Source organism: Nyctereutes procyonoides, unplaced genomic scaffold (assembly GCF_905146905.1).
Source record: "Nyctereutes procyonoides isolate TBG_1078 unplaced genomic scaffold, NYPRO_anot_genome, whole genome shotgun sequence".
In the NCBI taxonomy this organism is placed as follows: Eukaryota; Metazoa; Chordata; class Mammalia; order Carnivora; family Canidae; genus Nyctereutes; species Nyctereutes procyonoides.
In genome coordinates, this window is record NW_026575140.1 from 84,510,670 (window position 1) to 84,577,843 (window position 67,174).

Genomic DNA, 67,174 nt, shown 5'->3' on the forward strand with positions numbered 1-67,174 from the left:
GGAAAGGCACATTTTCTCCTTTCTATCTAAAAAGCAGTCTATATAGTGATACCTTAGAGCCAGTAAATATATTTCACTCAGTTTTTTTGACCATTGATTGATCATCCTTGCCTGCATGAATGGTTACATTGAGGAGTTACAAAATAGTGATTTTGTGATTCCATCTTTCCTTCTGTATTTGTCAGCAGGCATTCTTCCACAAAGGAAGAAATTTCCATCATGCCCATTCTTTCTTTCTCTTCTTCTCTTTCTCCCACTTTTGCTCTCTTCCTCTCCTTCCAACTTTATTGAGGCATAGCTTTCCATACCATAAACTGCACATATTTGAAGGATATACTTTGGTGACTTTTGACATGTGCATACCCTGATGAAACCACCACCACACTAAGATTTTCACCATCCCCAACAGTTTTCTCATTTTCCAGCTCCAGGTAACCACTGCTCTGCTTCCTGTCTTCTGTCCCTACAGATTAGTTTGCATTTTCCAAAGTTATACACAAATGGAATCATGCTCTAGATACTGATTATTCTTTTGCCTGGCTTCTTTTATTTAGCATAATGATTTTGAGATTCATCATTATTCCTTTTTATTGCTGGGTAGTATTCTCTTGTGTGAATGTGCCACAGTTCATCTGTTCATCTGTGGATGAGCATTTGGGTTATTTCCAATTTGAAGCTATTGCAGATAAAGCTGTTGAGGGTATTTTTAAAAAATATTTTATTTATCTATTCATGAGAGACACACACACACAGAGGCAGAGACTCAGACAGAGGGAGAAGCAGGCTCCCTGCAGGGAACCAAATGCAGGACTCCATCCCTGGATCCAGGATCACACCCAGAGCCGAAGGCAGATACCCAACCTGAGCCACCCAGGTGTCCCTGTTGAGAGTATTTTATACAAGCCTTTGTCTCAGCGTAAGTTGCTATTTCTCTTGGGAAAATACCTTGGAATGGAATGACTAGGTCATGCGGTAGGTATATGTTTATTATTATTAAAAATCTATTAAAAATCTGCAATCTCTGGCTGGCTCAGTTGGTTGAGCGTCCAGCTCTTGGTTTCAGCTCATGATCTTGCAATCATGGAATTGAGTCCCATGTCAGGGTCCTGTGCTCAGTGAGGAGTCCGCTTCATATTCTCCATCTCCCTCTGCCCCTCTCCCCCCTCCTCTCTAAAATAAATAAATAAAAACTTTCCGATATGGATGTACCTTCTTACATCACCAGTAGTGGTGTATACAAGATCCAACTGCCCCACACCACGTCGCACGTGGTATGGTCAGTCCTCTTCATTATGGATGGGTGTGTGCTGGTATCTAATGGTGATTTTAACTTGAGTTTCCCTGCTGAGGCTTGGTGTTGAGTATCTTCCCATGTGATTATTGCCCATACGTATGCCTTCTTTTGTGAAGTCGCCGTTCAAATCTTTCACCTTTTTTCCCCACACTGCTTCTCTTTTATCAGATTTAAAATTTTTCATTTTTATATTCTGGATACAGGTCCTTTGTGTCATACCTATATACTGTAAATATTTTCTCCCAGTCTGGCCTTATTTTGTTTGCTCTTTCAAAAAGCAAGTTTTTTAAAAAATTTTTATAAAGCCCAGTTTATCAGTTTTTTTTCTTTTACAGGTTATGTCTCTATGTCCTTTAGTATCTAAGAAATATTTGTCTGACCTAAGGTTATGAAGATTTTTCTCATATATTTTCTCTCAAGAGGCTTTTTTATTGTTGTTTTAGGTTATGTATTTAGATATATGGTTCATTTAAAATTTATTTTCATGTATGGTGAGAAGTAATGGGTTAGTATTCATTTTTCTCATAGGAACATTCAGTTATTACAGTATCATTTCTTTAAAAGACTTCCTTTTTCCTGCTGAATTTCCTTTACATTTGTGTTGGAAATCAACTGAATTTATATTTGTGTCTCTATTCCTGGGCTCTATCTGTCCTATTGATCTATATGCTTACCATTTTGCCAATACCAAACTATCTTGATTATTGAAGGTTTATTGTAACTCTTGAAATTAGGTGCTATAAGTCTTCTAACTTTGTTCATTTTAAACATTTCTTTTATTATCCTAGGCCCTTTGTATTTTCATATACAATTTAAAAATCAGATTGCCAATTTCTGCAAAATAGCCTGCTGGGATTTTTTTTTAAGATTTTATTTATTTATTCATGATAGACACACACACACAGAGAGAGAGAGAGAGAGAGAGAGAGAGAGAGAGGCAGAGACACAGGCAGAGGGAGAAGCAGCCTCCATGCAGGGAGCCTGATGTGGGACTCGATCCCGGGTCTCCAGGATCGTGCCCTGGGCCAAAGGCAGGTGCTAAACCGCTATGCTCCCCAGGGATGCCCATCCTGCTGGGATCTAATTGAGATTCTGTGGACTCTGGAGATCTATTTGGGTAGAATTGCAATATTAACAATATTGAACCTTATGGTACATGAACATGGTAACCCTTCCTATTTGCGTGTTAGTCTTTTTAAATTTCTTCCAGCTTTTTCATATTTATTCCTATATATTTCAGGTTCTTTGGTGCTGCTGTAAATGAAACTATTTAAAATTTTTATCTTCCACTGGTTTGCTACAATCGACTTTTGCATATTAACCTTATGACTTGAGACTGTTCACTTATTAGTTCTAAGAGTTGTTTTGTAGATTTCATGGAGTTTTCTTTGCAAACAGTCATATTATGTGCAAACAGGGACAGTTTTACCTCTTCCTTTCCTATCTTGATGCCTTTTTAAAATGTTTATTATCTTATTGCAATGGCTAAGACATTCAGTACAAGGTTGAATAGAAGTAAGGAAACTGAGGTCTTTGTCTTGCCCAAACTTAAGGTCAATTTAGTCTTTAATTCATCATTAAGTTGGATGTTAGCTGTATGTTTTTTGTAGCTGCCCTTTATGAAATGGAGAAAGTTCCATAGTTTCCTGAGTTTTAAACACTTTCTCAGAATTTACCAGCCAGTATTCTTTTACAAAGAAAAATATTCCCTTTCCCTATACTTCTTCCTCAACTGCTCCTTTTCCAAAAAGAAAAAAAATGACTATTAAATTGTAAATTATTTTGTTCCATTTGTTGTAATCCATCCTCATCTCTCTGATGCTCAAATTATCCCAATTTTGGCTGCTGGGAATCTTTTCATGTCACTTCCTATGTCCTTTTACTATATCCTACTACTCTTTAAGCCCTTCCTTCCTAAATGGTACAATAAATGTGTCAGGTTCGCCTTGTGCTTTCCTTGCGCCACTTTCTTGAGCAACTGTAACTTCTTTTAGTGAGAATGATACTTAGAAACCAAGAGGTGGGTGGCTAAGCATATTCATTGTTACCTTAGATGCCATTGCTTCTAGATACTTTCAGAAGACAGAGCTAATACACACACACACACACACAGTTTATATTAATAACTCCAAATAAAATCCAGTAGTACAATGGATTCTTTTTTTTTTAAATTTTATTTATTTATGATAGGCACACAGTGAGAGAGAGAGAGAGAGGCAGAGACATAGGCAGAGGGAGAAGCAGGCTCCATGCACTGGGAGCCCGACATGGGATTCGATCCCGGGTCTCCAGGATCGCGCCCTGGGCCAAAGGCAGGCGCTAAACCGCTGCGCCACCTAGGGATCCCTACAATGGATTCTTTACCTTCTCTTATCCCAAGTTTGATTCTCCCTCCTACCACAAAACATGTTTTCCCCAAACATAGTATCTTTACTCTATCCTAAATATTATATTTTTACTGGGGTATTGCATCCCACATGACAAATATGTTTGTGCATGGAAATAGTGAAAAGCACCCTAGTGAATACTCTAGGTTCCAGACATAGTCTTCCTTGTCCCCATTATATAGAAGGACATATTTTCCTTTGCTAATTCAAACCATTTATCCAGCAGTAAAGTGACTCTCTCTCCTCTGAGACCTGAAAGGCCCCAGAAGGCCAATGGAAAGTCTCAGCTTCTAACTTAACCATTTTTCATGGTGAAAGTATTACTACCTTGGGCATTATGATCTCAATTCCATTGAGTCTAATGATGCATGGATAGAAAGTGAAAAGTCTTAAGTAGGTTATTTATAGCACTCTACAGTGCTTTCTGCTCGTGCTCTTGGACAACATCCTAGCCTTGCAAAATCCTGTCCCCATTTGGTTTCGTAAATGACCCTTTAGCGGGCTATTTCGTCATTCTCCTAAGTTTGTAGGTAATGAGCCATGAGGTAAGGCCTTTGAAATCTGAGACCATGCGCCCACCGACACTCTCTCTTCACTGAAAAATATTTTTTTTCTGATTGGAGAGTATATTGAGTGTAATGCCACGACAACAAATAGGATTTTCTTTATGTCCATGGATGATGATGCTGGCACCAACTTTACTGGCAAAGAAGATAAATCTGTGTCTATTCTTATGAAAATAAACCACTGCCCTTCAGTGATGTAACATATCTAACACAGTGAACCTGCCATCAGGGAGGAGGCTGCAATCCCCAGGGAATCCTGCCATTTGGGGACTGCATGTTGCTTTTTCCTGTTGATAGGTGTCTTTCGGCAATAAAGGTAGCCAGAGCATCTTTGGTGAGGAAGAGGTATGTTGTCACACCCACGAATGATGTCCATCTTGCCACAGAGGTAACGATTTTTCATGGGTTCATTGAGCAAGCACCAAGGTAGCTGAAGAAAGAAGCCGAATGATCACAGGATGGGTCTTCTAATCCACTTGATTGTTGAGTACCTCCTTTCCAGTGGATGCCCTCTAGTGGGCAGCTCTCTTCATGCTTGAGTACAGAAGAGCCATCTACATTCCCCTTTCCCAAAACTCTCAGTTATCAATCTTCCAATCTTATCTTTCCAAGTCCCTGATCAGTCAGCCAACCTATTAGTAACTACCCATAAATTAGTGTAGAGTCATACCTCAAGCCATCTTTCTTTCCATACAGAGAGCAATCAGATATATTTCCAGTTATCCTGCCCACTGAGGGGATTTTCCTTCACCATGGTTTTCGAGGGCATTCTTGAAGGATTGCATTGCCAGTCCTTTTCTAGCCAGCACCAGTATACTGTACAGACTTATTCTAAAATTGGGACTGTGATTGTTCTGTTAACTGATCATTAAAAAAAATAAAATAAAAAACCCACTCCATGAGGTTGTAGCCATGGGTCAAGGGTATGGTGGCAAAGGAGAAGGACTAGATACCATGGGAGTTGAGGCCACCTGTTCATGTAATTTATTTGTGCATTCCGGACCCACCACTTCCATTTAACATGCCACACACGTCCAATTTTATGATTCAATGGAGCAGACAATACCCAGCTAATGGTGGATGTTTCAGATCACATAGTGACTTGGTGTCTCTGGCTCAGGCACTCAGTTTCTACCAGACTGTGCTAGCAAGCCATTATTAGCAAAAAACAACCTTACTCCAAATTCTTAGGAGTTGATACCATGATTCTCTCATTGAGTCTTACTCGAGTTTCCATAAGCATCTCCAGCTACCAGACACTAATTACCACTGGAGCTGCTAGGGCATAAGATCCAAGCAGTGGGGAAACTTGCACTGTGGTCTGGATCTGTTTTAGAGTTTCTCGCTCTGGGACTTACTCAGAACTGATAGCTTTATAAATTATTTGGGAATAGATCTATTGGTACATTTAGTTGCCCTGCATTTTTTTTAAAGATTTTGTTTTTTTAAAGTAATCTCTACACCCAGAGTGGGGCTCAAACTTACAACCCTTAAGCCAAGACTTGCACACTCTATTGACTGGGTCAGCCAAGCTCCCCAAACCCAGTGCTACACTTAAATATGTCTGCTTCCAACACCTGAAGAGATCCATCACATAGTATGCCTCTTTCTGCGTAGTAGGCAGTGTGAGATACAGCAATTTGACTCACTTTATAAGAGGATATCCTGACATTATCTAGGTCAATGACCTTTTTTATTTTTTAACTGGTTTTGTGTGTCCTGGAGTTTCGTGGGGTTTATCTCCCATCTTCAGGCATGTATATGCTTTATTAAGACATTTAAGGTATGCAATATTTCCTGTTCACCAGATCTAATTAGCATAATATCACCATTGTGGTGGCCAAAGTAATGCTTTGTGGAATATCAAAATGCTCAAGATCCCTTCATAATAGATGAGGACAGAGAGCAAAACTCTGAGAAAAAAACAGTGAAACAGTGAAAGTGCACTGCTGATCCTACTACAAGAATGCAAACTGCTTCTGACCATCCTTATTGATGGGAATAGAACAGAAAACCTCTGCTAGGTCCACGCTGCATACCAGAGATCAGGAGATCCATCTCCTTTCTCTAGTAAATACATCAGGGCAGCAACTTAGAGTTACCAGATCATTAAGTTTCATTCTCAAAGACCCACTTAACTTTTTCACCAGCCAAACATGAACATTAAAGGCAGATGGGGGACCCTTCGGTGGCTCAGTGGTTGAGCATCTGCTTTCGGCTCAAGGTGTGATCCCAGAGTTCTGGGATGGAGTCCTGCATCAGGCTCCCTGAGGAGCCTGCTTCTCCTTCTGCCTCTGCCTCTCTCTCTCTCTCTCTCTGTAACTCTCATGAATAAATAAATAAAATCTTAAAAAAAAAAACAGCTGGTCTAGGAATCACACCCCCTGCATTTAAAAGTCCTCAGTGGGAGAAATATATCTCAAATTCCCTTATGGAAGGGTAGTTCTGAGCACTTCTTTTTGGCCTATTGCACCCTAATAGCTTTCAATCCATAGATTACATAACCAATGTGGAGATTTTATTATTTACTAAGCGTGTCTAAGTTCCACCACACATTCAGGGGTTTGAGAAATCACTATCAGTTGGGTTCTTTATTTCACTGGACCCACCATGAGCGAGCCTGAGTCAAAATCCCTTCTATCACCTCACATCCATAAGTCTCCAATCTTAACAGTGAGCTCTGGAGGCATTTTCAAATCCAGGAATTAGAATCAGCTCAAAGCCGGTATCGAATAACACCTAGAAATTCTGCATATTTACCTTTCACCATGCACGGTCACCCTGGTAAATGGGTACCAGCTTCTCAGGAAAAGATTTGCAGAAATAGTCATGGAATGTATGTTGTAACAACATCGAAGTCCCTTTGCTACAGGGACTCAACTTGCTCCTCAATCAAGAGACTCCAAGACTTTTTGAACTAAGCTATGTCTGAGAATTAGGAAAGAGGCTATGAAACCCCACTAAGGTATCTTGAATCATGTTGCCCAGATCTAGAATAGTTCCATGTATATATTCCAGTTAGCACCATTGCAGATTGACTCTCCATTCTGTTTCTTTGTAAGCCTGATGAATTTCCAATCATAGAGATCCATGTGAGTAAAAATATAATTTGCCCTCTACCCGAGTTTGTCCATCATGTCTCTGATGGCTGAGCACTACCACCAGATTTCTCCTATGCCGGAATCCGTCATTTCTACCGTCATTTCTTTCCAGTTCCACTACATCATCTACTACCATGATCTCTGGCCCATGTCAGATTACCACACTTTTTCAATAATTCTTGTGCTTTCCTGAGCAATGCAGTTATTATATTTTGATGAAGGGGATATCCCCTAGGACCTCCAGGGGGATAGTTAAGCAGTGGCTGAGCTAATGGTGAGTCCATTCCAACCTTCTCATCTTCTGAGCCTTTAGACCCTTTTCTCCACATTATTGGTTACAGGTTTTTGCTATTTGAATATGATCAATGAATCAGAACTTGTTCTAAATGCATAATCCCAGGCCTAGCCTGAACCTACAGAATCAGAGTCTACATTTTCACAAAATTGCCCAGTGGTTTTCTGCATATTGAACTTTGAAAAACCCTGCTATGCACTAATACTGAGTCCTGGCTTCAATTATGTGACTCTTCTAGGTGTTTGAGTCAACCTATTAAATCTAGAATACCAGGGGTGCCTGGGTAGTTCGGCAGCGGTTGAGCATCTACCTTTGGTTTGGGGCTCGATCCCAGGATCCCAGAATTGAGTCCCACGTCGGGCCCCTGTAGGGAGCCTGCTTCTCCCTCTGCCTATGTCTCTGCCTCTCTCTCCCTGTGTCTCTCATGAATAAATACAATCTTTAAAAAAAATAATAATAAATACATAAATAAATCTAGAATACCAGGTGAGTGCTCCAGTATCAATAAATTCTGCCCAATTTTCTATTCTATATTCCTGTATCTCACACCTTCAGAACCCATTCCCATATATTCTGCCTATAAAGGAACACTTTAAAATATGCCCTGGCAGAGAAAGAGAGCCTGAGACAGAGCCGCTCCTGTGGTATGCTGGGCCCTGGACAGAGACAGTAGGGCTCTTTTCTATATAAATGATTTAATTGTAAAAATGTTCTGCAAAGTTCAAGGACACATGTGAGCCAAAGTGATTTACAATATATGCACAACTCTTTCGAACTTGTACGTTTTGACACAAATATGTCTCTTTGCGTCTGCCATTTTCTAGAACCATTTATCTCGTGCTCCTGACATCATTACTCATGATGTTGCATCATCCATCGTGCTGCTCATGCACACTGGCTTCCAGGGACTCTCTCAAAAGTGGTTATTGTGTTTTACTCACAATGACTGTTGGTCAAATTGATCCAGAGTATGCAGAATGAGAATGATAGTTTGTTTTCTGGTCATGTTAAACATTCCATTCAAGGCTGACCTGGGAAAGCAAATTGATACCACATCAGTCAGGAGCAACAGAGAGTGTGGATTAAGACATGGGTAGCAGTCTTGAAAGCCTTCAGAGGATACAAGCATGGCCACTCCCAGAGGATTGCCTGGCACATGGCACAGAGCCTGTGAAGAGGGTGGTGGCCACCCAGTGCGTCAGCAGTGAAGCGTACACAGGATAAAGGACACCCGCTGTTGTCACCACTGCCTTTGGGTACTACTGATTAGAGTCAGTACCACTGACAAAACACATTTAGGCAAGAGTAGTATAATGAGTCTACATAAAAGGCATAAGCCCAAAGGTCAACAGTCCAGTAGCCTGGAGTTCTGAACTCATCTCCCTGATGTGAGTCACCCCAAATCAGCATATCAGCACCATTCTGTTCTTTTGGCCCAATTCTAAGTGGGTTACAGGGTCAAAATATGCCTCAAAGGTAATAAATAGGACCTGGGGCCCACGCAGGTCCCAGCCCAAGCTCAGAGCTCCTGCTCAGATTGCACCCTTGATTCCAGCTGGTCCCAGGCACTGGAAGAGGACTTGGAAAATTTTGAGTAAGACACTTACCTTTAAGGGCCCTTGTAGGACCCAATATGGCCTGGAGCACCTTGCCTGGACAGCACTACCAACCACGGAAGGAAGAGTTCCAGCCAGTTCCAGCCCCTGAAGGAAGAGTTAGAAAATTATGATTCAATTAACCCAAAATCATGCAGAACCATGTGCAGGCTATGGTGTCCTACTTGTTCAGTACTGCTGGTCCTAGCTGTCCCACGTACCAGACAGGGGCCTAGATAATTTTGAGGAAGGCATTCCAGAACATGTCTCTACTCCATCCCCCAGCCCCCACACACCTTATAGTGCAGGGCCTAGAGCAGGGGTCCTATTTGTCTGGATCTAAGGGCAGTACTGGTTTGGGAAATAAATACTCTGTCCTCTCTTTTGAGCTATCTTACCACTCTCTACCCTTACAGTGACTGAACCCAACCTGAAGCCAAAAAGCAAGTGACTTAAGTAATAAATGTCAGCCTCCTGGGACAAGAAGCAATGAGCAGAAAGGTGGAAGTAGTCCAGAGAGGCAAACTGAAAATATCTAGCACATAGATGGACAATTATTTTTATTCATCCCTTTAGTCCATTGTCTTTTCATTTCTATTACTGCTAATAAATTGATTTCAGTTGAATTGTTCCTTTGTAGATATGCTGGATCATTTTCTCAGCTCTATATTCTGGCTCACTAATTCTCTGACTATTTAATCTGTTGCTTAAATAGTCCATTTGAGTTTTTCATTTCAGTAACTTATTTTCATTTACAGAAATTCAATTTTTTACCTTTCTTTTAAAAATAATGTTTTTTGTAGTTTCTATTCTTCCTTTTAATTCTAAATATTTGATTTTTTAAAAATAGAAAGCAGTTCTTAGGTGACTTTTTTTAAAAATTTGTTTCCTGGCTCTTATTCATGATGAATGACTTTCTTGCATGTTTCACCATTTTTAATTGTGAGTTCATTTTTAGTGGGGTTGTACTTTCTATGCAAAGTCTGTATGACCTGAGTTATGGAGGTATTCCCTCCAGAGTGGTCCTGCATTTGCTTTGCCAAATGGGTTAGAGCTATTATTGGCCAAGCTCCAAATTTTATGTTAATTTCTCAGGCTTGGAATTCCTGAACCACATGATTCAATAACACTTAGATGCCAGTCCTGTGCAGGGTGGAGGCTTGGCCTTTAATTTCTCATAAAAGGCATGTTCCTTCCACTCAGCATTCTTGAGAGTTATAAGTTCTTGTCACCTTCATAGATGGCCTTCTTTCATTGTATGATTATAAAAACCTAAGCTTTATTCCTGGTCTGAACTATACCAATCTTTTGGATTCCCTTACCATTCTCTACCTAGCCCTCATCCTCTACCCGATCCCAACCCCTGCCATTGCAATGTCAGCTTCTAGCTCATATGACTGACTTTCACATCCCATTGGATTTTCTGTTTGCCGGTCTCTTTTTGTTTGTGGCACCTAAAATGTTTCTTGTTTTTCCTCTGGAGCTCAGCTCTATTTTAGAGTTTTTAGTTATATGTTATCTACCATTTCTAGAAATCTGTAGTGGGGAGGTGTCTTGTTGTCTCAGCCCACAGGTTTCCAGAATCAGAAGTCCTCACTGTCTTTCTATTTCAAATAAATTTAATTTGACTCATCTAAGTTCATCAAGAATTGATTGAGAATCTAAAACATGTTAATTCACTGCTAGACATTAGAGATAAAGAACTAAATAAGACTTAGTCACTGCTTTTAGGAAATTTGCCATCAAGTGGGAACTACAAGCATCTTTAAAAATTATAATACAATGTGGTAAGTACATTCCATTTTACAGAATAAGCAGTGGAGAGGATAGATTGAAGGATACATGGCATGTGGCCAGAGACCAATAGAGTGATTCTTTGACTACGAGATTATGGGAATCTATACTACTGTTTTCATGTAGGAATTCCTTCCTGACATTTCTTGAAGAATTTTATGTTTATCTAAATCCTAACAATAATAATAATCAGAAAAATGAGAGAAAGTATAATTTGCCTGTGAGAATTAGAGCTTAACTATTAACATTAGAGGCATTAATGGCTCAAAGAAATCCATTCAACATCAAGTCAAAAACAAGAGCAGGAACCATGGAGCCACAGAGTCAAATATTGAAGCTAACATTCTGGAAACTGGAGCAGAAGCATGTAATAGGGAAGCAGTCACAGTATAATCAGTTGGTCTTGCTTATGGTTGTTGACATGCTATAGGTGTGTTTCTGTGGCTCTGTCTGCTAATAATGATGTCATTCTTGCAAATAAAATAAGTATTAATAAGTTTAGACACATAGTATACTTCATACAAATTCTCAGTGGTGTGCTAAGAAATTAACAAGTTTTTGGAAGCAAAATAAGTCCCGAATGGGCAATTTGGGCATGCAATCCCACGGGGCGCTGTTGAGCTTGTTAGAAGATCTAAATGCTGTGTTGTTTGAATATTACCAAGCTCTTATTAGCATTTCTCATGTGTAAATATTCATCAGAAGCTTTAGGTCTTTGCAAGTATTTTGACAAAAGAAATACACAGAGAAAAACAGACTAATGTTATAGAATGCTCTAAAATAAGAGACCAGAAAGAAGCTAATCTAAAATTTGAATTTAGAAAAGCAATATCTATTTAAATGGCAAAACAAAAACCAAGCCAAGCAGACAAAATATTTTCATTGTTAAAAAGAGAAAATGAGCTTATTAGAAGCAACATGTTATGTTCACTAACACCCAATCCGAACATGTTTTTAACACGTCTTCAACCAACCAATTCAACTAACCTCAACACAAGATAAAAGACATTTTTTGACACCTGGAATCTTTGTCCTAAAACAAAGTTAGATTACTGATCAAGGAGATTCATGCTTGTGTGATTTATAATTTTATTTTAAGAATAATTTTAATATATTAAATATTTGCAATTCTATCTTTCCTTTTTCTTTTTTAAATTTTTTTTTTATTTATTTACGATAGTCACACAGAGAGAGAGAGGGGGAGAGAGAGAGAGGTAGAGACATAGGCAGAGGGAGAAGCAGGCTCCATGCACTGGGAGCCCGACGTGGGATTCCATCCCAGGTCTCCAGGATCGCGCCCTGGGCCAAAGGCAGGCCAAACCGCTGCGCCACCCAGGGATCCCTATCTTTCCATTTTTAAAATGATTCTAAAATCAATGATTTAAAATTATTACTCATAGCTAAAATTAACAACATAGGAAACAATAGTTGTGGAGAAAGGGGAACCGTCTTACATTGTTGGTGGGAATGCAAACTGGTACAGCCACTCTGGAAGTCAGTATGGAGGTTCCACAAAAAGTTAAAATAGAACTACCCTATGACGCAGCAATTGCACTACTGGGTATTTACCCAAAGCATAAAAGCATACTGATTCGAAGGGATAGATGCACCCCAATGTTTATAGCAGCGTTATCAGCAATAGCCAAACTATAGAAAGAGTCCAAATGTCCATTGATTGATGAATGGATCTTCATAAAAGAGGTGATGTATCTACATACAATGGAATATTACTTGGCCAACAAAAAGAATGGAATCTTGCCATTTGCAATGACATGGATGGAGCTAAAGAGTATTATGCTAAGTGAAATAAATCAGAGAGAGACAGATACCATATGATTTCATTCCTATGTGGAATTTAAGAAACAAAACAGGTGAACATAGGTGGAAAAAAAAAAAAGAGAGAGGCAAACCATAAAACTGACTTTTAACTGTAGAAAACAAACTGATGGTCACCAGAGGGGAGGTGGGAGATGGTAGGAGGATGGGCGAAGTAGGTGATGGGGAGTGAAGACGGCACTTGTGATGAGCATTGGGTGTTGTATGGAAGTGATGAATCATTATATTGTACACCTGCAACTAGTATTACACTGTGTGTTAAGTAGCTGGAATTTAAATAACTTTAAAAAAACATAAAATCATTACTCAGCATTTCTTTGGGGTTAATATTCCCTTCTAATTTTATCTTCTCATTATTTTATCTTCTAGTCATCATCAAGTGTCTACATTAAGCAGAGGTTGTTTTTCATGTTATTGAATTATGTAATTTGATCGCAATATTTTGGCTCATAATAGTAATAACCAAGCATTTATTATTATATCTTTTTCTTCTTTACAGAAAACCTTTCAAATGCTTATTCTAACCCTATGACAGAAAAACTACACATTGTTTATTATGGTGGCCAATCTTTATTATTTAAAAATACTTAAGGGGGTATGAAAACTATAGACTAACATGATTTCAGAAATTCAGATTTCTTGTGTCTGCACCACAAAAATCATCATGCCAGACATTTGGAAACGCTGGCCTGTGCTAAGGCAGCCGTCTTGGAAGTGGAGAGGAAAGATACCGAAGAGTTGGAATCATCAGGCTTTAGTGGTTGAGCCGATGTGAGGAATCGGGGAGAAAGGAATCTAGAATAACTTCCCAGTGTCTGGTTTTGTCAACTTGGTTGATGCGGATTTGAGAAAGAAAAGCACAATGGGGAATCGAGATTGTTGGAGTGTAGAAAGTCTAAGGAGCCTGAGTCATTAGTCTGGGGATGTCCTCTGGTGTCTGGAACTCAGCAGAGAGGTTTGTTCTGGAGATGGAGACTTGAGACAGCCGTGAACAGAAGGGAGAATCGTGGGCAAGTCAGTATTTGTTTCCGACTGTTTCGGACTCGTTTAGAACACCTAAAATATAATAGAAGAGGTGGGTGTTTGGGAGCAATATGCGATAATTATTTTACAGCTTTCCCAACCTTATGCATCATCTTAGTCATTTTGGCAAACAAAATACGACAGCTGGTCATGGCTTTTAGCCCCTAGAACTTTCAGAGTTGCAGATTTATATACTTCCAAAAGTAAAACAGAAGTGCCTTTCGGTTTTACTTTAAACAGAAACTAAAATTGTAGGGAGGGGGAAGAAATCCTATTTAACCCTTCCTTTTCCTTTAATTACAACAACGTTTACACAAATGTAGAGGAAAAAACATGAAAATACATTAAAGCACCTAGGAAATAATACAGTATCAAAGAAGAGATGAAGAGAGCCCAGTGGAACCACTGGCATATGAATATAGAACAGTAATTGTGTGTGCCACAAGTACCTCGTGCTAATTTTTTTTTTCAGTTGAACGGCTGTGACTGTGTTCTGATTTGTATGCTATGGAGCCTAGAGCTAACAGCCAAAGCTCCAGAGCTAGACACATTGAGGCTTGGATCTTGACTCCTCTGCTTCCAAGCTGTGTGACCTTAGGTAAGCTGCGTGACCCCTCTGAGCTTCAGTCTCCCTATGTGTGAAATGAATCATCCTCAACTTCTTCCATCCCCTAAGCCCTCCGCCGGTCATGTACTAAACATTTCTTGCATCTGTGACCTTCTCTCCAGCTCCACTGCCCGTGGCCAGGTCCAGGCTAGGGAAAGCTGCATGGCCTCCTAGTTTGGTGTCCCCGCCTTCAGTCTTGCTCTCTTGAAATCCATTCTGGATCCTGTAGCCAGAGTGATTGCTTGGAATACTAAGCCTGATCCTGGGGATGCCTGGGTGGCTCAGCGGTTTAGAGCCTCCCTTCGGCCCAGGGTGTGATCCTGGGGACCTGGGATTGAGTCCCACATCGGGCTCCCTGTATGGAGCCTGCTTCTCCTGCTGCCTGTGTCTCTGCCTCTCTCTCTGTCTGTCTCTGTCTCTCATGGATAAATAAATAAATAAATAAATAAATAAATAAATAAATATTTAATAAATAAATAAATAAATAAACCTGATAATGTCACTTGACAATTTGAAAGTCTGCATTATCTCCCCATTGCTCATAGGGCTTCCCACCCGCCTCCCGCCTGCCCCCACAATGGGGCACCTATCAAAACCCTCCCTGAACTCCCTCTGGCCTCTGGGTCTTTGCACAGGTTGAACATGACCCCCATCTCCTCCACTCCATGCACTTTGACCACCTAACTCCCTTTTATCCATCCAGCCTCAGCTTGGAGACCACTCAGGGAGTCTCTCTTCTCCTGCCCTCCAATTTTGAGATTTTCTTTCATTTTTTTTTCATTTCATTTTTTTCATCCCTTCACAGGCATTCCCATAACACAGTATACTTCTCTCCATCCTGTTTTCCTCATCGTGTATTAAATTACTTAATAATTACTTAACTATAGCGGTCTGCAGTTTATCAGGAAAATGGAAGCTACTCTGTGTATTATGAGTATTATGAGTTTTAAGATAAAAAAAAATTTCCACAACCATCGAGGAAGCAAAGATCAAGGAGCTATTGGTAATGTCACCTGGGAAACTCCAAAAACTGTGAGTCTATTAGGGGCTCCCACCAACTATTTAAGCCGGTAGCACAGTATAGACCATTCTCAAAAAAGTCCATCTGAAAGCTGTTTACATTTCTCTGTGCATCTGTTCACATCTGCCTCTGAGGAATAAAGATCTCAGTCTTCCCCCTTCCTCACCTAAGAGCCTCTCCCTGGAAGATCTCTCTTGGAACCATGTAGAGAAGATTCTGGGAAATGGAGCTACCAGCTTCTCTTCTCCAAGGCAGGAAGACATCAGAATGGGGTGACAGTGATGTTCAAGGTCACAACACATGGTTCAGCACACTCGTCCTCTGGAAACAGTTCACTACAGTCACGTTAACGACATCGATGATATTGAACCTAATGGATATTTTGTTTGTTCACGGGGCACCCATGCCCCAGTTCCTGTAAAATCACAAAAACTCAGTGGGAGTGCACATTCACTATGGTCCATACAATGAGTATTATGGCTGAGGCTGAGTTGTTTGTGTACTTTTCTATGACTGTTAAGTGGATAGATGAGTCACATCCTTGTGTCCTGCACATAACCCATTAAAACCAACAGGCCTCTACAGACCTGGGGAAAAAACAGGGCTGTCTTGCACTCCTAGAATTCATTCCTGGCAAAGGTGCTACAAGTCAAAATGATGTAAGCTGAATCAGATTTTCCAGTAGAAACTAAGCCACATGCATTGCCAACCACCAAATGACCAACTTCTTATAGCAAATAATCACAAGTGCAACAACGAACTAAATACAAATTATGTATCTGTACACGAGTCAGTACAACACTTCACGAAATGCATAGACACCAACCAGGGCAATGTAGAAGCCAATCGCTGTAGCATAATAACGTTAAACCTTTAATATCTTTTTAATGATTTCTGTTATATTTGCCACAATGACTAGAAAGTGAAATTGCATTTTTCTAGGAAATCTTACATTGTCGTAAGAATCTTTAAATAGAGGGGCGCCCGGGTGGCTCAGCAGTTGAGTGTCATCTGCCTTTGGCTCGGGTCGTGACCCCGGGGTCCTGGGATCGAGTCCCACTTCGGGCTCCCCACATGGAGCCTGCTTCTCCCTCTGCCTGTGTCTCTGCCTCTCTCTCTCTGTGTGTCTCTCATGGATGAATAAATACAATCTTTTTTTAAAAAATCTTTAAATAGAACTTTGAGTTGCTAGTGCACAAATGTTAGTGCATTTCAAATTTGAATTCTGTGTTTTGTTTTCTGAGCTGCCGCCCCGTAAGCACTAGCTGCTCCCTCACACCCAGTCTTATGCTAGGCATGCTTTCTTTAAAAACTTTGCTTTTAGGACACACAACCTAACCTTGCACTGAAATTTCCCACTTTCCCTCCTATCCTATCATTTCACAGTGTCAAGAACTCTCCTTACCTGGCCTGGAATTATAGCTAGACTTGTTAATAGGCATTATTGGGTTGGTCCTGAGTCCAGAACTCATTCTTTTGCAGCTACAGTTGAATAGAAGCCTCTAGGGGAGAAATGTACTTTCCATTAAGAGAAGGGGGGGGGGGAGCTCTAAGAGACTAAGTAGTTAGAATATGTTTGAGTTAAAGAGCTTCTTCCTTGCTACCTAAGCATGCTGCAACACAGAGATCCAAATTCATGGTAGTCTCCCAAGGTGGCTGCCTTGGTCGAAGCACTTCTGAATCATGAATTGTCTGTAGAAGTGGTGTAATCAAGGTGATCACTCCCACTCTGTGTGCACAGGGCGATTATCATTGGTCTGTAGCCTTTCTTTTCTTCTTCTTTCTCTCTCCCTCGCCCCTACCCCCCACTTTCTCTGCTGGAGTCCAGTCTTTCCCCCTACTCTGCTGCCTTCATGCTGGAGCCAAAAAGGAAGGGTCTGGGCGCCCACAGGGTGGGGGGTGGGGGTGCCAGGGACAGGGATGGTGGAGGCCAAGACGGAGCGCAGCAGGAAGGCAGGTCCCAAACCCAAGCCACAGAATGACAGCACTGCGCTTCGCATTCCCCAAAGTCACTGACGAGGCAAGTTTTACAGAGTCTCCAGTAACTTCCAGGTTCTCATCTGTGAAATGAGTGGGCTACAGTAGTGAGCCCTTCTTCCCACTCTGACATGCTTCGGCTATGTGGTGTGTATTGTCTGCCTGCTGAGAGAACACAGTGGCATAATTTACTACTCCATGAAAATATGTGCCACAGGCCAGTGTGAACATAGATGGAGAGAGCAAACATCCATTTGAGTTCTAACACCATAGGTAGAAGGTGAAGATACTGGGTCGGGTTGGACACATCCTGGGAAGGGGTCGGGCAGGAGGTGAGATTTCCAGAGACAACTGAATAATGAGAGAAAACAAGTCAACTTAAAAGCTTCTAATTCAGGTGATCATGTACTTTAAAGCTCTAGAAAATGTTGGTCCTCCTTAGATGAGCTGGCTCACTCTGCCTTCAACATCTTCCTCGCACCATCTCTTGTCCTCCCAGGGTCATGTCACATCGACCCCTTGACTTCCTGGAATTCTCTCCAGTATGGAAACCTCCTAACTGGAAAGTCCTGACTGCCAGGACATAGAGGTTTTTCCTGCAGAAAGCACTTCCCCGTATCTAAAACTCAAAGCTCTTACCCCATCCTGAGTACATCAGACCCCCTGGCCTGGGACCAGGATGTCATTGGTGTCAGTATTGGACTCGTTGCTCCTGAAGGCTTTGTTTCCCCATTGTGAGTCTGTGCTGCTTAATTTAGACCATAAACTCTTAGAAGGAAGAGTTTATTTCATCCGATTTGGCTCTGAATTTGTGCACATTACAGGTTCTCTTTGGATTAACTGTTGAATGAAAAAGATGTTCTCGGGCTTAATAAAGGTTGATCACAGCTCATATCATCCTTCAGAATTGTGGCTGTGAGATGATCACGGCAGGCCTTCCTGCTCTAACCCTCTGTAAATGTGAGAGTGACCAAGTCCCGTGGACAGGGATTGGAGCCCTGGTGCCAGTGTTGTGGTCCAGGCTGTCTTAGGTCGTCCCATATTTGAGCTATTCTCCTCTCCTTTGTATTCCTCGTTCCAAGAGAGGAAGTATCTGGCTGTGTTTGTGTAGGTCTTTCTCCCTAGATTTGGTTGACCTCTGGAGTTTCTTCGGGAAGGGATGAGCCAAATCACCTTTCTTGTCAGACAGGCTGAGATTCCTTGAGATGCTTGTGAGTAGAAGAGAGGCTAATACGAGTCCCTATTTTGCAACTGGGAAAGGTGAGATCAGGGAAGCATGAAAGAAATCATGCTGGGATTATAGTAAATAGATGGGAGAGATGAAAATAGGCCCCGTAACCCAATCTGCTGAGGATGGATGGTGGATAGCTAGATAGAACCAGCAACAAGAGACCTGAGTCATCTGGGCCAACCTCTTCCTTTTATAGGATCTTGAAACTCAGAGAGGAGTAGTGACTTGCTCTCTTTGTTGGTGAAAGTCTCCATGTTTGGATTCCATCTGATCTTTGTGTTTTACTACAGGTATATAGTCAGTCTAATTCCAAAGCAACAGCATTCCTTCTAGGGACCCAAGGAGCCAAGGAATATGGGCAGGGCCAGTATTACCTACCCCACACCCATCTGCATCAACCCTGTCCAAAGTCCCAACAAGTTAGGTCAGCAAATAAATAAATAAAATTTCAGCTAAATAAATAATCACAAGGTATGTATTTTAAATTACCAGGCCAGAAAGGTCACGGAATAATCTAGAAGAAAGAAACTAAGCAGAAACAAATGCTATACAACTGGAATAATTGGCTAAATATAAGAAAGAAAAATTAGGGATCACTGGGTGGCGCAGCAGTTTGGCACCTGCCTTTGGCCCAGGGCGCGATCCTGGAGACCCAGGATCGAGTCCCACGTCGGGCTCCCAGTGCGTGGAGCCTGCTTCTCCCTCTGCCGGTGTCTCTGCCTCTCTCTCTCTCTGTGTGACTATCATAAATAAATAATTTAAAAAAAAATTAAAAATAAAAAAAAATTAAGAAAGAAAAAATAAATTCCAGATTTTATGTTCGCATAAACCAAAGAGTATCTCACTGGTGTAAACAAAGTATATATTTTTTTCTGTAATTGTGCTTTTATGTTTGTTTCCTTTCTGGTGATCACTTCCAGCCAGCTGATCACGTGGTTCATGAAAGCCCAGGTTTAGGACAGATTCCCCAGCCTCCGCTTCCAAAGTTGGTGCCCCTATGACCCTCTTCTGTAGAAAGTCTGGAGTCGCCACCGAGAGGAAAACATGTGGCCCACCGTGGTGTTCCAGGGAAGTGGGAGAGGGCTGTGTTCGTTTAGCCAGACTGTCTGAGAAACAGTCATAAAAACTCCAGATGTTTGTGCCATCAGGGCCAGGCTATCAAAATCAGAGGGACTCTCCATGCTCGTGTCATCAAACGATATAACCCCACTAGTGATGGGAGCCCCCTGAAGCTGGTTGACGGCGAGCAGGAGCTATTATGAAATTCCCCCAGTGACCTCAAGATTCCTGCCTTGAAGAACACAGCACCCGACTTGGCCCTGCATCCGACTTTCCTAATGGCATCTGTACAGAAGAAGCTTTTTCTCTGTCCTGCCTCTTAATAGGGCACGTTGCCCATTGGAAATTTCCTCCAGGGTCCTAGGCAGTGAGAGGCTCAGGGTCAGCTCACAGTGTGTGTAAGCGCTTTAGAACCTCTACGTAGTGTTTGCTGTCCTTGGGACGGAGGAGTGCTCTGTGAATCAAGCCCTTCTCAGTTTGTCAGCCCTGTGTCAGTGTTTGCTGAGGCCTGAAGTCAAAGGCAAGTCGGAACAGTGTGGAGACTTTGGCAAAGGGCTTGTTCCCCCATCTCTAGCTCCCCATTCGAATGAAACAATTCTAGGGTGAGGTTGGCCCTAGGAATTATTTCTCTGACTCATATTCCCTTTGCGCTTTTCACACACTCAGAATGTAACAACTCTGAGTACCTCATAGCCCTGGGCAGAGAGAGGCCAGGGTTGGGGCAAAGCCCTACTGGGGCCCACTCCCAAGGCTGAGAAGACAAATAGGGAGGTGTCTCTCCACGCTGATTTCTTTCATCACCCCAAGCTATTTGGGGACACCATTGCCACACACTTGGTGAAGAAGCCACAAACTGGTTCTAACTCTCAAAGGTGGGGACAGGCCTACCGAAGACTTTTCTTTTGGACACTTACACATCTTTAATGGACATGTTAAAATAATTTTATATTTCCTCTCATTGCTAAAACTCTGAAGGAACATCCCTTCTGTAGTCAAAGTAATAATTTGTCATCATGCAAGGAAATGTTTTTGTTATCACATTCATAAGTAGAAGCCAAAGCTGATAGAGAATTGGGCCAGGCGAGGAGGGACACGGGTTGCCTTGGTGTCTGCCCTTGTTGCCGGAAAGAGGGGCAAGGGGACCCTTCATCCTCAGAGATTTGGGCCGACACGAGAGATACAGATCCTGGCCCAGAAAAGCAGCTGGACTCTGGGGGCATCTTGTCTCATGTTTCCTCTTTGATCATCTGATTCAGGACACATTTCCTCTCTTGGCACAGAGGGTAAAAGACGATGTCGACAAAATTCCCATTTTCAGGCAGCCCACATTCAGTGGGGGAGGTGGGCACAGAACTGCTTCCCTATGCGGGATAAGCGCGGAGGCAGGCTTACTCAGGGGCTGCTGGGCTTCCTTTCCCAAGGACAAGGGCTGTAGCCCATCATGCACACGGGCACATGTGCACGCAAGTGGACACCACACAGCACTCCCTTCCAACATCAGCTCTGTGCTGCTAAATGTCCCCATTGTGACTGGAAAGGCAGGAATAATGCAGGTGGAGCAAGTTAAGTTCTGGCAGGACTGAGAAAGAGAGTTTGCACAAAAGCCACCTGTGTTCTGCCACTTTCTTGGAGATGTTCCCACTCCCCAAATTTCACAAGCCCTGGCTCAGTCCGAAACAAAAAAGTGGGTGTACAAATCCTGTAAAATGCACAGCTCACGCCTCCAGGTGGCAGCCGTCTTGTTCTCTCACACTCCCTGGAGCACAGAGACAACAGGTTGTCAGCTCTCTAGGGCTCAGGATTCCCAGATTCTCAGCCCCGCTCCTTGACTGCTCTTCCGTGACCTTCACAAGCCTCTGCCTTATTAGACCTTAAAGCTCCTTTGAATAAAATGTAGAAATGGGAGTTTATTGGAAAGCGAACGTGGAGTGCATGAAGGTGATGATGCCAGGTGGCATTCATTCATTACCTTGTTCGTTATGTCTGCATTTCACAATTATATTTGGGTGTGTATTCTGTGGTAACATGTTGGTGCAAAAGTCATGGGCATGCAGAAGACAAAGATGAATAAAATGTGCCTGCCCTTCGAGGCGTTTGCCCTCAGCGTGAGAGACCTAAAGTTAATCAATTAGCAACAGTTCAAGGACGAAGGATATGAGTACTTGAATAAAATATACCAGTAGAATTTCTAGCAACAAGCTTGCCTACCCTGACTTGGGCACTCCCTCTTATTTCCTCTATGCATGGAAATGCTAGCTAAACAAACGAAGAGAAAGAACTCAAACCCAGAGAGAGGGGGAAGTAGGAGCTGCTGTCATAATGGCCCAAGAGGTTCTTCAGGCCTGCATTTAGGCTCGAGGGACTGTGGACCAGTTTTTCATGTTTACACTCGTATTGATTAACTGGTCTTGAGCATGCGTACATTTGGAAACTACAATTGAATCCCCCACACCCCCCCACACACACCATAAAGGCCTCAGTGACCCAAAGGGCTTCCCAGTCCCTGGAAAGGAAACTAGGGAAATTTCATCCATCAACCTTGGAAGTAGCAAGGAACTTTGTCATCCCGTGGAGGCTTTCTGGAGTTCAAACAAACAAACAAACAAACAATCATCCATGAGAAGGCAAGACTCCAGGCCTGTGCTGTGACAGGTGTGAGATCTAGATGTGTCCTATATATACAGATGGAAACCCCAAACCTAGATATTAGCATAACATAAAACATACTTTCAGGGCACCAGGGTGTCTCAGTCAGTTAGGCATCCAACTCTTGATGTCAGTTCAGGTCATGATCTCAGGGTCCTGGGATCAAGCCCAACATCCGGCTCTGTGCTGGGCGTGGAGCCTGCTTGGTATGCTCTCCTTCCCTCTCCCTCTGCACCCCACCCTCACCCATGTGCATGCTCATGCTCTCTGTCTCTAAACAAACAAAAACTACATTCTACACCATTGAAATCCCTGTGGCTCCAGTAGAAGTAATTAAAAAGCCACTTTGTAGAAGTACTGAAGCCAGATTAGATAGGATTCCCCCAGGGGGAAAAAAAGCTATGCTAATGATAAGTTCATAATCAAAATTTATAAAGCACATGAAGAAACAAACAACCGTGGGGTGAGGGAGTGTATAGGGGTGTTGATTCAAGAACTGGAATAATTACACAGCTTGAAAAAGATGGCGATATATGGTTGTTTAAACTGATCAGATAGATCAATGAAGAAATGGAGGCTATAATCACAGCAGAAGACAGTTTGGAAATATAAAGATAAATTCAATAAAGAACTACATGATACTTTTACAAGTAAAAAATATGGTCCCTGAAAACTAAAAAGAACTCAATGGACAGGTTAAAAAGTAGATTTCTTTGGTACAATCACGTAGGAAAGACTGTGCCATTATCTTGAAAGCTGAGCATTCCCATATTTTATGTCTCAGTAATTCCATTTCTTGGAACATAAGCAGGAGAAATGCAAGAGATGTGAATGGTGATGTTTACCATAGTGCTGTTTGTAATAGCAAAAACCTGGAAACTGCCCAAATGCTTGTTGACCAAAGAGTGGATAAATAAACTATGACATAATCACCTGATGACACAATGGGACATTATGGTGCAGTCAAAACAAATGAAGCTACATGCAGCAGTACGCATGAATCTCAACAATACAATTGTGACAAAGTAAGTCCCAGAAGACAATTTTAGCATAGAACCATTTTTATAAAGTTACACCCTTTAAAAAAAAGGAATAATGTGCTTTCTAGGAATCCATATATTCTTAAAATATGATTTTAAAAACTTGTAGGTAGAGAATAAGCACAAGGTTCAGGGTGGTGATTTCCTTGGAGGAGAGGAAAAGCACTGGGACAAAAGTAGATGGAAGTAGATTTAAGTTATTGCTGACATTTTAATGCCTTTGGGGTTTTTTTTTGTATGTTATTAATGAAAAGATACATACCTCAACAAGCCAAGGAGGGCCGTGTATTAACAAATGAAGACAATATGTAATGAGCCAAGGATTAACATCAATCTAATTCTGTGTGCCTGAGATTTTTAAAATCCATAGTCAATGAGACACAGCTAAAGATGCCTGGAGAAGAGAAGGGTAATTGAAATTACAGAGACAGGGATAAGAGATGGAATAGGGATCAGCAGGGAGATACAACAGGGCACTTGGGTGCTCAGTCAGTTAAGTGTCTGCCTTCAGCTCAGGTCATGAATCCGGGGTCCTGGGATCCAGCCCCACATCATCAGGGCTCCCTGCTGAGCAGGGAGTCTGGTTCTCCCTCTCCCTCTGCCCCTCCCCGCCCCAGTCATGCCCTCTCTCTCTCTTTCTCTCTCTCAAATAAATATTTTTTTTTTTGAAGAGTGAAATACAAAAGGACAGTTGGGATTTGGCGACTAGGATGAACAGGTGAAATACACATCTATTAGGCATTCCAGAAAGCAAAACGGAGAGATACAAGAGCATGATGTAGAGAACAAAGGGAGGGAGGGAATGTTCAAGGCCATAATGGCTGAGAATTTCCCAGTATTGAAGATAAACATAAGACCCTGGATTAAAGAAATATACCAAGTTCCAAATAGGGTAAGTAAAAGGAGATACTAAAACATTTAGTAATGATTTTAAAGGGCATCAAAGATGAAAAAATCTCACCAAAGATGAAGAGAAAACTTAAAAATGAAGAGAAAACTGACTAAGCCACCCAGGTGCCTCTCAAAGCACTAAAATTTTGACTGCAATAAATGATTTGGGGTCTATGTGACCAAGACTCAGAATATCCGATGGGGGCCTTTTACTCAAGGCTTTATAAATACAGCACAAAGGGTTAGATGAAAATGACTAGCTCCATACAACTAGAGAATTATATATAATATACTATCCTTTAAAAATTAAGATTATCTCGGGACACTTGGGTGGCTGAGTGGGTTAAGCATCTGCCTTCAGCTCAGGTCATGATCTCGGGGTCCTGGGGTTGAGCTCATGAAGGAGCTGGTGAAATTCAGCCTGGTGGTTCCCAGCTTTGTCAAGATCCTCTCCTTTCTTCCTCCTGGCACTGCCTTGCCTGGTAACCCTATTCGGGGCCCTACGATGACCGTCCACAGTACTCTGCACTGGACTTGGCATTTCCTTATATTAGATGGTCGACCAGTTGCAAGAAAATGACCCTTTTCCTGTCTGCAATTCCTTAAGTCCTCAATTTAAACACAAACATAACAATTATATTTTTATAGCTCCAGTTTGTTATCCTATTTTGGAATTTCACACTTAGGTGCAGTGTTGGAACATAGGAAACTTAACTTCCGGTGTGTTCTTTGTATGACCCCACAAATGGCTTCTTTCTCCCCTGATTTTCAAAGTGTTGGTGGAATAAGTTCTATGGGGGGTGCCCTTGACTTCTGTCGGGATATAATTGGCTCTCAAGTTGAATACCACCCAGGTTGAGCCCCAATGTAGAGCAGTCACTGGCTGTTCCAACTAATATATGTACTGTCTCAGCACCAGGAGAACTCTAGAAGGGGTGCGGAATTACTTATGTAGAGTGGCACAAGGACCCAGCCCCAACACATCCCTCCCATCCAGTATCCTTTACTCTGCTTCTTCTGACCAAAAATCCCTGCTACTTGAGTCAATGGGGGACAGGACCACCTTGTAACTTTACAAGTATACCTCAGAGATACTGCTGGTTCTGTTCCAGACCTTGGCAATAAATAGAATATTGCCATAAAGTGAGTCAAATAATTTTTTTGGTTTCCCAGTGCATATAAAAGTTGTGTTTACGTTGTACTGTAGTCTCTTAAGGGCGCAAGACCATTATGTCTAAAAACCAATGTAAATACCTTAATTGAAAAATACTTTATTGCTAAAAAATGCAACCATCATCTGAGCTCACTGTGAGTTGTAATCTCTGCTGGTGGAGGGTCTTGCCTCAATGCTGGTAGCTGCTGACACTGCAGGGCGGTGGTTGCTGGAGGTTTGGGGAGGGAGGAGCATGGCAAATTCTTAAAATAAGACAACAATGAAGTCTGACCTGTCGACAGACTTTTCCTTTCATGAACCATTTCTCTATAGCTTGCACTATGGGACACAAGAGGCCTAGCTTTCAGCCTGTCTTGGCTTTTAAGATGTTTTCCCCACTACACTGAATCATTTCTAGGTATCAGTTTAAGGTGAGAGACGCATAACTCTTTTTTTTTTTTTCACTCAAACACTTAGAGGCCATGAGAGGGTTACCAATTGACTGAATTTCAATATTGTCTCAGGAAATAGGGAAGGCCAAGAAGAGGGAAAGAGATGAGAGAATAGCCATTCAGTGGGCTGGTCAGAATGTAACATTTATCAATTAAGTTCACCATCTGACATGGGCGTGATTTATGGTGCCCCCCAAACCATTACAGTAGCAACAGTGAAGATCCCTGGTCACCATAACAAATATAGTGATGATGAAAAAGTTGGGAATATTGCAAGAATTATCAAAATGTGACACAGAGACATGAAGTGAGCAAATGCTATTGGGAAAATGGCACTGATAGACCCTCTCGATGCAGAGTTGCCGCAGACCTACAATTTGTCAAAACAAAACAACACAAAAACCCCACAGTATCTGCAAAGTGCAATAAAATGAAGCACAGTCAAATGAGATATGTTTGTGTATTAAATCCTTCTTAGATGCCATTTAAACTTGCCTTTTACCCCAAGGCTAATAGAAGCTGGAGTTTTAGCAACTCTAAGCCCCTTTAAAGATTGATTGATTGATTTGATTTGATTTGATTTGATTTTAAACAGAGAGAGAGCATGATGGGGAGGGAGCCAGAATTTCAAGCAGACTCTACACTGAGGACAGAGCCGGAAGCCAGGCTTGATCTCACGACCCTTAGATCATAACCTGAGCCCAAACCAAGAGTCAGACGCTTAACTCACTGTACCACCTAGTGGCTCCTAAACCCCTTTAGAAGAGATGATTCTAGGAAAAAAAAGGTTCTGTAATTCTGTACGGTGACAGGTGTTAATGAGATTTATTGTGGTGTTCATTGTGCAAATATCCAAGCATTACATTGTATACCTGCAACAAATATAATGTTGTATGTCGTTTATACCTCAATAAAGAAATAAAGAAAAGAGATGAACACATCACTGAACACATCATAAAATCCAAGACTTAGAAAAGACTTCAGAAAGAATCTGTTCTGGCTCAATCTTTTTGGTTTACAGGTAGAGGAACTGAGGTCTGGACAGGCAAAGGATGTATTATTCCTTTCACATATTTCTGAATTTCATTTTCTAATGTTAAGGATTTTTGAGTTTATGTTCATGAGGAATACGGCTCCAGTTTTCTTGTACTGTCTTTGTCTGGCTTTGGTATCAGGGTGATTCTGAATTTATTAGACTAAAATGAGGTGAAAGGTGTTCCCTACCTTTTGTATTTCCTGTAAAAATTTGTGTTGAATTCATAGTATTTTTCCTGTAACCGTTTGTTTGAATTCTTAGATGAAATTTTGTGGGCCTGGGGTCTTCATTACGGGAAGATTTTTAATGACACATTCAACTTATTTAAAAGTTACAGAGTCGGGATCCCTGGTTGCAGCGGTTTAGCGCCTGCCTTTGGCCCAGGGCGCGATCCTGGAGACCCGGGATCAAATCCCACGTCGGGCTCCCGGTGCATGGAGCCTGCTTCTCCCTCTGCCTATGTCTCTGCATCTCTCTCTCTCTCTCTCTCTCTCTCTCTGTGTGTGTGTGTGACTATCATAAATAAAAATTAAAAAAAAGTTACAGAGTCATTCAGATTTTCTGTTTCCTTTTGTGTCCATTTTGATGATTGGTGTTTTTTAAGGAACTTGTTAATGTCATTAGGTCATTAAATTTATCTCAATAAAAGTATTTGTAGTATATCTCACTATCCTTGTATCATCTCTAGTACTTTCGTGATATTCTCTCTTTCATTCCCAATATTGGTTATTTATGTCTTTTCTTTACCATTCTAGCCAGAAGTTTACCAATTTTATAATTTTACCAATTTATTAATCTTTTCAAACAAATCACTCCTTGTTTCACTTGATTTTTTTTTTTTGTACTTCATTAACTTCTACTTTTTTTTAATGTTTTTTTTTTTTTTTCCTACACCCAATTGGGGTTTGAACTCATGATCCCAAGATCAGGAGTTACATGCTCGGGCAGCCTGGGTGGCTCAGCGGTTTAGTGCCGCCTTCAGCCCAGGGCGTGATCCCAGAGACCTGGGATCGAGTCCCACATCGGGCTCCCCGCATGGAGCCTGCTTCTCCCTCTGCCTGTGTCTCCGCCTCTCTCTCTGTGTCTCTATGAATAAATAAATAAATAAATAAATAAATAAATAAATAAATAATATTAAAAAAAAAAAAAAGGAGTTACATGCTCTTCTGACTGCCGGTCAGGCGCCCCACTTAACTTCCACTTTCTATTGTTTCCTTTCTTCTATTCCTTTTGAGTTTAATTTGCTCTTTGCTTGCTTTTAAAATGGAAGCGTAGGTCCATTACGCCTTCTTTTCCAATATAAGTATTTAAAGCTAAATTTCTTTGTAAGTGCTTCTTTAGTAACATCCCCACAGACTTTTATGTGATTTTTTCATTTTCATTTAATTAAAAATTTTTTTTTCTAATTTCTTCTGTGATTTCTTCTTTGGGCCCATCAATTCTTTAGAAATATGCTGTTTAATTTTCAGGTATTTGGGGGATTTTTCAAATACCTCTTTGCTATCAAATTGTAATTTCAATTCTGTGTTCAGATAGTGCAATTCCAGCCCTCTTAAATATATTAAGAAATGTTTTATAGCCCAACATATAATTGATCTTGGTGAATATTCCATGTGTAGTAAAAAAAGGATGTGTATCCTGCCACTGTTGGATGTATTGTTTTAGAAATGTCAATCCGAAAAAAATAAAAAATAAAAAAATAAAAATGTCAATCCAGTCAAGTTCGTGGCTGGCCCTCTCAGGGCTCCCACATGCTCAGTGATTTTCTGTTTACTTGTTCTGTCACTGAGAGAAGAGCTCCCAATCCCCAACCATAATTGTGGATTTACCATTTCTCTCTTCAGTCTGTCAGGTTTTGCCAAATGGATCTTGGAACTCTGTCGTGAGGTGCATAGATATTTAGAATTATGATTTTTAAAATCTAATTTGCACCATTATAATTGTGAAACATCTCTTTTTATCTCTGGTAATAGTCCTTTGTCCTGAAATCTACTTCGTCTGTTATTAATATAACCAGCCCAGCACTCCCATGAGCAATGTCTGCCTGGGATCTATTTCTCCAAGCTTTTAGTTTGAACCTCCTTTTTTATTTTTTTTAAAGATTGATTTATTGATTTTAGAGAGAGAGTGTGTGCGTGAATGAGCAGGAGGAGGGGTAGAAGGAGAGGGGCAGAGAGAATCAATCCTAAGCAGACTCCTCCCTGAGCCCAAAGCCCTAGCTGGGGCTTGATCTCATGACCCCAAGATCCTGACCTGAGCCAAAACCAAGAGTCAGATGCTCAACTGACTGAGCCACTCAGGTGTCTCCTTTTTAAAAATAACATTATATTGAGCTATGACTGGCATATAAAAAGCTGTATATATTTCATGTATATGACTTGATGCTTTTGGACAGAAGTTTATACCTGTGAAACCATCACCTTGGTCTGTGCCATAAACCCATCTATCACTTTCAGGTTTCCTCCTGCCCTCTACATTATTATTATTATTATTATTATTATTATCATTATCATTATCATTATCATTATCGTTATTCTGTGTTACAGTATTCTTATGAACACTTAGCCTAAGATCTACTCTCTAAGCAAATTCTAAGTATACAGTATTACCTGTAGGCTCTGTGCTGTATAGTAGGTCTCTAGGTGCTGTTCACCTTATATAAGTGAGACTTTATGCCCTTTGACTACTACCGGCCTGCTTCCTCCTCCCCCTCCCCCACAGGCTCTGGCAACCACCATTGTAGTCTCTGTTCCTATGAGTCTGATTATTTTAGATTCCTTATGTGCACGATACCGTGCCCTTCGGTGTGTGGCTTGTTTCACTTAGCATAACGTCCTCCAGTTTCATCCATGGGGTCACAAATGACAGGATTTCCTTCTTTTCTAAGGCTGAATGCTATTGTAGGCATACTGTATATTGTAGGTGTGTACTACATTTTCTTTATCCATTCTTCCTTCCACGGACATTAGTTTGCTTTCATGACTTGGCTACTGTGAATAATGCTGCAGGGAGCATAAGGGTATCTCTTTGGGATCTTGATTTCAGTAACATTTTTTCTTTATATTTGAGTACATTTTCTTTGTATTTGAGTACATTTCTTATAGGTGGGATATACTTGGGTCCTGCTATTCTAACAAGCCTGACAACTTGTCTTTTATCTGAACCATTCAGACATTTGGTCATTAGTGCGGGACACTAGGAGGGGAGCATGTTAGTACCTCTGTCTCCTTGCACTTGCTCATCTTCCCTGGTCTATATATCAATGCTCCCAACACTTGATTTTTATCCTGAGATTTTCTCAACACATAGGACATCCAGGTGCTTTAATCCAACCTGCACTAATTACAATACTTGTCTTTTCCTGGATGCACTGGGCCCTCAAAAGCCTAGAGAACATAGCGATGGATTGCTCCAGCTGAGCACATTCTTGCATCTGTCCAGTGCATGGGAATAGATCCTAGCCTGAATTTCTCAAGGTAAAGAGAGGCTATGTTTCTAGCCAGTTATGTCCCCTCTGGCAAGTCTTTCACATTCTGGATCTTGCTGCCCTTGACTATAAAATGAGGAGATTACACCAAAGGACCTCTAAAACCTCTCTTAGCTCTCATCTTTTATGAGGCTCTTAATTCTTCTTGAGGATCATTATAGGCCAATAGCAGGAAACACAAACTAGAAAGTTCTGGAATTAGCTAAGAAAAGTGCTACAGAGCCCCTAGTGGGACTATGAGTTGGGCCTCATCTGCCCCACTGCCCCTAGGTTTCCATTTTCTAGACTTTGACTTAGTGGCATCTGTGACAGCAGGCTCTTGCCAAGGTAGTTTGAGGTTGACACCAGGACATCCCTAGAGATTGGATGAGTTGAGCTCAGTATCTCCTTCCTCTTCTTCTCACCCTATCCCTGCCCTTTGTCCCACCAGAACCATGCATGCAGTTGTTGAAAAAGGTCATAGGAAAGCAAGTATACATGTTCCTTAGGCTTTGAGTTAGAACCCTTTGGAGAAGCCAATTACCCAACTATCTTTAGAGCTGCATTTTCTAATATGATAGCCACTGGTCACATGTGTCTACTGAGCCCTTAAACTATGGTTAGTTCTAATTGAGATGTCCTGTAAACATGAACTACACACCAGATATATTAGACCATTAGTATGAAAAAGTATGTAAGATATATCATTAGTAATTCTTATATTAATAGCATGTTGAAATGATAATACTTTTTATATATCAGGTTAAAATATAGCATTAAAATTAATTTCTCCTGTTTCTTTTTACTTTTTAAATAAGGCTACTAGAAAATTTTAAACTATTAGTATGGCTCACTTTTGATTCCTATTGGACAGTACTGCTCTCTAGAGTATCAAATTTAATAGCTTTTAATGATAATAATAAATCTATTTAGAAAGGGAAATATCCTGTAATTGGACACTCATTATCCATTATGTAACTTCAGCTAACTCTATTGATTTTTTTTTCATTCCTCTCTTCCATAGAATTAAAAGAAAATTGATCAAGACAAAGTAAATAGGGGCACCTGGGTGGCTCAGTTGATTAAGCGTCTGCCTTGGGCTCAGGTCATTGATCCCAGGGTCCTGAGAGTGAGTCTGTCCCTGCTCTATGGGGAGTCTGCTTCTTCCTTTCCCTCTACCTGCTGCTGTCCCTGCTTGTTTCTCTCTCTCTCTCTCTCTCTCTCTCTCTCTCAAATAAATAAATAAAATCTTTTTAAAAAAAAAGACAATGTGAGCAAATCATTTCATTTTTTTTTTCTTTTTCAAATCCCTGGATATTGGTGGGGGGGTGGGGGTGGGGAGTGATAGCAGGATGCTGGATATGATAGCAAAGACTGAGCCTTTGGAGAAGTTTAGGTTTGTTTGTTATCTAGGACAGGGAAATGTGGCCGGGAGCCAGTTGTTCATCTAGAAAATGAATTGCAAATGAGCCTGTATACATCTATAGCTTCCCCATCTGCACTTATGCTGAAGTTAAAGACACACATGACACATTTAATTGACTGTTGTATATCAGTATTAGGCAGTTTTCCTCTTGGTTGTGTTTTCTCTATTATTATCATCATTGGTATTGTCTCTCCTTCCCTTTTTGTCTCTTGCAAACTTTGTAAATCAGATGCTTGTTTCCCTCACACTGCTGCTGCTTCAGAAATAACAAGGCTTGCAGGAAAGGAATCTGTAAAGATTTATGTCCTGAAGTGTTATGGAGGTTGAATGTGAGGGAGATGAGGTATGGGGTAGGGACCCAGGGTATGACTTCTGTGTCCAGAAAGAGCTCTTAGAATGGCAAGTATTGGCTGTCTTTCATTTTGTTCAGAAACAATGTCTTGGGTGAACATAAACTCTTTGGGGAGCAGGGAATGGCAATAGTGCATAGTTAGCTGACACCATCTCCTCCTCTTCCTCTATGGCCCCATGAGTTGTTCACTCCTTCATCACAAACATGCAGATCAAGTTAGGCAGGGGCTCACTGGGTCCAGAAGGAGAGAACATGCTACTGGTCGCTACCTAAACCTTTGAGTGTTCTATGGGGTCAGGGTTATGAGAGTTCTCACCAAATCAATGCCTACAGACAGAAATGAACCATCCCTGGTGAGAAGCCAGTCTTTGCTCAGATTACTACCATATTCCCCAGGAACTACTGTGATGTAGTTGCTCTGCTTGCAAAGTAGCCCACTCTGAACCACCCATTACAGTGTACTCAGAGGGATCTTCCAAGGGATCTTGTCATATCATACTTGAAACCCTTCAAACAACCTTATATAAGTTTTAGGGGAAAGTGTGAAGTTCATAACATGTCTGACAAGGCCTTCCACATCTGGTTCTTTTCTATTTCTCTCTCATTATCTCTGACCCTATACTTGCAGCCTCCATTAAGTTACCTTTCCCTCTTCCTCTGGCCTTTTCTGACATTATTTCCCTGTATATGTTCAGTTCAATTTTATAGGCACTCATTCAGCATGTATTATGTCTCAGGGACTGTTCTGAAGCCACAAAGATGAAGAGGACAAGTGCCCTCAACAGGCTTGTAACACCTGAAATGTTCTTTCCTGTTCATCCAGCTGATGAACAGCCAGTCATCTTGAGGCTCAGTCTGTGTCACACCAGCTTTACTGGCTTTTCTGGCCTTGCCAAGACAGAACTGCCCCTGTGCTTATTTCTACAATATCTAGAACAGTACTGCACAAAGGATCAGTCCACTATGAGGTAAGGAGCTTGTGCCAGAATTTTTTTTTAATTTTTTAGATATTTTTTTAATTTTTTATTTATTTATGATAGTCACAGAGAGAGAGAGAGAGAGAGAGAGAGAGAGAGAGAGGCTGAGACATAGGCAGAGGGAGAAGCAGGCTCCATGCACCGGGAGCCTGACGTGGGATTCGATCCTGGGTCTCCAGGATCGCGCCCTGGGCCAAAGGCAGGCGCCAAACCGCTGCGCCACCCAGGGATCCCTGTGCCAGAATTTAAGACAATGTACTACTTCTTTTACTGAGGAAGCCTTAATTTTAAAATGTCAGCTGAACTAAACAATGTATTTAATGATGCTGGCCAGTAATAAACACTTCTGAAGACCCACAGTTGGTGGATGAGCCCCAGAAGGAAAGAATTAGGGACACCTGGTGGCTCAGTGGTTGAGCATCTGCCTTCAGCTTAGTTCATGGTCCCAGGGTCCTGGGATCAAATCCTACATCAGGCTCCTTGCAGGGAGCCTGCTTCTCCCTCTGCCTGTATCTCTGCCTCTCTCTGTGTGTCTCATAGGTAAATAAATAAAATCTTTAAAAAAAAAAGGAGAGAATTTTTTTAAAGGTAGAACTTTGAATATATAGTTGCTGATAATTTGGAAATTAAATAATACCAGAGAGTTGAAGCTGATAGTCAACAAAGAAAATAAGGTGTAATCCTGAAAAGTAGTTCATAAGAAGACAGAAAATAAGGGAAAAAAAAGAAAGAAGTAACAGATGGGTAAATAAAAAACAAATAGCAATATGATAGAGTTAAGCCCAGCCAAGTAAATAAATATATTAGGTGTAATTTGTCCAAACAATTCAGTTAGAAGATTGTCATATTGGATTAAAAAGGAAGACCTGCAAGAAACCTACTTTAAACATAAAGACACAAATAAGTCAAAAGTAAATGAATCACAAAAGATACACCATACTAACACTAATGAAAGTAAAGTTGGAGTACATTAATATCAGACAAAATTGATTTCAGAGCAAAGAATGGTACCAGGATAATGAAAGTCATTTCACAATGGCAAAGATTTATAAAGATTACATCAAATCCTAAATGTTTATTCCCCTAATAACAAAGCTTTAAATGCAAAGAAAAAACTGATTGAATTTCAAGAGCAATAAAAAAGTTTACAATTGTACTTGAAGATTTCAGCGCCTCTCTCAAAAACTGATGGAAGAAGTAGCCAGGAGACAAGTAAGAATAATTTTGACAACACTTTCAACTAAGCTGTCCTAAACATTTATAGAACACACCATCCAACAATTCTGAAGCGTATGTTCTTGTTGACATTTACCCTGATGTATAATATAGTGGGCCATTGATATACTTAAAAGGACTCAAGTCACAATTTTCTGACTACAGTGGAATTAAATTCAAAGTCAATAACAGTTCTCTGGAAAATCCCCAAATATGGAAACTCACTAATGGACTCCTAAATAATCTGTGGGGTAAAATAGATCAAAAAGGAAATTAGAAAACACTGGGCAAAAGTGAAAAAAAACAGTATGAGTGGAGGGCAGCTAAAGCAGTACTTGGCGGGAAATATTTAGTACTAAATGCCTACGCTAGAAAACATAAAGCTCTCTAATGATTTCAGCTGCTATCTTAATAAACTAGAAAATGAAGAATAGCATTTTGGGAAGTAGAATCCACAGATAAATAAAATAGATAATGATCATGTGGAGTTTAAACCAGGAATGCAGTTAGGTTAACATTTGAAAATGAATCAATATAATTTACTGTATTGATAGATTTTTTAAAACCGTATGATCATTTCAATATATGCAAAAGAGCACATTTATTGTACATGTATTCCTCAGTGAGGTGGCTAGGGTTAGATCATACAGGATCTTGTAAAGACTCCAGCTTTATCTTTGTTCCAGTGACATGAAATGCCATTGGAAGTATTTCAGGAGAGGACTAATATAGTTTCTATTTAGATGTCAATGAGATCACACTCACTGCTGTATTGGGGATAGACTTGGGGAAGGGGGTGAGAGTTGAGCAGTAGAGGCTCCATTTGGGAGGCATTTACAATGATGCATGTGATTGATGGCAGTGGTTGGGTAGTGGAGGTGATGAGAAGTGTTAGGATTCTGGATTCTATTTTGAAGGATTGAGTTGACTGTGAGGTACATTAAAAAAAGAGTCGAGTCAAGGATGATTCCCATGTTTTTGTCTTGAGCAAATGAAAGGATGGTGCTACCATTAACAATGATGGTGAAGACTACAGGGGAGTGAGTTCAGGTAAGGGAAGGTACTGGAGATCAGGAAGTCGATTTTGCAGATCTTAACTTTGAGATGTCTATTGGACGCTCAGTGGAAATGTTAAGTAAGTGTAAGAAATACAAGTCCAGAAGGTAGGCAAGAGGTCCAAGCTAAAGTCTGAAATTTGACAGTCATCAACTAGTAAATGATATTAACATGACAATGGAGGATAAGGTCATCAAGAGAGTGTAGGCAAAGAAGAAGCCTAAGGACCTCTTGCTTGCATGGGCACCCAACACTTGGAAGTCGGGGAGATGAAAGCCCCCCTCCCTTGAGATGTTAGTCCTTAGTGTACACCGGGCACTGTGACAAGCACTTTGCACCTTCTAGATCATTTAATGCTCAACCTGTAAAGTACTATTATAATAATATTCCCATTTTATAGACTATTGAAATTGAGACAAAGTTTAAGTAACTTGCTAAAGATAAGAAATATTGTAAGAAAAGAAACAAACAGTATTGAAGAAAGACCAAAGAACTCAGACATGTAGAGATGAGCACTGAGAAAAATTGATTCACACTCTATCCAGACAAATGGGATGTGCAGATAGGGCTGCTTATATTACATCTTTTTAAGAATAAAATTCATGAAAAAAAAAGAATAAAATTCATGGCAACTATGCCAAGATGTTAAAGCAAAAATAGAAAGGAAGAAACATAATGTAAATGGGTAACAGAGGATCCATTCTAGAAGATAATATAGCCCCAAGAAACAGCGGGAAAATCTGCAATGAATGTTTTGTACTTAGAAAAAAATAAGGAAAATAAATTCTTTGAGACAAAGTAATCAGATGAGAAAATGAAATGAGATGAAAAAAATGGTCATAACAGAACTAAAAAAAAAACGAGGAGCAAAATAACAATTACGGAGTTAATAAACAACTTTGGAACAACAAGAAACAAAATTAACATATCTAAATACTAAATCCATCACAGTTTGGAAGAAGTTGCGATAAGTCACAGAAAATGCATAGAAAGAAAACAAAATTGAAGTGGTTAGGAGGAAGATAAATTTGTAGAGGAGAACGTTCCAATATATGGTTCGTGTCCCTAGAGGAAGTACTACAACACATTAAACAGGAAAATTATTTACTAATATTTTTAGAAAGGAAGAAAGAACTGTGTCAGGAAATTGAAAGAGATACATTGGGTTCTGGGGAAAAGTGATAGAAAATGCTCAACTCTGAGACATGTCTTAATGCATCTGCTATACTTCAAATGAAGTAAGAGGAAAAGGTCTTGTGTACCCAAGAACAAAAAGTAATTTACTGATACTGGTGGGAGGTAAGGTGGGAGAGGGCAATGAGCATTGAGAATCTGGCAGCATTTAATGCAAGTAGATGGTAAAACAATGTCCATAAGGCTCTGAGGAAAAGAACATGGGACACAAGAACTTTTCACCAGACAGGTTACTGTGAATCAGAGCCAGGAGACAATGTGAAGCATAGAAAGCTCAGGGAACATAATATCTATGAGCCCTTCTTGCAAACAAATGAAAATGAAACACATTCAACCAAGAGATGAATCAAATCAGTTCAGAAATGGAAAAGTACTGGCATCGGAATTCTTCTTACAGAGGGAACTTCCCTTAGGAAAAATACTTTGATAAGCTTCCAGGGGTAATAGAGTATTTCCCACCTTCACAGACTTTTCCATATCTCTATATTATCTCTACCGGTATTTACTTAATATGTTTCTTTAATATCCTTCATGACTAAATTTAGATTCATTTGCTTATAAAGGAAAGTTGCTATTATAGGCCTAAAAGAAAAATTGGCATTGCTTACAATAAATAGAAGATAGCCAAGCATGAAAATAAATTCAGTGAAGCCCAATGTTATTACTATCTCACTGGATCCTATTGCCCACTCTCAGAGCTGAGCCTAAATCCTGCTTTTTCTTTGATAAAAGGGAGATTTACGTTACAGGTTACATGCTTATTCCCACCAAACTAAGACTTTCTTTTTGACTAATTCACCTTACTAATAAACAGAGTGTGACATTTCAGTATGTGATTCAATTTAAATGAACGCCATGTCCTTCTATCACCTTCAGGCTCTGCTTTTGCGGAGCACAGGTGGAGGATGAGACCCTGGAAACACAGCAAATGAAAAATCATTGTGCTTAGGACCATGAGAGGAAGCTGGTTTTGCTCTCCTACAGGGAGAGCTGAGACGCTATAAAGGGAAAATGAGCCCAATGTGTGTCTTAGTTTCCTAGGACAAATGACCACATAATGAATGACCACAAACCTGGAGGCTTACAATAACACATATTTGTTCTCACAGTTCTGAAGGCCAGAAGTCCAAGAATCAAGGAGTTGGCAAGGTTGTGCTTCTTCCAAAGACTCCAGAGGGGGTTCCTTCCTCACCTTGTCCAGCTTCTGGAGACTCCAAGTTTTCCTTAGGCTTGTGACTCAATAACTCCAATCTATCTCTGCCTGTCTTTATGTGACCTTCTCTTTCTCCCTCTGTGTCTCTCTCTTGGGTGTTTTATATAAGGACATTTGTCATTGAATTGAGGCCCACGTGAAGTGCCAGGTGATCTCATCTCAAGATTCTTAGCTTAATTACATATACAAAGATCCTTTTTCCAAGTGGGGTCCAATTTATAGGTTTCAGAGGGTTGGGGCATACATATGTCCCATGGGGGGTCATTTTTAAATGCACTACTGTGGGAAAGCAGATAAAACATCAGTGAGATGCTTTGGGGACAACTGACTGGCTCAGTCAGTGGCACGTACAGCTGTGCAACTCTTGGTCTCAAGGTTATGAGTTTGAGCCCCACATTGGATGAGGAGATAACTTAAAGAATAAAATCTTTTAAAAAACTTAAGAGTCAGTGAGATGCTTTTAAGATGGAAATTTATTTGGTTGAAATTCCCTGATGGTTAATCAGCAAAATGGTATTTGAGCATGTGGATGTCAAATGCTCCATTTGAAATTACTTAAATTGCTAGGACATAAAATCCTCTTTTTTTCCCCTAAATTTTCTGTCTAGCTATTGCAACTACACACCCATACACTCAACATTTTAAACTCTCCTGTTTGTATGTAGGTATAATATTTTTCTCAAGGTATGTAGGTATGTATTTTTCTCAAGTGCACATGTTTAAGTAGATCATACTCTTCCTTTTATGAAATGCTATCATTATTGGTTCTTTCAAGACCCCATTTTGTCTTATTCTTTCCCTTTTTTGCTCTACATTATATTTTTGAGAAATATCCACATTATTACATATATGTCAAGTTATTTTTTCCAAATACTAGACAGTATTCCATTATATACATATAAAGCATTTTATCGCTACTAGTTTCCCCTAGATGGGCCCTTAAGACATCTCTAGTTCCTTGCTACCATAATCAGCACTGTGACAAACTTACTCTTGAGGTCTCCTTCTGCTCTGTACTCATGTGTGAGCTTTTCTACTATGGAATTGCTTGGTATATGCTTGATATAGGTATATGTACACTTAAATTCAAGAAAACTAGCTCTCCAAAATGTCTGCACCAATTTACACTTCTACCAGAAGTGCATTAGGGTTTCCATCCTACCAGCACTTATAATTACATGGCTTCATGTAATATATAGTCACATAATTACATATGTATTATCATGTAACAATAGAGACCATGGTGCCATCTACTACTATGAGAGTATAGTAAAGATAGTCTCTCAGGATGCTGGGCAACTCTCAGTCAGCCACAGGGGCCAACAATCAATACACTTAGAGCCATTCTGTTTTTCACTTTTAGTAGAATTTTCATAAATTACATGAGATTCAATACTTTATTATAAAATAGGTTCTGTGTTAGATGATTTTGCCCAAGTGTAGGCTACTGTAAGTGTTCTGGCTATGTTTAAGGTAGGCTGAGCCTACCTATGATATTCAGTAGGTTAGGTGTATTAAATGCATCTTTGATTTATGTTTTCAAGTTACAATGGGTTTATTGAAATGTAACTCCATCGTAAGTCAACTATCTGTACCTATTGGTGAGTCAAGTTTCCTTTTCTGTGTGTTACCTATGCATATGCTTTTCCTAGTTTTCTCTGGGTGTCCATATTTTTCTGGTTGATATGCCAGATATTAATTTTTTGTTACTTTTAGTCATAGAAAATATCTTCTAGTTTATCAGCTTCCTGTTCCTTTGTTGAACAGAAATCTTTCATTTCATTTTAATGTGTTCAAATAACTCTATTTCTCTCTTAATGTGTTGTGTTTTGGGAGTCCTTCCTCCATCCCAATGTCAAAAATGTATTTTAAAGTTTCTCTCATTAGCTTTGTAGTTAGACCTTTTTTATTGGATATTTATTCCATGTAGAATCCTTACTTTCTTATATATATAAAGTAGGAACTCCAATTTACCTTTACTATATAAAGAGCAAACGTTCCCAGCACTATTAACCAACTAACCTATTCTAGTGTTTTTAATTTTTTGGCAAAGATTTGCCAGATGGGAAAATGGGTATTCATAATCTACTGGTGGGAGTCTAAATTGATAAAAAATATTTTGGGAAGGATATTTGGAAATATTAAATACCCTTGACTTGTGACTACAGTCTTTATTAATTTCTGTCAAAAGAATATAACCTCTGGAGGGGGCACCCAGCTGGCTCAGTAGGAAACTACTGTTTAAGACTCTTGTTTAAACTAACTACTGTTTAAATTCTTGTTTAAGAGTCACTGGGTGTTATTCTGTATGTTGGTAAATTGAACACCAATAAAAATTAATTTATAATAAAAAAAAGAGTCACATATTCTCGGGGTTGAGTTCAAGCCCACACAGGATGTAGAGGTTACTAAAAATAAATAAAAACTAACATAAACCTAGGGAAAAAACTGCAGCAATGCCCATGCAACCAGAGGATGCCAGATAAAGGGATAGGCTACTCAACTTTGACATGTAAGGAAATTTCTATCATATCACAGACTGACCACAGAGATAATGGGATGGAAACTCCAGTGACCACATGCAATAAGAAATACAGTCATTGCAAATAGCATGGAAAAGTCACTGGACAAATGGAGGGCCAAGGCCTCAAAAGCAATCCTAAGAGGAGTAGAAACTGATTTTCAGAGTCACCACACTCAAAATATCAACTTCTCAACAAAAAATTATAAAGCATATAAAGAAACAGGAAAATATGGCTCATTCATGGAAAAAAAGAATTTGACAGAAACTATACCCGAAGGAGCCCAGATATCAAAATTACTAGTCAAAGACATTAAATCAACCCTTGTAACTATACTCAATGAGCTAAAGGAAGCCATGGATCAAAAACTAAAGGAGATTAAGAGAGCAATGTGGGAACAAGTAGGGAAAGTCAACAAGGAGATGGATGTTATAAAAAGGAACCAAATGAGATTCAGGAGCTGAAAAGTGTAGTAACTGAAACAAGAATTCACTACAAGAATTTAACAGCAGGGGATCCCTGGGTGGCGCAGCAGTTTGGCGCCTGCCTTTAGCCCAGGGCGTGATCCTGGAGACCGGGATCGAATCCCACATTGGGCTCCCAGTGCATGGAGCCTGCTTCTCCCTCTGCCTGTGTCTCTGCCTCTCTCTCTCTCTCTGTGACTATCATAAATAAATAAAAATTAAAAAAAAGAATTTAACAGAAGATTTGGTCAGTCATAATAAAGAACCAGTGAACTTGAAGATAAAGCAGTTGAAACTATCCAGTCTGAGGAGCTCAGAGAATAAATAAAAATGAGCAGAAGCTGTGGGACACCATCAAACATACCAATATCTGTATCATCAAAGCCTAGAAGGAGAAGGGGGGAAATTTGGAGAAATGATGGCTGAGAATTTCCCAAATTTGATGAAAGACATAAAAGTCTACACATCCAAGAGGTTCAACAGGCCACAAGCAGGATGAGATCAAAAATCTTCACACCAAAAAATACTACAGTCAAATTGTCAAAAGACAAAGAAAATCTCGAAATCAGCAAAGGGTAAGCAACTCATCACATCCAAGTGATCCTCAATAAGAGTAATAATTGATTTCTCATCAGAAACCATGGAAGTCAGAAGACTTTGAGATTATATATATTAAGATTTATTTATTTATTTGAGAAAGAGCACAAGCAAGGGCAGGGGCTGAGGAGAAAGTTGAAACAGACTCCCCATTGATCAGAGAGCCTGATGTGGGGCTCAATCTTGGGACTCCAGGATCATGACCTGAGCCAAAAGGAGACACTTAACCAACTGAGCCACCCAGGTGCCTTTATATATATTTATGTGTATAATATGTATATTTATTTATATACTATATATTATATATGATATATTTATTTTTACATTTATTTGTATTTAAGAGCGCTGAAAGGGGCAGCCCGGGTGGCTTAGCCATTTAGTGCCACCTTCAGCCCAGGGTGTGATCCTGGAGACCCAGGATCAAGTCCCACATCAGGCTCCCTGCATGGAGCCTGCTTCTCCCTCTGCCTCTCTCTCTCTCTCTCTCTCTCTCTGTCTCTCTCTTTCTGTCTCATGAATAAATAAAATCTTAAAAAAAAAAGGCTGAAAGAAAAATACTGTCAATCAGAAATTTCATACCTGGCAAAACCATCCTTCAAGAATGAAGTAAAGGGATCCCTGGGTGGCACAGCGGTTTGGTGCCTGCCTTTGGCCCAGGGCGCGATCCTGGAGACCCGGGATGGAATCCCACGTCGGGCTCCCGGTGCATGGAGCCTGCTTCTCCCTCTGCCTATGTCTCTGCCTCTCTCTCTCTATCATAAATAAATACAAATTTAAAAAAAAAAGAATGAAGTAAAATTAAGAAACCCACAAACAAAAACTAAGGAAGCTTTAGTTACCAGATCAGTTAAATAACTCTTGGCAGTAATTCAAAGCCATGTGAAGAAATAAAGAACACTTGTACTACACAGGTAAATATAAAAGTCAGTGCTATTTTACATTTTTCCTGTAACTTCTCTCTTTTTCTATATTACTTAAAAGGCAAATGCCTTAAAAATTATAAATGTGTGTTAATGAGCAAACAATGCAGAAAGACATAATAGGTGACAATAAGAATATAAAGGGGGGAGGGACAAAGATGCATAAGAGCAAGTGTTTGTAAATTATTGAAACTGAGTTGGTATTACTCAAAAGTTGTCAAGGTTTAAAATGTTAATTGTAATCCCCAAGGCAGCCACAAAGAAGGTAAGCAAAAAATATACAGAAAAGGGGGAACAAAGAATCAAAATGGTGTACTAGAAAAAATTAAAAGCTAAATACCAAAAAAAGGCTGTAATGGAGGAATTGAGGGGGGAAAGCATATAAAACATACAGAAAACAACTAAATGGCAGAGGGCAAGTCCTTTTCTTTTCAGTGATTACTTTAAAGATAAATGTATTAAACTTCCCAACCAAAAGGGCCATAGACTCATTGTGCCCTCAAAATTCATACTTTGAAATCTAACCTCTAATGCGATGGTATTAGCAGATGTGGCCTTTGGAAGATAATTAGGTCATGAAGATGTAGCCTTCATGAATGAATTTAGAGACCTTATAAAATAGACCCCAGAGAGCTCCCTCAACCCTTCCACCATGGGAGGACACAGTGAGAACATGCCAATTATGAACTAGTAAGTGTACTCTCACCATATAAAATAGATAAATTTCAGGACACCTGGGTGGTTCCGTCAGTAAAGTGTCTGCCTTCAGATCCCTGGGATCAAGCCTTTATCCAACTCCCTGCTTCTCCCTCTTCCTCTGCCCCTCCTCCTTCTTGTGCTCTCCCTCATTCTCTCCCAAATAAATAAATAAGATCTTAAAAGAAAGAAAGAAAGAAATTTCTAGAAGCCCTACCAGAACTGAATCATGAAGAAATAGAAAGCTTAAGTAAGCCTAAAACTAGTAAGGAGATGGAATCAGTAATTAAAAACATCCAAATTAAAAAAAAGCAGATGGCTTCACTGGTGAATTCTATCACATACATTTTAAAATGAATAAATACCAATCCTTCTCAAATTCATCCCCAAGAAATGAAAGCAAGGGACACTTGCTGACTAATTCTATGAGGTCAGCATTACCAAGCTAGGTAGAGACATCACAAGGGAAAAAAAAAACTGCAGCCCAATATCTCCTATTAATATAGATGGTAAAATTCTTCACAAAATACTATCAAACCAAATTCAGCAGCATCTTAAAAATATTCACCATGGACATTCTATTGAACTTCATCAAAGTTAAAACACTTTTGAATGTCAAAGGATTCTATTAAGAGCATGAAAAAACAACCCACAGAAAGGGAGAAAATATTTGCAAATGACATCTGGAAAGGGTTTAATATCCAGAATATATAAAGAACCCCTGCAACTCAATTCAGAAATGAGCAAAATACTTGAACAAATGTTTCTCCAAAGAAGATACACAGATGGCCAATAGGCACATGAAAACATGCTCAACACCATTAGTCACTAGGATGCAATTAAAAGCACAATGAGACACCACTTTGCATCTACTAGAATGGCCATATTTTTTTTTAACAGAAACTAAAAAGGTTGACAAGAATGTGGGGAAATTGGAACTCTCATGCTTTGCTGGGAGGAATATTAAATGGTGCAGCCACTGTAGACAAAATTTGGCAATTCCTCAAAAGTTACACATAGAATCATGATATAACCTGGCAGTTCCACTCCTATGTATGTACTTTAAAAGGGAATTAAAAAGAAGAATTCAAACAGATACTTGTATGACAATGTTCACAGCAGCATTATTCATAATAGCTGAAAGGTAGAAATGATCCAAATGTCCACCAACTGATGAACTAATCAACAAAATGTGATATATATACACACACAATGGAATATTATTTGGCCATAAAAAATGACATTCGGCTACCTGCTTCAACTTGAATGAGGACATTGTGCTGAGGGAAATAAGCTAGACACAATAGAATAAGTGTTGTGTATTCCACTTATATAAAATGTAGAATAGGGAAATTCATAGAAATGGAGTGTGGGTTTGAGATGATGAGGGCCATGAGGAGTGATCACCTAATGGGTACAGAGTTTCTGTTTGGGGTGAGGAAAAGTTTTAGAAATATTTTGGAATAGTGGTGAATGTTGCACAATATGTGAATATAATTATACCACTGAAAGGTATCCTTAAAATGGTTAAAAGGGCAAATTTCATGTTATATATATATATATATATATATATATATATATCATTATATATTATATCTTATATATATTATATCTTTGATAAAAGATTAAAAAGAAATGAAGTGATGGTCCTCCATAGCAATGAAAAGAAGACTTACTTATCCAACAATTTGGACAATTCTCTAAAACATAAGGTTAACTGAAAGAAGGCAGATACTAAGACATTTAGAGAAAAGGAAACATGATTCCATACCATTCCAGAAAAGTACTCCTGGCAGAGGCAGGGGTGAAGGACTGAATGAATACAAAGGGGGATGAGGGAACTGTTGGGGGTGATGGAAATATTCTATATTTTGTCTGCGGTGGTAGTTGCATGATGATTTACCTTTGCAAAAATTCATTGAATTATACACCTAAGAAGTTCAATTTTACTTCATGTAAATGATGCCTCAATAAACCTGTTTTTTTTGTTTTTTTTTTTTTTAAAAAAAAGCCCCGGGCAGCACGCGGCGCTGAGTGGTTTAGCGCCGCCTTCAGCCCAGGGCGTGATCCTGGAGACCTGGGATCGAGTCCCACATCGGGCTCCCTGCAGGAGCCTGCTTCTCCCTCTGCATGTGCCTCTGCCTCTCTGTGTCTCTCATGAATAAATATAATCTTTAAAGAAAAAAAAAAGCCCCTTGCAGAAATGTTGGCCTGTGCTTTTGGAAAACAATGGGTCTGCTAATCCAAACTCAACAGTTCATCTGTCTCCACAGTTTGATTGTCTTCTCCTACAGGCCTAGCAGCCATGCCTGCGAGAGCCATGAGTTTCAAAACCATTGGCTGGATGATATTTTTTTAGTTCCAGCTCTGGAAGCCTGGCTAATGGAGGGCTCCCTACGAGCTGACAATGGAGGAGAAGCAGAAGGGAGGGTTTGTTGGAGGCGGGAGGGATGCAGAACCAAAGGCAGAGATGGCCTGTGCCCGTTGCAGGCCATAGCTGGGCAGGGAGGTGGTGGGGCGGGCGGGGGGAGCTCTGAACACCTCTGTTCTTCCTTTCATATTCCCTCTGCCAAGAAGAGGGAGATTCCTCCCTTCTGATAATCCTGCATCAAGAGTCTTGGGCAGCTGCTCCTGGCATCACTCGTGGAAGGAGGGTATCTCCTGGCTGAGATGTTTGTCTCTGATACTCCCAGAGGAAAACAGATGCACTCCTGGTGACACGCAGGCTGCCCCGGCCTTCTCACTGACGCTGCACCCGAAAATGCCACCCTGCCCAGGAAAGGACCCTGCCTGTGCCTCCCGCTCCCCTCCCAGAGGGACCTGTTCAGGCGTGTCTCTTGTTTCCTCTGCCTGTCGCAATCCTGCCAGCCCGGTAGGGGTTGTTGGGGGCAGACCATGGGCGTGCCTCACCATGGGAAACTGCTCTACTGTTGGTCCCAGCCAGGAAAAGTAATTGCCTTGGAGAGAGCTGTACTCAGCTCCCATGGGCGAGGCAAGGAATTCACCCTCTCTTCCAGGGCCCCTGGCTCTCCCTTCCAGATGCACCTGGGGACCTGGGTTTGCCTGTGGCGCAAACTGGGAAAGGAGAGTGAGGAAAATGAAGTGTTAGCCAGGGAACCGTGGCACACTCTGCAGCAGACAGAAAACCCGGTGAAGAGTTTGCTTGGTGTGGTCTGCATCTAACACCAAAGGATTTACAGTAAACCTTCGAAACACCCTCAATCCAACCATCTTATCTCACCCCTAATGCACGTACACCCCAAAGATCTTACCTGATTTGTCCAAGTGTCACGGTAGGTGCCTGGCAGCGCCAGGACAGGAATGAGTTCTCCTGGCCGATCTTGTCTTGCCCCCAAACCGGCCAGGGGCTCCCCTTTTTTCCCAGAGCAAAAGCTGAAGTCCTTATGGTGGCCTCCAAGGCCCCACATGATCTGTCTTCCTTCCCCCAAGCCCAAACTTCTCTGGCTTCCTCTCCTTCTTCTCTCCTGATTCCCTCCACCCCACTGCACTAGCTGCTCCCCGAGCACCTGGGCCTGCTCCACCTCCTACCCCAATCTCAGTGTCTAGCTCCTCGCCTCCTTCAACTCTTGGCTAAATCTCACCTTTTCAGTAAGTCCTTTCTGGAATCGCATTTAACAGTTCAACCAGTCCCCTCACCCCTCTGCCACTCCCATTCCTCCTACCCAGCCCGACTTTTCCTCTTCCTCAGTTCTTCCTACCTAACATACCTGCCAATGTCCTTATTTATGATGTTTCCTGCCTCTGCCACCAGAATGTCAGCTCCACAAGGGAGGGCCCCATCTGTTTTGTTCACTTCTGTGACCCCAACATCTATGAGGAGCCTAATACAACCAGTATTTGCTAACTGAATGATTAAATGAGCTTTCTAAAGTGCGCATGCACTATATGCTTACTTCTCTTTCTAAATTTTCCCCAAAGGCTTGATACCAAACTTAACAAATGTTACACCCACTTTTTAAATTTATGCACCTAGTCCCTCTACTGCTGAAGGCAGCATCCACTCCCAGCTCCTTGCTTAGGAACTTGTTGGAAACACCCTACAGCCCAGGAAGAAACAAGCCCCATCCAAAAGCTGGCACCACCTCAGAGAGGTACCAAGTAGGAGAAAATAGCCCTTGCTGGTAAGAGAAATGTACACTGAGAACGATAAGATATCAATGAAAGAAATCAAAGAAGAAACAAATAGAAAGATATTTGTATTCATAGACTGGAAGAATTAGTGTTGTTAAAATATCCATACTACCCAAAACAATCTACAGATTCAGTGCAATCCTTATCAAAATTCCAAAGGCATTTTTCACAGAAATACATCCCAAAATGTGTATGGAACCACAAAGGACCCCAAATCATCAAAGTAATCTTGAGAAAGAACAAAGCTGGAGGCATCATGCTCCCTGATTGCTAACTAACTATATTACAAAGCTATAGAAATAAAAATTGTGTGGTATTGGCATTCATAATAAATATGAAGATTAATGGAACAGAAGAGAGAGCCCCGAAATTAACTAACCCCAAAATGGTCAATCAATTTATGACAATAAAGCCAAGAATATGCAATGGGGAAAGGACCGTATCTTTAATAAATGTTGGGAAAACTGAACAGCCACATGAAAAAGAATGAATCTAGACCACTATCTTATGCCATACAAGACTCAAAATGGATTAAAGACTTTCATGTAAGACCAGAAACCATAAAACTCTCAGAAGAAAACACAGGCAGTGAGCTCTTTGACTTTGGTCAAAGGCAAAGACAACAAAAGCAAAAGTAAGCAAGTAGGACTACATCAAATTGAAAAGCTTCTGCACAACACAGAACATCACCATCAAAGTCAATGACAACCTACTGAATGGGAGCAAATGTCTGCAAATCCTATGTCTGATAAGGGGTTCATATCCAAAATACACAAAGAACTCATACAACTCAAGAGCAAAAAAATAAAAAACCAAAAAACCACACAACCTAATTAAAAAAATGGGCAGAGGATCTGAGTAGGCATTTTTCCGAAGAAGACATCCAGGTGGCCAACAAGCACATGAAAAGACGCTCCACATCACTCACCATCAAGGAAATACAAATCAAAACCACAATGAGATATCACGTCACACCTGTCAGAATGGCTAGTATCAAAAAGACAGGAGATGACAAATGCTGGCCCGGGTGTGGAGAACAGAAGCCCTCGGGGAATGTTGGTGGGAATGTAAATTGATATAGTCACTATGGAAAAGAGCATGAAGATTCCTCAGAAAGCATGATCCAGCAATTCCACTTCTGTGTATTTATCCAAGGAAAATAAAAACACTAATTGAAAAGCATGTTCATTATATAAGCACCCCGTGTGTTTATATTTTGAGTAGCCAAGATATGGCATCTACCTAAATGTCCATCAATGGATAAGGAGTGGGTAAAGAAGATGTGAGATATATATATATATAACAGAATATTATTCAGCTCTAATAAAGAATGAAATCTGGATGTTTGCAACAACATGGAAGGACCTGGAAGGCCTTATGCTAAGTGAAATAAATCAGAGAAAGACAAATACTATATGACCTTACTTATATGTGGAATTTAAACAACAAACCAGGTACATGGATACAGACAGCAGTCTGGTGGTTGCCACAAGCAGAGGGTGGGAAACACACAGAAAGGTGGTCAAAAGGTATGAACTTCCAGTTATGAAATAATTAAGTCCTGGGGATGTAATGTATAGCATGGTGTCTATAGTTCGTAATACTATATTGCATATTTTTGAAAGTTGCTAAGGCAGTAGATCTAAAGTCCTCATCACGAGAAAAAAATGTTTTGCCACTGAGTATGGTGATGGATATTAACTAGACTCATTGTGATGGTTTTATATTATGTGCGAATATTGAATCATTGTGTTGTACGCCTGAAACTAATATAATGTTACATGTCATCTATACCTCAGTGAGAAACAGAGAGGAAAGAAAGAAAGAAAGAGAGAGAGAGAGGGAGGGAGGGAGGGAGGGAGGGAGGAAGGAAGGAAGGAAGGAAGGAAGGAAGGAAGGAAGGAAGGAAGGAAGGAAGGTCCTAGAACTCTCCATAGCCAGGGAAGGGGGCTGGGCATCCCACCCTGGTAGGGCGCTAGCACATTGCCCCCAAAACAGAGCAATGCTCACATACCACAGCTCACAGACCCTGACCCAGGAAATCCTTTGAAATATGCCTGCCCCTCGTCAAATCCAAAGAACTAATACGTGTGTCCTTAGTTCCCCCCCCCCCGCCCCCGGGCCTGAAATGCCCCAAGAACAGAGGCTCTGCCTGGCGTGAAGTGCCAGGTTTCTTTCCTCTGGGTTTTTCCGTCTTCAGGCCGCAGCTCTCAGTCCCCTTCCCTGCAGGTAGACTGCTCACCTCCTCCCTGCTGCTGCTGGGCTGCCCAGCACCACTGCCGCGGAGCCCCGGGGCCAGACACACTCGTGCCATCAAAGTCCTGGAGGGATACGAGGTGACAGGGACCACATGGAACCGAGACGCAGAGCACCTGGACCTGAGGGCTGAGGCCCCTGGGCAAGTCTCCTCCATAAAGTGAAGAGTCGCATGATAGTGCCTGTCCTCCAGAAACGTCCCGAGGATTCCTGAGGCTTGGATGCACAGGCACCTTAGAGACCAGGAAGCAGCAAAGAAAAGTTAGCTGTTACTGGTCGGGTTTACAGGATGCCCGGAAGAGAGGGCGCTGCCTGTCTTGAATTAATTTCCAACTATGGTATTTTCGACGTCCTTGAATCTTGGTGAGGAAAAGACTTTGGTTGGACCAACTGCCTCGATGGCTTTCACATCACCTGCTCACCCATTTTGCATGGGGGTGAAGATGTGTGGGGAGGAAACTGCTCCATCCTGTTCTTTCCCATGGGAGACAGGCCCTGGGAGTAGGCGGCCAGGAGCCCCGGACCTACGGGGGGCTCGGGTGTCTGGCTCCCTCAGCCTTGGCAAAGGAGGTGGCCACAGCTGCCAGAGAGGGAGACAGGCCCGGTGTTTTATTGCGGGGCTGCTAGCTGGAAATGGAGCCCCAAAGAGCTTGTTATTCCAGACATGAATTCTCTATCTCACTTTGCACCTTCAGGCTTGGCCTAAATGCTGGAGAGTCTGTGAGCAAATGGCTCCCAATGGCCTTGGGGGAGATCATGAGACTAAATGCAGAAGTCCCAGGTGAGGCCACCGCACAAGAAGTCACCTCCAAAACACCAGGACTAGCCCAGCCAGACCTCCCTCCCAAGGTCCAAGTGGAGCCACCAGGTGCCATGTCACCCCAAGGTGGCCTTGACCCCGGAGAAGATGTTGGCTCCTCCAGGAACGACCAGAGGTCCACACTTGGCAGGGAGGGAACAGTTCGGGCCAGGCCAGGCTCAACAAGGCCCCCTTGTAGTCAGAGGGTTTCCTCTGCAAGATGGGGTGGGGGGTTAAGAACTAATCCAAGTTACCCTCGTGGGAATTGAACCCGTGGCCAGAAGGACACCAAGTGGCATTATGGTCACTCCCTAGGGAGGCGTGCTCTGGCCAGATTTTGTGGGTATAGCACAGGCATCTTCCTTCACCATATTCCCCCCACCTGTAATCCTATAGTTATCCAAGACCTTGTCACCCAGTGTCCACCTCCATGAAGATGGCCTCCACCCCCTGCCATAAGGTCAGGACTGGAGCAGTCTTGAGAGAGAAGTAGGAATTCAGGCAGTAGGGTGACTGTGGGTGTTCTGGGCAGAGTGGGGCCGGGTATGAAGAGGTGCAGAGGCCCAGGGGGCAAGTGCAGAGCTTACCGTGGGGACCTCGGGGCACCTGCTAGGCAGTGCAAGAGAGGATGGAGAACAGAGGTTCCTGACCCCCTCGACTATGGAGTGAGGGATAAGTTGGGGGGCTGTGGAAGGACTTTAGGCAGAGTATGTGAGACCATCAGACTTCTTAGGGAGATGATCTTTATGACAGCATGACAGAGAGAACTGGAGAGAAGCATCCAGAGGCACGAAGCTACAGGACACTGGTGCTACCATCCAGGTGGGAGACAGTGGAGGCCTAGACTAGGATGTGGCAGTGGGGCTGGCGTGAGGAAGACGGAGTCCAGAGATAATAGAGCAAAGGACTTGGAGCACAGTTTGGAGGTGGGTGGAAATGGGGTGAAAGGGACCAGGAGCCAAGCAATCCAGTTCTTCCTACCACACCTTCACCCCACGTCCTCACTCACGGGGCCCAGCTCACTGATCACGTTCCAGGTACCTCGGCCATTTCCTCTGACCAACACGGATATTTCAGAAACCCCACCTCTGTTCAGAAACAGTCTCCGACTAACAGGTTTGTCCTTGGTCAAAGGGGGAACCCCTGTGCCTCTCTGACCCCCATTTGGAGCCCATGCATCTGGGCCCAGCTGGCTGCCCAGGCTCATCATCTGTGATGTGCACTCGTTCGTCCCAACCGGCCTGTTGGGGGCCAGAACTGCAGGCGGGAGATCAAGGTCTAGGGCCTGCTCTTTCTGTACGGGGGCTACAAAGCCTGAAAATCAGAAAGGTCTTTCTCCTAGATCCCTAAGGTTTTTGACAACCCTGAAAGAAAATGGTAAAAGTTCCTCCTTGCTTCCTAAATGATCTCACCCATTGCCTGGAGATGATGACATGACCTCGGCGCACAGGCGGGGAGCAAGCAACAGCTGAGATTATTGGAGAGATTAATTTCCCCATACAGGGCAGTTTTTCCCCTTTTTGCATAGGCAGCAATTCAATAAATAATTAATGCTTGTTCATCTTCTAGCTATTTCTCCCGTTGTAAAAAATTAATTGGTCTTCCATCATCTATTGCATTGCAACCTGGACGTATTTGGCCCCAGTCCACCACCTGCTGAAACATGCTCCTCCTCGTGCTCACTGGTGAGCGGCAGTCCCACTCGCAGTCACGCCCGGCCCCCAGATCCAGGGCGCGAATGGGAGTGCACGGTGCTGTGGCAGGCACCTCCAGGGGAGCCTCGCGCAAACACTGGCTCTTTCTTCCAGAAAGCTCGGGGAGTTTGCAAGCACTGCTTCTCACATCTCCTCCCTAGGTGCTGAGACTCTCATTTTGCAAACGAGGTTGAGCAAGATTAGTGATAGGATGGGGGAGGAGCACCCTCTCTCTCCAGGCCTCAGTCTAAGGACGTCAGATGTCCTGGGATCTTTCTAGCTTTTGCTGCTGAGCTGTTCCCCTGTACGCCTGAGCAGGACTATCAGATCCCTAAGAGGTGAAAGGGAGAGGGTCCCTAGATGGCTTGATTCCTCCAGCCTCAACTACTACCTTTCCCCCTCTTTTAAATTATAAGTCAATGGTAGCACCTCCTCCAGGAAGCTCTCCTAGATTATGACAGTCTGATGTCCCCACTCCAATGCCTGACTTACCCTTTCCCCTCAGTGCCCTTTCATGATCCCAAATAGAGTTCTGCTGATTATGAGTTTGTTTCCTGAAATTAGAACGTACGCCCTGGTAGGTAGGGCAGTCGTGATGTTTGCTCTGTATCAAATACACCAAGCCCTTGTGTGGCTGCGAAGAGTCCCAGAGAAGAGATGGGGGCATCAGCGGGAGTAGCTGAGGAGCAGGCCAGTGAGGGCGGGCCACGCAGCAGCCCCTGGACTTGTCACCCCCCAACCCCGGAAGGAGGCCGTGCAGCTAGCCTTCGGGGCTGCGGCCCAAGCCCTGCCCATCCCTCACTCACTGAGTCCCAACCCTGCTCCTTCGCCTGCCCCGGGCTCATGCCACTTAGCCTTTTCCAGCCCCCGGACCTCATCTGAAAAATGCCTCCCCCCCATAAGGCTCATAAGGCAGTTGTAGGGATTCCACGAGATGATGCATGTAGACGATGTTCGCATACTGTAGCGTGCTCAGTGGTAGACAATGTATTGTTATCATCGTCTGTGTGGTCCTCCCCTTCCAATACCCTGACCCGGAACCCTGTTCGGAGACACCGTCCTGTGCCCACCCTGGAAGCCGCATGAATTCCAATGTGCTGATTCACCACCCCTCCCTCTTGTTTCTTAGGGTGACCTGACGCTAGTGTACTATAATATTGAGCTAGAAGGATCCCTCGAGGTCAGCCAGCAACTCGTTTCTCAGGTAGGAAAAGTGACTCCTACAGTGCTTGACCTAAGAGCGTTTTTATTGCCTGCTTAGCTTGTGCTAGGGTCTCTGCTAAGCACTTAAATGGATTATCTAGCTTAATCCTCATACAACCCCGTGGGCTCAGTACCATTATTCCCCTCATGCTATAGATGAGATAACTGAGGCACCAACAGTCACCACCTCAAAGTAGCCAGGCCAGATCCTAAGTGATTCCAGAGCCCGGTGCTCTTGGCCACACTCTGCTGCCTCTATATACTATCTTCTCAGAGGTTGACTCTCTCTAGGAAGAAAAATACATGAAAAATACCCTATTAGTCACAGGATTCACTGAAGAATAAAGTAGAATCTCAGCCATCAAAGAGTTAGGGTCACTCTCTTCTTCGTCTCCCTTCCTTCCTTTTCTAGAAGAAGTCCGTCCATCTTAAATCCATTAGTGGAGTTGAACAAGATAGGCTTCCAGGTCAGAGAATGGGGGTGTGATGGCCCAGAATGGGGGAGGCAGAGCACAAGCAAGGCGAGGAGGGCATCCTTGTAGGGCAGTGATAGAGGCCAAAACAGATGAGGAAGGCATTCCCGGGGGACCCCCCAGCTGAGCGCCTAAGGGGAGCATCCAGGCCGCAGTGGACCAGCGTGGACCATGGGCACCTAGGCAGAAAGAGGGGGGATTTCTCAGGGAGATGAGCCAGAAGAGGATGCCAGAGCCTGCCGGGGATAAGGAAGGCATCGTGGGGGGTGCTGGGTGCTGATGGGAGATTTGTTTTTTTTTTTTTTTAAGAAAGGAGAGGTTGATATTTTTTTTATTTTTTTTAATTTTTTATTTATTTATGATAGTCACAGAGAGAGAGAGAGAGGCAGAGACACAGGCAGAGTGAGAAGCAGGCTCCATGCACCGGGAGCCCGATGTGGGATTCGATCCCGGGTCTCCAGGATCGCGCCCTGGGCCAAAGGCAGGCGCCAAACCGCTGCGCCACCCAGGGATCCCGGGAGATTTGTTAATGCAGAAAATTGATCAAATAAGTAAATATATTAAAGGTAATGGGAGCCAAGTCTCCATCAGTAAAGGGAGTTAAAAACCACAGAATGGGACAAAAATTAGAAGGAACCTTGCAGCGTGGGGGTGGAGCTGGGGGTACCAGTGTGAATTCATGGATTTCCAAACATGGTGGCCTCGCTTAAGGGTCTGTGACCAAGTGGGATAGTTCTGCTTCTTTGAGGGAAACCTGGTCTGCTCTGAGGTGTTTGAAGGCCAGGTGCAGGGGAAGTGACCTGTCTAGCCTAGAATATGCCAGACCAGTGGGCCCCCAGCTCTTCCTGCTTCCAGAGAAGACGCTCGCCAGACAGGGCAGCAACACCAGCTGTTTCTTCAAACCTCAGTGCCATCATCGGACGCTCACCCAGCACCTCCTTCTGGGTGGGGCTGTGTGCTAGTCCCCGGGAGCGGCTTACAGTCCTGCTCTTAGATCTGCGGTTCCTGAGCCTGAGCGAGCATGAGAGGCACCTGTGGAGCTTATTAAAAATAGTGTCCTGGTGCCTTCCCAGAACCACCAAATGAGAATCTCCAGGTGGGGCCTGGGCAGTTGTATTCATAACAATCTCCCAGTTAATTCTTGTCCCGTCAACCCATGGTTATGGACTAGGATTGGGACCCACTAGTTCAGAAAATGGTGTAGATACTTCAGTATTTGTAGTGCTGAATAGAAAGCCCTTCATTCTCAATTAAGTCTTTTAAAAAAGAGAGGGGAGGGAAGGTAAAGAGGGGGAGGGAAATAATGACAACTTGACATAATTACAGCATCTCCCTTTTAAGCCTCACAGACAGTATCTTGCCTAAATTCTTCTTCCAGCTTCCACTGGTTCTCACTATGAGCTGGGCACTACCTTAAAGGCAAGAGGACTCCAGACTATATAGCACAGAATCATACGTTTCTAGTGTAGAAAAAGTGGAGTGAACGATTCAGAAATTCTGGATGCCCTTTAAAGGCCTAATACGATCATTCCACACCATTAGCGGAATTCAACTGTGTCATGTAAAACATTTGCTCATCCCCAAGAAAGTCACCAACGTCCCAAGGCTACTAAGGACTAAGAGGTTGTACCAAAGTGAATAGAAAGTTTCCAACAAGCCCCACCCAAACTTTCATCCACAGTCACCGTCAGGAACCGCATTGAGAGTTCCAGAACATTCGAAGAGGGATTTTGAGAAGCCTTTGACGGCTCCCAGAGCACTCATCATACCTGAGTGTATACTACGGGAAGGAAGGCAGACAGAAGTGCTTCAGTAAAGGCATGAATGTGAAGGCATATCCGTGAAACAACAAATAAATAATCCAAGATGGCCCAAGAACAGGGCACCACACAAGATTTTTCCTTTTCCTTTTTTTTTAAGATTTTATTTCTTTATTTAGAGAAAGAGAGAGCACAAGCAGGGGTAGGAGCAGAGGGAGAGGGAGAATTTCGAGCAGACTCCTTGCTGAGCTTGGAGTCCCGATGTGGGACTTGATCTTGAGACCTGAGAACAGGACTTGAGCCAAAAACAAGAGTCTGACATTCAACGGCCTGAGCCACCCAGATGCCCCCATGCAAGATTTTTCTATGCAGCTCCGAGAGAAAACACAATGAGGAATCAAGAAGCTAAAGGCTAAATGCAGGTTTGTACCTCTGAGAGATCCCGCCACCACAACCCAGCATAAGTCATAGAGACGTCCTTTGAAGGCATTACCATGACCCAGAGACTTAGAGAGTTCATAATCTCTTATACCTCCATTTACCTCTAAAAGGGACTTTGCTGGAGACAGTGCCTTAACCTAAAAGAATGAGTCCATGGTGGAAATGGTGAGCCCCAAGACACAGCAGTTGAGGGGAAGTTTACCAGACAGGTAAGCCTATTAACGTCCCTCACATGCCAGCATATTGTACCTGCGTTTGTCAATCCTACTGAACGTGGGGTCCAGAGGTCTGAGTTCCAGACCCGGCTGTGCCATTTGTTTGCTGCGTGGCTTTGGAAAGACCTCTTAACTTCTGTGAATCTTGAATTCTTTGGCCACAAATTGCAGATAGAGTATCTGCCCTGCTTACCTCACGAGATTTCTGTAGATGAAGCAATGCCCAGAGTGCTCTGTCAACTATTAAGCATCAGTGAAAGATAATGAGCTACTGTATGACTCTAGGTCCACATAATCCTCCCTTGTTTTCTGCCTCTTGTCCTTTGCAGACTGACCACCGCTCCTTTCCACAGGACACTCTGAGTCAGGGATGGTCTCTCTTTTCTGTGGTGTCTGCTCACCACCCCCATCTGTCTGAGTCAACCATGAAGAGGCCCCCAATCCAGAACACTTGAGTCCCACCCACAAGAGGCCACCACACATTCTAGGGGAAATGCCTTTGTTGTGTCTTACAGATTTTGCTCTTGCTCCAAATCACAGAACCAACCAAACTATGGTAGGAAGAAAGTCCTCCTTGGTGAATTTGGATTTTGCCATTCTTTTGACAGTGGTTGACACCAGAGCTACACCTATGCTATTGTTTATCCAGCCTATCAAGGTTCTGTTTTCCATAAGATATTTTTCTTGTATTCCATCCAGAACTGACTTGGTCGGAGCTCAGGACTGCTAAAGAAAGACGGCAGGGCCAAGCCCAGGACTTCCTAGTGTTTACTCAAGGAAAACCCATACTAAGGGAGCACCTTACTACACATAGGTGCTGAAAGCAAAGGAAGCTAGTTCTCATCTATCCCCCACTCAGGCCCCCATGACCTAGTTTCTCTCTTTCTCCCAAAGAGGAGATCATGAATTGTGAAATGCCTTCATGGAAAAAACAGCCGCAGGGCTCCAGCCTAATGGGATTATATCCAAAATCATTATGTCATGAAAAGTTTATTTCCCCGAGTACACACAGGCTGTTTTCCAGCATCTATCCCAAATCACTTTTTATAGGGAGATGGGGCTGAGGAGGCGGTTTATAGCCAAGGGATGCACAATCCCCCAATTCATCCCTCTTGCCTCTGCATTCCCCTGTATTATAAAGGGTTCGTCCCCAGCCCTGAGACACTAGGCTCTCCTCCTGTCTCTGGCCATCATCCCTCTTTAAGTATTTAGAGGGACCCTTGACAAGAGATTTGCTGAGTTGGCGATTGCCTTTGTCTTGTTTCACAGTCTTGACTATAGGGAGCCCTCCAAGGTTGGGGATGAAAACAATGTTATCTCTTACAGGACGTGGGCACCCCCAGGACAGGATCATTTGACTGGGAGAGGATGGTGCAATGCCATGTAATAAACATGACTCTGGGAGTTCTGGCTCCAGCTCTGTCATGGATCAACAGCTCTCTTACAGGATCTGAAGGTAGCCCCAGAATGATCTGCCAAGTTCCATATAGTTAGATGAGTCTCTGAAAAAATGGCATCTTGCCACAGTCAGCCTGATTGGGTTGAAGAGAATACAGTTGAGCATCATGGAACCTAAACCACTCTTCAGGAGCCAGCATTTCATTACTATTCATAGAGGAGAGGTCAGGAATGTGACTGAAGGAGGCCTAGGTGGAGCTGGAGGGGGAGGCAGGTGCACGGGATGGAAGATAACAATTTTCTGCAAATGATTTGGGAGATAACTGGTCTACCCAGTTTAGAGGCCAGTTCAAATGGCCTGAAGTTAACTAATGAGAAAATCAAGAGAAGAGGTGGCATGTCAAGAATGAGGCCACTGCCTGCTTCCCTGTAACAGGGAGGATCATCAGTAGCAGTGGGTTCTGAGAGAGCTGTGTGGGTACAGGATAGCCTGAGTACACGGAACAAAGCCAAGTGACTCTAAGAGCGAGAAGAGTTGTCTCCTTACTGCCTCGCCCACATGAAGATTGCCAGGTTCCAACACATTCTGCCTTTTGTATCTGATGGCAGGTTAATTTTTATAAAATATCCTGAAGAAATGTGTAAATATGAAACTGATATAGCTAGATTTTTAAGAAGCAAGGATCTGATTGCCGAGTATTTGCCTGTGCAGATTATAGATTTAATCACCCTCTAACCTATGGCCAAATCCTTCTGGGGATCATGTCTATAACAATGGGGAATTCCCAAAATTAACTCAATCCAGCCTCCACACATTAATATTAATGCTATGTTGATATAATAGAGATAGTGTTAATAAGTTTCCTGGTTTCAACACCCCAGCAAGAGTAGGGGAAGTCCCAGGCATAGAACAAAGTTCAGTTGCTTTACTTCCCACTCTCGTATTATTCTTCAAACGGTCCTTGGCATCTGTACCAGAAGAGAACTCAGGCTTGCTCCCAGCGGGGGACCCGCAGAGAAACCTTCATTGGAAGGAAAGGATCAGGCCCTTAAGAAATATAACAGAGGAGCATAGGGGAAGGGAGGGAAAAATAAAATAATATTAAATCAGAGAAGGAGACAAATCATAAGAGACACTTAACTCTAGGAAACAAAGAGGGAAAAAAATAAAAAATAATAAAATAAAAAAAAACAAAGAGGGCTGCTGGAGGGGAGGTGGGCGGGGGGAGGGGTAACTGGGGGACGGACAGTAAGTAGGGGACGGGATGTAATGAGCAGTAGGTGTTATTTACAACAGATGAATCCCTGACCTCTAACTCTGAAACTAAGAATACATTATATGTTAATTAACTGAATTTAAAGAAAATAAAGGGCAGCCCTGGTGGCTCAGCGGTTTAGCGCAGCCTGCAGCCCAGGGTGTGATCCTGGAGACCCAGGATTGAGTCCCATGTCAGGCTCCCTGCATGGAGCCTGCTTCTCCCTCTCCCTCTACCTGTGTCTCTGCCTCTCTCTCTCTCTCCTCTCTGTGTATTCTCACGAATAAATGAATAAAATCTTAAAAAAAAAAGAAAAGTTTAAAAAATAATAATAAAAAAAAAAAGAACTGGAGATCATGGAGTGCTAGAACCAGGCGACAACTGAATCTAATAATGGTCAGTTCCATTCCAAGAATAGCACTAACATTTTGATATGTATTTCCCACAAACAAGGACACTTCTCTACATAATAACAACGTGTGTAAAAATCAGGAAATTAACTCATTTACATTACTATCATTAAATCCCCACACCTGTTCAATTTTTGCCAGTTGTCCCAATAATGTCCAGGATGGCACCTTGCTTTAGTTGTCACGTCTCTTGATTTCTCTTAACCTGGAATATTTCCTCAACTGCCCTTGACTTTCACGGCCAGGACTCTTAAAGATTGCGTGACAGTTATGCTGTAGAATGCCCCCTCCATTAGGATTTGTCAAATGTTTCCTCATGACGATTTTCAGGTGATGCATTTTTGGCAAAAGGGACGCAGAAATGATTTTGAGCTCTCCTTGCATTCTATGAGACGGTGCGTGATTACAGCGCGCCTTATTACAGCTGAGGCTAACTTTGACCGCTTGGTGCAGGTGCTATCTGCTCGGTGTCTCCACGATAAAGTTGCTCCTTTTCCCTTTGCAGCTATGAGACCATGTGAGACTACAAAAAAAAAAAAAAAAAACAAAACCTAATCCTCATCAAACTTTCACCCACTTGCTCTAACGTTCATTGATATTTCTTGATTGAATTAATTGCTCTGACGGTTGCCAAATGGTGATATTCTAATTTCATCATTCCTTCTAAGTGTACTAGTTGGCATTCCACTGTAAGGAAAAGCTTCCTCCTCCCTGCATTTATTTATTCACTTAAATATTTACACAGGCTCAGGGATTCTGCTTCATTCAGTGGATTATGATTGGTTACTAACATCATTCATTTTCATATTCAAATTATGCCTGATTCGGTCATGGGAAGCCCCTGCGGACTGGCTCGTATGTCCTCTACTTGTCTCCATCACACTTTGAGCACTTCCTTACTTTCTAGTGCAACAAAATATTCCAGGACCATTATGTCCTTTCTCTGCCACTCCCATGAGATTTGTCATTTTCCCCAAGAAGCCTGGCTCATTTTAGTGGAGAATGGAATTTAGGCTCTAAGATCTGAGCTCTAAGTTTGCTTTTACTGCTGTTGGGGTGTCACTGTTCTCAGGACCTCTCGGTGGTGAGGAAGCGCACACACACCCCACATACCACACAGTACACACCTTTAACCTATTGTGACAGAAAGCAGATCAGTGGCTGCACAAGGGCAGTCCACAGGGACAGGAAAGAGGAATTATAAAGGGATGCAAGGAAACTCCTGAGGTGATGGATAGATTCATGTGTCAAATTTCAGCAAAGTGTACATTTTAAATATATACACTTAATTATATGTAAATTATACTTTGATAAACTGGTTTAAACTTTGACATCCCTGGATTCACCATATAAGGAAAGCAGTATTCAATGGGTGTCTAACACCCTGGCTGCTGAAGTATTACTTAAAGAACAGTAATGAGTGGGGGCACCTGGGTGGCTCTCAGTTCATCACAAAATGTTGATGGTTGTTGCTTCTGAAGGTAGAGCTGTGAATATTTTTCTTGGTGGTTTTCTGTATTTTCCAACTTTTATCCAACTGCATGTACATACATATGTGTGCGTGTGTATGAGCTCATCATCCCTTATCTATAATTCAGAAATCCAAAAAAGCTTTCACAATGAAAGTTTTTAGTAAAGTGGGCACAAACTCATTTAGCAACAAAAACCTGGCCTGAACTGACATGAGACTTGACGTACTTTATAAGCATTAGTCTTGCATAATCTGTATTTACCCCATCTGTGTGAACACGTTTGCATCTTGCTGCAAAAAGGCCACTGCCCCCAGACTCCTGGAGGTGCTACAGAATATTCGTATACGTAGCACTCTAATACTCCAAAGGCTCCAAACTCCAAAGCATCTGTCCCCAAGGATTTCTGACAAGGTATTACGGACAATATTTTATGATTAGGGGAAGAGGGAAGGAAAGGGGGCTGGAGGAAAGAAGGAAACATTTCTAATCTGGGTGGGTGAAAAAAAAGTCCCGGAAGGGGTGTCGAGGGCACATTACATGTAAGAAGAGGTTAAAATGTAACCTTGGCTGCCTATTCTGCCAAAGTTCTTCAGCCAAAGGCCACCAGAACAACAAGTTGGGCAGGTCACCTGCGCAGGGAGGGTGCACACATGCGCAGCGGGGGAACCTCGGGACGTTTCAGGAAGGGGGAGTTAGAACGTGTCGTAGATTTAGGTTTTTATTTCTTGATTTGGGGGAGGATCTAAGGGAGGAGGGGTTCACTCTAGAGTGGGTGCTTACAGAGAGTGGGTGCAATTCTAGGACCGGGTATCTGGTAAATCTTACCTACTACAGGGGACACAAGAAGGAGGGTAGAGCTGCAATGGGTGAAGAAGCCGTCATCTGCTTCAGCCAGGACAGGCTGTGTTTGGCATTTGCACGACACGCTGTGACTTGTTCGGGTCTGTGCTTAGACATGGTTCTGAGGCCACCTTGCTGGGTCTCGTTTTATCACGGTGTCAAGTGCCCTGAGCTTGGGGGTCACGGCCAGTGGGAGATAACACGGCCCAGCCTCCAGTGCCAGGCCGGCTCCTGAACGTCAGGGGCTGTGCTTTTTTCTCTTTCTCGTCTCAGCATCAGCTGAGGCCCAGAGCTGTGGCAAACAGGTGCCAGAGGCCCCACTATTCTAAAGAGGGGGTGAAAAAAAATAAAAAAATAAAGAGGGGGTGACAGCATCGGTACAGAACTTGATGGGTGTCACCCCGATGCCAGTCCAGGAACCCTTGGCCCATCACCTACTTGAGGCGATCAGTAGGCAGAGATGGGAGCCAGGAGTTTGCTAGAATATGGCTCACAGAGGCAAGAGTGCTTCCCCTCACCCACAAACCATAAATATGTCCAAAGGTGAGAACCACAGGAATCTCTAAAGGGGAGAGAGAGGCTGTACCACCCAGCTATGGGGAAGGGCAGGGAGGGAGACTGGGAGAGGTACTACCAGGTTCAGGGTGAAGGGACCCCAACACACACTGCTGCGGAGAGGGTCCCCCGGGAGCCAGGGGATGAGAGGCGCCCAAAGACACGGCAGGCTGCCCGGGACCCAGGAGCCCAGCACAGAGACCCCCGGGGAACCACAGCAGCTGCCTCGCAGAGAGCCAGATGGGGATAGCTGCCATCCAGGGCCACCAAAACCAGATCGCATCCCATTCCCTCCTCCGTGTCCAGGGAAGTCATAAGCAGACATCTGAGTGGAGAAGACAGAGGAGAAGGGAAAAGAAGTAAAATGGTGAGGAAGCCCCCCCCCACCCCCTGCCTCCTTCCTCCCCCGTCACCCAGCCCGAGATGGGCCCACGAGGCGGGGACAAGCTCTGGGTCAGGCCAGAGGCTGACACTTGAAGAATTCAAGGGACCAGCCTCCCTAGTACCCCCGAAACCAGATGTTTTAATATTGCAGAAGGACTGGGAAAGCTATAGGATCTACCAATGACCTCAGAAAGGAGAGGGGAGAGAGATTCAGACAGAAGCAACAGCATCAAAGAGCCGAGTTGCCTTCTGCTTGCACCCAACACGGGGGGATCACAGGGTAAGACCTTGTCAAGCTTTGTAAGAAATTGCCGAGCCATCTTCCAAACTGGCTGGGCCCTTGGATGAGAGCTCGTCTGGTTTCAAACCCTCGTCTGGTCTTACTAGTGCCTTTGATCGTGGCCATTCCCGTAGATGTCTGCTAGTAGATTATTATGTTTTTTAATGTTATCCATTCTCAATGTTTTGCTAGCAAATTTTTCCATCAGCTCTCTAGCAAAAGGGAAACCCTGAAATGTTGCCCATTTTCCTGATGGAAATACCCCCACGATGGCCAGTGTAAGCGACCAATGCGACATCACTGAAGAGTCAGGCTGGGATGCGCAGGGGTGGGCGCCGGCTTGGGCACACCATTGCCTGTACAAATGCCAAGGCCAGCGAGCGGGCTTAGCCATTCTCAACAAATCCATCACCTTCTCAGACTGGTTGGTCACTACTCCGTGGCAGGGGGTGTGGGGGGGGCTGGTGTCCTGGGACTCAGAGGCGGGGAAACCCTGTAGGCAGCGTCCTCTATGGGATGCAGGCTTACCTAGGCCAACTTCTATCTTCAGGACAAAGATGCTAAAAGTAGCCGGTGGGCGTTTGGCAATCACTCAGTCATTCCTTATCAATGCTTGGTGCTCCCACAGGTCTTCCAATCTCTACAGAATTGTGCCCCAAGTCATCTAAAAAGGTTCATGCCACCAAGAACTTGCTACCCTGTACGTCTCTCTCTGTTGTTCACCTCCTTATAAAGAGAGCTATTTGGGAGGACCTCCTTGTCCTCTTTTCCCCCTTCACCTTTCCTCGTTTGTCCAGCCCTAGTTGAAGAATTTATTTGGTGACCATTTGACAGCATAATTTAGATAAACACGGATCTAGAAGGCAGGAGAAGATCCCCAACCCCTTACCCGGCCTCTCAGCTCCCCTGTAACCATTCTGGGATCAATCACCCTCTTGATCTCCAGGGCCCATGAGGTTTCCATGGCTTCTGGGAGGACACCTAACAGAGGTGTCAAGCTTTCTGAAATAAGAAGACAATTGTACGTACACCGGATTATTTTTCTAAAACCTCCACGGGGATTCGATTATGTAACTGATTCGTCTCCTCCCAGAGCATTCTTTCTTAGTCATCAATAATTGGACTTGGCTGCGATCGTTTGACGATTTTGTGTTTGGCAGTTATTTGAGTAGAGCTCAATTTATGAGATTATGCTCTGAAGTGTGACCGGGGCTCGCAAGACCAAGACGGGTACGGCCGTGAAGTCAAAGCAGGAGTGTGGGAGCAGGACTCCGGGGCCTGCAGAAGTCCTAATCCCCTTGCACCCAGGGAAGCTGGAGTACAGTCAGCAGACGGGATTAGTGGGAGTGATCATCCCTCGTAAGTGAAGTAATTTGTCCAAAAGGAACACAGCTCCTCGCAGCCCTGAAGTTCCCAGGCAGCGGCCTGCTCCCTGCTGGCATCCGCGGCCCCCTCTGAGCACCCTGCATTGAGCCCAGGGCTGACCTTGGGTGGATTGTGCAAGCCCCTGAGATTAATTTCCTCATCTGTTACCTGAGACCACAAGCCTTTCACGATGGACAGGTGGTCTGGCTCAGAGGGCGCGGCCACGGTTGGAAGCAAGCAGCAGGGAACCTAAGACTGGTTTTGTCACCATGGGTGCTATGCGACCTTGACTGAGCGAAGCACTTAATTTAAACCTGTTTCTCTCTCTACTAAATACGGACAATGATTACGCCGGGCTAGGAGGTTACGAGAAGTCCGCTGGAACTCCCAGCCCATGAACGGTCCGCTAAACCTGAGCTCAGCCTTGGGCTGCAAGACTCCCCAGTCCTTTCCACGGTTTCTGTGCATTCCTGTACCTCCCCTTGCAAGACTGTCCGGCCCCCGGGCCCCTCGTGGGTGCATGTGACCCCTGTTCTGCCCCCGTCAACCCAGATGTGAGCGAAACCCCCAAATGCCATGAAAAATGCACTTAGATGTGAGCACATCCTGCATTCAGAGAAACCCACTTTGGAGGAGGTGGCCATGGAGTGGGGTCCCTTCACACTCCTCCCCGGGCCGCCCCCCCCACTAGCCCAAAGAACCAGCCCTCCCCATGCCCGTGTAGAACATTCTGCCCACACCCCAGGCCCCTAAACTCCAGCTTCTATTCCAAAGCACGGCTCCTCCTTCTAAGGGAAATGCTGGTAAGTACACTTCCCCCCATGTGGCTACAGTTCCAATAACAGACAGACAGACTCTGTCTTTACAGACTATTCCATGCAAGTCCTGTGACAACCCTGAGAATGTAGTTTTACAGATGGGGAAACTGAGGCTCAGAGACGTTAAGTGGCCACCAACATGGCACACCCAGGAAAGGCTGGGCCTGAACTGAATGTCAGGCTGACTCCAAAGCCTATGCTTCTCCTTCCATCACCTGCTCTGGGTTTCCGATGCTCTGGGTTTCGGGACCCGCCAGGATGAACACCTGCTCCCAGGAAGACGCTGGCCTGCCACCCCCTCCCGGCCAGGAGGGCAGGAGACCCTACTTGCGCACCACACCCTCCACCAAGGAAGCGAGAGACTTAACCGAGAGCCCAGGCGGGGCCGGACAAGGTCGCTCTGGCTTCTCTGCCTCCTGTCCTCGCCCCTCCACCTCCCTGACCACCCCCTCGCGCCCTCCCCTCCCACCCCCCCATTCCCAACCGGGACGCCCATGCCCTGACAGCAGGGGGAAGCCTGTAGGATGTGCTGGGGGGCCCACAGTCTGGGTAAGCTCGACGGGAAGAAGGCTCAACAGGTCAAGTCGGAATCGGGCTCTGGAGATAGAACCCAGGCGCCGACCAGAGTGAGGTTGGTGATGCGGTCGCAACAGGGCACCCTAACGACTACTGCATGCAGAAGCATCTTAAAGATGGACAACGGATCCTCCAGTAACGAGGATAACGGGGAGACGAGGTGGGGCCGTCACTTTGCAAAACGCACCTTAGCAATCTGGCTCCGGACTGCATGTGCCTCCTTGGGGGCTTCGCTCTCCGACCAAGGCTGCTGCGGCTGGCAATAAAAATGCAGTTGTAACCTCCTGAGCACGCTCCCCACCAGCTGACGGTGGCGGGAGGTGGCGGAGAAATGAGCTGTGTGGTCTTGGTAAGTCAGCCTTGGATTAAAGATTGGCTATGGATGATATACAAAATAAATACCAGCAGAAAGGCCACAGTTGACCCTGCTACCTAAAACGGGGGGCACGGGGGAGGCAGGGGAGGGCGTGGTGGATCCTTAGATCATCAAGTCGACGAAGGGCGCAGGGACTCTGACCTCACCTTTCTACAGCACATCGCAGTGTAGCCCCCGACTTCACGTGCCCCGTTCTAGTTAGGGAACTGCACCGTCCAGACTCCAGTGTTGAGCGGCCTCCTTTGAACGTCAGCCCCACGACACGCTGTTATGGGACTTGGGGAAAACGATCTTTCCCCCCAACCCTGTGTCTCGGGCCCCCATCATACAGCGGAGACGCTAAATGGAGCTCATGTCGGCGGGCTGCCCTGAGGCCTCAAAGGGAAAGCCGTCGGTGCGTTGGGCAGGTGGCCCTGAGCGGCTGCCCTCGGCCCCACGCTGCTCTATGCACAGGACAGACCACGCAAGGGCCTTCTCTCTGCGAAGCGCTGTCCCCAGTGGGGGAGACGGAGAAAGTCGGCATAACCAATGACCCTGCTGTGTTGTGTACAGGGGTGAGCAAGCCACGGATGCTCAGAGCAGGGCCCCAGAGCCTCGAACCCCAGTCCGCAGCCACCCTAGGCCGTCGTCATCGGGCTGCCGACTTACGTCTTACGGTGCGCCCCTGAACCTCGGAGGCTGATGACCCCCCCCAGGACCGCGGAGCCAGCCACGGCCAGGCCAGGACACAGAGTCAGCCTTCTGACTCCCACTCCAGTGCTCTCTCCCTGCCTCTTCTGGGGGGAGAAGCTGGTGAGGTCAGGAGCGGTGATGCTGGCTGGGGACTCATCTGCAGGGAAGCTGCTGTCCCCGCAGCTCCGACCACCCTTCACCTCCCCACCCGGGAAGCCTCCAGAACCCGCCTAGCAGGACACTCGGGGGGCAGTGAGGCTGCGCACCCCGCAGGAGGCTTGTGCCCGACCGAGCCCCCTGGAGAAGGGTTCCCACGGCGTGGAGGCTGTCAGGGTGCCAAGGGGACAAACGGCAGCTGATTGTATGATGTGCCCCTCAGTTGAGTCCTCCAGACCCATGGTTAGAAGACAGCGAACAGAAGGGGTTGGGCCGCCACTGCAGGATGTCTGTCCCCTGGGTCTCCCGCTGCAGGCAGCAGGGGACACCCCAGGTGCGCGCTCCGGGAAGCACCCACCGGCCCACAGCCCCACGGCCTCCATGGGGGAGGCGGAGGCGCGAGGGCCAGGCGGGCCCAGCTGTGCGGGGCCTCACCCCGACACTTCCAGCCCTGCTCTCCTCAGCCCCGCCGCCCCTGGGATTAATCCCAAGGCCCCAGAGGAAGCTGTGAGTCCCCGGGC

General features: G+C 43.3%; 1 long non-coding RNA gene across 1 annotated transcript; it reads right to left on the reverse strand.

Annotated features, from left to right (window-relative positions):
• Positions 1-13,433: 13,433 nt before the first annotated feature.
• LOC129496824 (uncharacterized) lies at positions 13,434-46,686 on the reverse strand. Its single transcript, XR_008661858.1, has 3 exons — positions 46,375-46,686; positions 15,686-15,934; positions 13,434-13,924 (listed from the first exon to the last, which is right to left on the reverse strand). It is a non-coding gene; the product is annotated as an uncharacterized LOC129496824 (long non-coding RNA).
• Positions 46,687-67,174: the final 20,488 nt, after the last annotated feature.